At 44.2% G+C, this 72,089-nt stretch overlaps 1 protein-coding gene across 1 annotated transcript; it reads left to right on the top strand.

Annotated features, from left to right (window-relative positions):
• Nucleotides 1–36,678: 36,678 nt before the first annotated feature.
• Nucleotides 36,679–61,860, top strand: UBE2I (ubiquitin conjugating enzyme E2 I). Its single transcript, XM_088452011.1, has 7 exons — nt 36,679–36,836; nt 53,584–53,660; nt 53,792–53,875; nt 55,633–55,705; nt 57,373–57,482; nt 57,741–57,820; nt 61,079–61,860. The coding sequence occupies exons 2-7, from the start codon at nt 53,595–53,597 to the stop codon at nt 61,140–61,142; spliced, it is 477 nt and encodes a 158-aa protein (XP_088308137.1). The 5' UTR covers nt 36,679–36,836; nt 53,584–53,594; the 3' UTR covers nt 61,143–61,860.
• The last annotated feature ends 10,229 nt before the right edge of the window (nt 61,861–72,089 follow it).

Here is a 72,089-nt window from a genome sequence, read left to right as displayed (position 1 = left end):
TCCAAATCAGGTGAACGGTGTAGGAATTACAACGGTTTCTATATGTGCCTCCCACTTTTTAAGGGGTCAAAAGTAATGGGACTATCAACTCAAAAGCTATTTCATGGACAGGTGTGAGCTATTCCCTCGTTATTTCATTATCAATTTAGCAGGTAAAAGGTCTGGAGTTGATTCTAGGTGTGACATTTGTATTTGGAATCAGTTGCTGTCGACTCTCAATCTGAGATCCAAAGAGCTGTCACTATCAGTGAAGTAAGCCATCATTAGGCTGAAAAATCAAAACAAACCCATCAGAGATAGCAAAAACATTAGGTGTGGCCAAATCAACTGTTTGGAACATTCTTAAAAAGAAAGAACGCACTGGAGAGCTCAGCAACACCAAAAGACTCGGAAGACAACTGTGGTGGATGCCAAAAGAATTATTTCCTTGGTGAAGAAAACCCCTTCATAACAGTTGGCCAAATCAAGAACACTCTTCAGGAGGTAGGTGTATATGTGTCAAAGTCAACAATCAAGAGAAGACTTCACAAGATTGAATATAGAGGGTTCACCAAAAGATATAAACCATTGGTGAGCCACAAAAACAGGAAGACCAGATTAGAGTTTGCCAAACAACATCTAAAAAAGCCATTACAGTTCTGGAACAACATCCTACGGACAGATGAGACAAAGATCAACTTGTACCAGAGATGAGAATAGAAGAGTATGGAGAAGGAAAGGAACTGCTCATGATCCAAAACATACCACCTCTTCAGTGAAGCATGGTGGTGGTAGTGTCATGGCGTGGGCATGTATGGCTGCCAATGGAACTGGTTCCCTTGTATTTATTGATGATGTGACTGCTGACAAAAGAAGCAGAATTAATTCTGAAGTGTTTCGGGCAATATTATATGCTCATATTCAGTCAAATGCTTCAGAACTCATTGGACGGCGCTTCACAGTGCAGATGGACAATGACCCGAAGCATACTGCAAAAGCAACCAAAGTTTTTTTTAAGGATAAAAAGTGGAATGTTATGCAATGGCCAAGTCAATCCCCTGACAAGAATCCGATTGAGCATGCATTTCACTTGATGAAGACAAAACTGAAGGGAAAATGCCCCAAGAACAAGCAGGAACTGAAGACATTTGCAGTAGAGGCCTGGCAGAGCACCACCAGTGATGAAACCCAGCGTCTGGTGATGTCTATGCGTTCCAGACTTCAGGCTGTAATTGCCTGCAAAGGATTTGCAACAAAGTATTAAAAAGTGAAAGTTAGATTTAGGATTGTTTAGTTTGTCCCATTACTTTTGGCCCCTTAAAAAGTGGGAGGCACATATAGAAACTGTTGTAATTCCTACACCATTCACCTGATTTGGATGTAATTACCCTCAAATTAAATCTGAAAGTCTGCAGTTAAAGCACATCTTGTTTCAAAGCCATTGTGGTGGTGAATAGAGGCCAAAATATGAAAATTCTGTCAATGTCCCAATATTTATGCACCTGACTGTATAGTGCTGGAAATTTGGTGTGTTTTGAGCAGGGATGTGTGGAGGCAGTGCCTCACCTGCCATACACTTTTTACTCCAGAGTTTTGACTACAAAAATTAGAATACAAAGATATATTTTTTTTTTCTTATTTTTAAAGTCAAAACTTTGGAGTATGACAGGAAAGACTTTACCTAGCTGTTACCATAGCAGTGATTGGCAACAAGGGAGGGCAGGGACATAACAGGGCAGCATCTACAATAACTGGTGGAAAGGCAAACAAGTTTTTACAATCCAAAGTTTTTTTTAGCCGTTCGACCCAGTATCAGTTAAGGTGCCCATCCACTAGTAGATCAGGGAAAGACTGTACGGTTACGACATTGTGATCGTACCGTCGTTCCCCTAGGGGGTGCAGTGCCTACACTGAACGATTGATCATTCAGTAGAGGCACATCAATCATCCCCGAACATGGCCAATCTGTCGTTATCTTTGCTAAAGCTTCCCAGGTGGATGTGAAACGCGTCAGAAACATACTATTTTGCTGATAATACTAGATTTATATGGATGGCTGACCAGTCTAAATCTACTTTCAATTATCCTCTACCACGGCCAATATCTTGGAGGAACATCCTCTAAAAAGAAGGAGATTGGACTCTGTCTAATATAAGCTGCATCGCTCAATCTTTTGTGCCTGGCTTAATTGGAAGGATCTATTCCAGCGGGAGCTGCAGCTATACGGGGCTCGCTAGCAGTGGCAGGACTGCAAAGCCGAGAGGTACGTACCCAGAGCTGCGGATTATTTATTGCTGTAAGCCGCTGTGCTGTCAATCTTTTTGCTGGACTTTTGTATTATGATAGAAACCCCGGAATCTCTGGAGTTGCACAGTGGAGAGTACATCTCCTGGGGTCTCCTAATATTGTGACCCATAAGACTGACCAACGATAAACAGGTGTCTTTCATGTGGATACAACTTGGAGCCTTATAGCAGAAAAATATGTGATTTTATGCTATGCTACTGCAGCTAACCAACAAAAATTTGCATAAACTTTCCGAAATTGGTGCTTCTTAAAGTGAATAATTCACATCTTCTAGTAGGAGTGAGATATAAATACACAAGTGGCCATTGTTTTATTTTGTCTCATGCAAAGGGATATATAGGTAGTTTTAAAGTGGATGATCAGTAAAAGTATATTAACGTATAATATATGCATTTTTATGCTGTGATTTACTTGTTGTAAGTCTAAATGTATTTTAGGACAATAATTTATAAAGTAATTTTTATTCCAAAAACTGGCACCTTGCTTATTCTTTCTACCATATCCAATTATAGGTGTAGGAGTAAAAAGATCGTTCATTTGATCTGAAATTCATTTGTAAGGTTAAGAGCGCAAAACTATTGTCTGTAAAATTTCACGTTATCGGCAGATTGCACTGCATGTTCAGCCGATGATTGATGTTGGAAACGACCAGCGGGAGCGCGCATCGCTGGTAGTTTCCGACATTTGGATGCACGATTTGTGGCTGATTACTGAGCGATTGCACGATTGCGATGTCGTAATCGTGCAATCGGCAAGTGGATGGGCACCCCAACTGTAAAATTATATTTATTTAAAAATTTTTTTAAAAAAACTTCATATGAAGGAAAATCAGTTTTTGACAACACATAGTAAACTTAACTTTGCATAACAATGCAATATGAGGAAGGGGGGGGTAGTAAAAGTAAATACATAAGACTTTACAAAACATTTACACATTCACCAATACTTTGATACCTTACCTCTCACCAGCACTTGCAGTGTTATCTCTGGCACTAACCTCACCAGTAATAGGGGTTTTTCTTGTAATAAAGCTGCCATCTTCAATAAGGAATCGACGGCCAGCAGTGTCTCACCCCCTTAAGTGTGTGCCATTAAAGGGTTGAGCTTGATGGATGGGTCACAGATGGATAATAGTTTACTATTCATTCACTTAGCAAAACAGTTCAAATAGGCCGATTGGCATCTCAGGTAAGTACAATCATCAGGTTTGTGGCGTTCAACCTTTTTGCCTGTAATAAGCAGCCACCAGGACTCCATCATAAATTTCATCAGATTAGGTAAAGGCCAAATAGGAGAGAAGTGGAAGGGAGAGGCAGGAGTGTGCATGCTGAGAGAAAGGCCGGATGCAGGCGGGGTGCACAAGGGAATAGTGGGTGGAGGTTGGAAAACTTTTGAGAGGGAACAAGGGAGAGAGAGACACAAAGGGAAAGAATGAATGACAAAACAACCAGAAGAGGAAGGAGGGGTGGGGGCAGGGACAGAATAGAAAGTGCAAAATTAAGGGAAACTAAAGAGATGCATTCAAAATTGGAAAGAGTGGAAGATACAATGGTTAAGACAGACAGGGGGTTGATAGAATGAAACACATGGGTAAGAAGAGGCCAGAAAGGTGCAGACAGCGGTACCATGAGGTCATCACCACATTTTGGTGGAGGGGGACGTGACCTCACATTGACGCATATCTCTGAGAAAATGCTGCCAGCTCCATTTACCCATTTTTAGAAGCAGCCGCCAGTTAAGTATATAAATTGGGTGCATGGTGTGCAAGACACACAGAACCCGATATGTTAAAGGCGGAGCCATGTGCTGCACAGTACTCAGCCAATCCAATAGAAAAAGAGGGGGGGGTAATAGAAAAATTAGACCACATTCACAGTTAAACGTAATCTGCATCCAAGTGTAAAATTAAAATACAGCTGGGGGAAAAAAAATGATTGCATTATTTGGGTGGGTCTTAGACACTTTAGCGAATAGCTAGAGGCCATCGTCAGTTTGCAACTTGTATCAGTGTTTGAATATCCTCAAGTCGTCTCCCCACAAATCGGAGCATTTGCACTTTGATGCACACTTACTGTACTTTGGGTGCATCTGTATGCACACTCCAACACCCACCCCAGCTCTCTTGGTGCAGGGGGCTGTAAGTGGAAAATACAACCAAGTCGCCAGTACGAACAGATGCACATCGCAGAGATGGACGTGCGCTGAAATGAATTAATGAGGGCCACAGTGTTCAGGCAGACATATAGTTAGCTTAATCAATACTTATGAGTGGACAGCTAATAAATGAACCATGATCCACAGTGAACTACCTCTTAGGTGTGCAACTAACACATCAGCCCATCAACGCCAGATAAAATTTACTTGAAAACTGGCTTAACAACATTCTAAATCAAGCTAGATTAGGCCACTGGAATAGCTCTCCTAAATTTCCAATAGCTTAGAGCAGATATTTTAACAGAAAAAGAAAAAAAGGAGTTTAGTATGGTGCAATCTAAATATTTTTCTAGCCACAAATGTGGAGAAACCAGGGCACAAACTTCTTTATACATCCCGGTTTCTCCACATTTTTCTGGAGGTGCAATAAAATGTATCCAGGGGCATTTTAAGAGAGGAAGGGGCCTGTGTGCAGCCTCCATTTGGGCCCCCTCCTCTGTCAGCGCACTGAGCACTGTAGATTCTGGTTTCATGCTCCGGAAAAATGGCGCCCGCACCTACTTTCCCAGGGACATCTTTTCTGTGCATGTGCAGATCACTGAGAAAATGACCGCCGCCATTTTCTCAGTGAGTGTTTTTGATGCTCTGCAGAACCGGTCCAGCACTTAGAAATCAGCGGAGAGGTAAGTATAATTTTAACTATGAGTGCAGGCTGTGCACCGCACACCTTACACCCATTATAAAGAGGTCTATGAATGTAGTAGTGGAGTGTGCTATAGCGCAGTCTTCAACAAAATGGCTAATATAAGGGATCTCTGTTCCCTAACCAAGAGTGCCACCAGTAGTGTAGCATCATCTTGCCACTGTGTATGAGCAACATTGTGGAGGACAGAAGTTCTCTTAGCTCCAGGGACCCCGCTTTATCCAGTATTCCACTCTCTGCACCATTACCTTACAGAGGAGAGCCATTAAGCTGGTGAGCTCTCTATATCCCGGCTCCACTCCAGAGTGTGTATTACAACAGAGTATGGCCAGGGCCATAATTAGCTATGGAAGACAGGTGCCGCCGCACAGAGCTCTGTAAGCAGCACCACCAGCCACCCACGGTCCCTGTACCTGGCTCTCAGAGTGGCAGCCTGCAGCCAGAATTGCAGATGCAGTGCCACCTGAAGCGTCCTCTGGATTCTCCAAATGGTAGTCTGCAGCAATATACAGCCCACAGAAGCATCCCGAAGGATGCTCTCAGCAGCGCTGTTCCAGATGCTTGTGGCCCCGCCCCCCCGTGGCATGACATCATGCTCTGAGGGGGGCATCCCAAAAAGTTATGTCACAGAAATCTGAAATGTATTCCATGTACCAGAAATGGAAACAATTCTTATTGTAATCAGTGTTCTTGAGCAGAGAGGCCAGAGTTCAATTTGCAAGAGCAAAGTACATTGTGAGAAACAGAAGTGGGATAATCATTGCTACAGGCACAAGACACCAACATTTGTATGTCCTTGATACACAGCACTGCTATGCAATGACGACAAGCGAGTCGCAGTTATTGGAACTTTGGCATAGATTTGGTCATCTCATCTCAGATATGACAGTGTTCAGAAGTTGCAGAACAGGATAGTCACAGGAATGTCAATGACTAATACAGAGTGTTGGAAAGCTGCCTAATCATCAACTTTTTCCAGTTAACCAATAGAGCTAAAGCACCACTTGAGATGGTCCACACAAGTCTGAATATGCTAACAGAAGTCTATTAGTGGACATAGATACTTTGTGACATTTATTGATGACTTCACAAGAATGGCAGACACGTACTTTATAAAAGGAGAAATCAGATGCAGTAAAAAAAAAAAATTATATTATATATTTTGCAGCGAAGACTAGACTTGAAGAGAATCAAACTGGCCGCTGACTCAAAATTCTCAGATCTGATAATGGAGGAGTATATGGAATAGAGCATCAGTTGACCATTGCCTATAGTCCAGAGCAAAAAGGAGTTGGTGAATGAGCAAACCGTACACAAGTATAGAAAGCAAGGTGTATGCTGAAAGATGCAAACTTAGAGAAACCGTTCCGGACGGAAGCCATGTCCACAGCAGTCTACTTAAAGAACCGTCCACCAACAGTTGCCCTAAAAGGTCATAATACGGACTGAGGCCTAGTCAAGGAGAAAACCAAGTGTACAGCATCTGAAAACATTCATATACCAAAAGATTACTATAATGTGTTTCGTTTTGCACAGGCAAAACAGAAAAGACAGTTCCGTTTGTGGGGCACTCTTATGATATTGAATATAGGCAATATGATATGATGATAATTTAGCTAAAACATAACCTTTAATAAGAACATACCTTATAAAATATACGTTAGTGAATCATGACAACAATAATATAATATCTCAATATCGTCCATCACGCAACAAACCCCAACAATCTAAAGACTCAGACTACAACTGGACTCCCTGTACAATCACGCCAAGAACACTTCTAATGCTATTAATAATGCTGGCCTTCTGATTCTAGCATACAATTCAATGCTTATCGTACTTTTTCCCATGTCAGTTTATATCTATCAACTTTGAAACACTGTCCTTTATCTCAGCTCTCTTGCCTAGCCTCACATCCTCTATCTGCTTACAATCTGCGTTATTTTTCACATTCTGCACACTTTAGAACCCCACTTTTATTTCTCCCTATAACAATCTTGTTAATCTGCATACATATTGATACACTGTTCTTTGATACGTCACTGTTTTCTTACTTGCATTCCTACAAATCTCTTGCACTCATATCTCATTTAAATTTCCAAATTTCTTTCCTCTTGTTTACTTATAAACACCATGACAAGGTTTTCGTCAACTCCCTCCTTCCCTCTGTCTCTACCTAATCCTCTGTTCTGCCCCCTGCTTCCACCTTTATCCTTTCCCCCTTATCTCTTCCACCTCCTCCTCCCCTTCTCCCCCCTCCTCTGTCTGCCTACTCTTCACTCCTCACCCATTACTCCACTTTCTTCCTGTTCTACCCCCCCTCTGTCCTACTACCCCACCACCAAACCCTCCTCCTACACTCCTCTCCCTGTCACTTCACCCCACTGCCATCCACATCTCCCTCCCTGCCCACCTCCTATTGGTTCCCTTTCCAGCTCAGGTGCCCACACCATCACTAAACTCTATTCATATCGGTCCCCCAAATTAATCTCACCTCCACGTTACAGCAACCCGGACAATCTCATTCACATCTCCCCCACAAATGCTATCTCTCTATCCTGTGCCCTCTGGAACGCCAGGTCAGTCTGTAATAAACTGGTCCCCACCCATGACCTTTTTATCTCCAACTCTCTGAATCTCCTAGCCATCACTGAAACTTGGATCTCACCCTCTGACACCACTTCTCCTGCTGCTCTATCCTCTGGGGGCTTTGCCTTCTCCCACACCCCCCGGCCTGGGGGTCGCCATGGTGGTGGAGTTGGGGTCCTTCTATCCACCAGTTACTCATACCAGCTAATACCCTCTGAACCATCCCTTACATTCCCCACATTTGAGGTTCATGCTATACGACTCTTCCAACCAGTAAACCTCAGAGTAGCTGTCATTTACCGTCCCCCTGGCTCTCCCTCCAAATTCCTTGACAACTTCGCTTCCTGGCTCCCTCACTTTCTCTCCTCAGATCTTCCCTCCATTATCCTAGGTGATTTTAATATTCCTATTGACATTCCCACAGAATCCTCTGCAGCTAAACTCCTTACCCTCACCTCTTCATTTGGTCTCGCCCAATGGACCTCCTCACCCTCCCATGTGAGTGGGCACTCACTTGACCTGGTCTTTACGCACCGTTGTGATATTTCTGATTACTCCAATTGCCCATTCCCCCTCTCTGACCATCACCTTCTCTCTTTTAACCTATCCCTCTCTCCTTGCCCTCCTCTAACTCCTAAGGCTACCATTACTAAGCGTAATATTGAGGCTATTGACACTGTTGCTTTTTCCTCCCTGCTGGACTCTCTTCTCTCCCCTATCATTTCTCTCTCCTGTCCTGAACAAGCTACTTCCCTGTACAATTCCTCCCTTGCTTCTGCTCTTGATTCTGTTGCTCCAGCAATAACCACTCACCCTCGCAGATCCACACCACAACCCTGGCATTCCAAATGCACCAGATACCTACAAAAGTGTTCAAGAATTGCGGAGCGTCAGTGGAGAAAGTCACGCTCTAAGGCTGACTTCCTCCATTTCAAATTTATTCTCTCCTCCTACAGTGCTTCCCTGTCTCTCTCCAAACAAACATATTTCAAGAACCTCATCTCCTCCCAGTCCTCAAACCCCCGGCGTCTCTTTGCCACTTTCAACTCCCTACTCTGCCCTTCCCCTCCTCGCCTTCCCTCCTCGCTCTCTGCCCTCGACTTTGCCACCTACTTTACATCTAAAATTGACTCCATACGTGAGGACATCATATCCCATCAGACCCTTAGCACTCCTCTCCCTCCTTGCCCTTACCACCCCTCCCCTTCTGTCTCACCAACTCTGACATCCTTCTCCCCTGCTTCTGGAGAGGAAGTCTTGGCCCTCATCCGGTCCTCCCCTCCTTCCACCTCCCCTCTTGACCCTATCCCTTCCCGTCTCCTCTCCCACTTGTCTCCTTCTGCCTGTTCCCATCTGGCTCACCTCCTTAATCTTTCCCTATCATCTGGCACTGTCCCTTCTGCATTCAAACATGCTCTTGTCTCCCCCATTCTTAAAAAACCTACCCTTGATCCTAACATACTTTCAAACTATCGACCCATCTCTCTTCTCCCTTTTGCTTCCAAACTCCTTGAGCGTATTGTCTACAACCGCCTTACCACCTTTCTTTCCTCCCACTCCCTCCTTGACTCATTTCAATCTGGCTTCCGATCTCTCCACTCCACGGAAACTGCCCTCACGAAAGTCAGCAACGACCTCCTTGCTGCCAAATCCAAGGGTCACTACTCTCTGCTCATTCTCCTTGACCTCTCTGCTGCATTTGACACTGTAGACCACCCTCTCCTCCTGCAAATCCTTTACTCTCTCGGTTTACGTGAAACTGCCCTCTCCTGGCTTTCCTCCTACCTCTCTGATCGTTCCTTCGCTGTGTCCTCTCATGACTCCTCTTCCCCTCCACTTCCACTAAAGGTAGGAGTTCCCCAAGGTTCTGTTCTTGGACCTCTCCTTTTCTCCCTATATACATCCTCTTTAGGTGAACTCATTAACTCCTTTGACCTCCAATATCATCTCTATGCAGATGATACTCAAATTTACCTTTCCACCCCTGAGCTCACCCCTGAGCTCCTTACCCGTATCTCCAACTGTCTCTCTGCTGTCTCTTCGTGGATGTCCCAGCGCTTTCTTAAACTTAACATGTCTAAGACTGAGCTGATCATCTTCCCACCCTCTTCCACTACATCACTTTCCACAATTTCGTTATCTATTGATGGCACAACTATCTCCTCTAGCCCCAAAGTGCGCTGTCTTGGAGTTATCCTAGACTCCTCCCTCTCCTTTAAACCGCACATTCAGCACATCTCGCAGTCCTGCCGTTTTCACCTAAAAAATATCTCCAGGATTAGACCCTTCCTCACCCAGGATGCCACTAAAACCCTCATCCACTCACTGGTCATATCCAGATTGGACTACTGTAACCTTCTCCTAGCTGGCCTCCCAGTCTCTCACCTCTCTCCACTACAATCTGTTCTCAATGCTGCTGCTCGGCTCATCTTCCTCTCCAGACGTTCTATATCTGCTTCCCCTCTCCTTCAAGCCCTACACTGGCTCCCCTTCCCCTTCAGATGCCTATTCAAGGTTCTTACATTCACCTACAAAGCCCTCACCAAATCCTCTCCCGCATACATTTCTGACCTTCTCTCCCTTCACACTCCCACCCGCCCACTTCGCTCAACTAATGCATGCCGCCTCTCTTGCCAACTGATTACTTCCTCCCACTCCCGCATCCGAGATTTTGCCCGTGCTGCTCCCTACCTTTGGAATGCTCTCCCTCTCCCTATCAGACTCTCCACCTCTCTACAAATCTTCAAACGGGCTCTCAAGACCCACTACTTCATCAAGGCCTTCCAGCACTCCTCCTAACCCACCTCATGCTCTTTCCTTCCTATCTTCCCCTTCTGTGTCATGCCTGTCTGTCTGCCCCTCCCCTTAGAATGTAAGCTCTCATGAGCAGGGACCTCTTCCCTCATGTGCTTCTCTTTACATTTTCTTCTACTCTCTACTCCCCATTAGGGCACCTAACACGGGACCGCCAACTCCCGGCAGCTTATTGTGAGTGCTTTAATCACTATTTCAGCAATGTATATAAGTTGTGTCCCTGTCCTGCACTGTAATGTACTGTAAGTTACTTGTTTCTTGTTCACTTATTAGTTCTATGTACTATGTAAGGCGCTGCGGAACACTTGTGGCGCCATATAAATAAAGGATAATAATAATAATAATAATAATCTCAATACATATAAAAACATCAAGTAGCGAAAATATTGAAAACACAGCAGTACAAACCTGTTTAATATACTGCCCTGTGCTCTGAATAACATACACTATATCAATGTGACATCCGTGGTTATATTCATATATGCATTTCCTATCCAATCTAGGATTATCAATAGAACCTGTGTATAAGTTACACACAGATAAGGTCAATATTCTATTGATCTCATGGTTTGCATGCAACAAATATAGAGAATTAAATTCACATCAATAGGCTTAATAGAAGATAATAATAAATTAGCCCTAGGACAAACTCCTCCCAATAATTTGTTGCGCAGTTCTTAAATCAAATAATACATATGTATTTGTTCAAAAGATCACAGAATGAACCTGAAATTGATACCAATATTAATGTGATATGTATCAGTGTCTGAATTATTTTGATTTATACACAAATCACTCCCACGAGAACAGGATAAGCACAAAAGTCAACAGTTATCTCAGTTTCACCATGTGTGCAATATATCAACAGGGCAGGTGATTATCGTCAACAATTGAAATCCTATATATCTCAGTTAACCATCAACATATATTCCTGGGTGTCACATACTTAACTCTAAACATAAATAGTTTGTTAAAGTACAGGTTTGTATATAGAATAAGTTAAAGTAAGACACCTAGATGTCCCCCACTTCTACTTTCACCTGTTGTGCCTTTTACCTGGCATTGGACAGGTGATGAGAGAGTAGGGGGCTGGTATCCATAGAACTCAAAGTATAACAGTGGGTTGTTAAGGATCCTTTTGTTAGGAGTTAAATGATCTCTGATGCCAAATGGTGTAGCAGAAATCAAGTGCACCCGGACCAGTCAGGTCGCCACCTTAGAAAAAGTAAAGATAATACCTGTACAGAGCTCTGCTTTGTTAGTTAGATATAGTGTTGGATTCAGAGTATCCGCATCAGCTGCCTGTCAGCTGTGTCTCATCTGTCCCCTGCACGTGCCGTAATACAGCTCACAGCCATCCGCATCGGCTTTAGTGGAGCTCCGTCTAAGGCAGTGGGAGTGAGAGAGCTAGTGGTCAGCTGATCGGGTCCGTGGTCGGAGGTAGCTGAATGTCGGCAAGTATGCCCAACATACAGAGAGGAGCAACGGAGAGGACCGAGTGACGCAGTTAGCACAGCTCCTGTTCCTTTGTTCGGTCCTCTGTCCCACCACAACCAATTTCCCGCCAGTTATCCTTGTTTTGTTCAGTACGTCCTCGGTTTTTGTTGGGAGTTAGCACTGAATATGTGAAACAAACGTTTTTGCCGTAAAAATTTGTGTTTCTCGGAGACGGTGTACTAACAACCCTGATGTTTTTTGTTATATTTGTGGCAAATATAGTGTTGCAAAAGAAAGAAAACATAACTGTATTCGTAAAACAAGCGTATCAGGCTTAATTTGGACGTCACATAAGCCAGCAAAACAAGATTTGGGTGCCTCACAAAGTTTGTAAAACCTGCATGGAATCATTCCGCAATTGGACTAAAAGTGATTGAAAAGGGCTTAATTTCGGCATACCTATGATGTGGTATGAGCCAAAAGATCACTTGAGTGACTGCTATTTTTGTGCTGTAAATGTGAATCGATTTAAGAAATGCAAATGGGAATACCGAAGTATGAATTCTACAAACCAACTGATACCACATAGCGAAGATTTACCTGTACCATCATTCAGTTCTTTGTGCGAAGTTGAATGATGATATGGAAATGTTAATTTTATCCAGTGCAAGTGACAACACAGATGAAAGCGAGTTTGAAGAAAGTTCCTGTACTCCAAACAAATTTTCTCAAAAGAAACTAAACGATTTAATTTGTGACTTGAATTTATCGAATAAAGGAGCTGAGCATTTAGCATCCATAGTTCAAGAAAAGCACTGTCTTGAGCCGGATGTTACTATAATGTCGTATCAAAATAGAGAGCAAGCCATACTGCTGTTCTTTAGCCAAGATAATCTCGTGTGTTGCAATAATATTCTGCAAGTACTCGAGATGCTGGGTTCACCAGAATATCGAGCAGGAGACTGGCAGCTCTTTTTGGATAGTTCTAAAAGGAGCTTAAAATGCCTATTACTGCACAATGGGAATACATTTGCGTAGATTCCTATTGGTCATTCAACAAAACTTAAGGAACAGTATGAAAATATCAAGTTGGGCTTAGAAAAAATTGCTAATTCTCATGTGTTCTGTTTGTGTTGATTTAAAAATGGTAAACTTTCTTCTTGGACAGCAAAGTGGATATACTAAGTATCCTTGTCACATATGCTTATGGGATAGTCGTGCAAAACAAGAGCATTGGCAGCAAACCGTATGGCCTCCAAGAGAAGCCTGTAGGTGAAGATAACATCATTCAGAAGCCCTTAATTAACAGGAAAATAATCATACTGCCGCCTCTCCATATCAAACTGGGTTTAATGAAACAATACAATGCAGGATAAGGACATGGTTTTTTCTACACATTGCTGCATTAGCGATTTTAATACTCATAATAAGCATCAGGGAGTTAGCAACCAACTGTTAAGGCGCATAAACACTTAACGATATCGCTCATGGAGCGATATCGTTAAGTGTTTGCCGGGCTCAATGTCGTTAACGACGTTGAGCCTATACCTTGAACGATATCGTTCAGTGATGTCACCGGTAGCATCCCTGAACATGCACAACTTGATATCGACAGGTTGGCCTGCATGTTCAGGGGATGAAAGATATCGTTACCAATCCGCGGGAGCGTGCATCATTAACGATATCTTGCATACACACTATAGTATCCACAAGCAAGAGGTGGCACTCAGAGGCTTCCAAATAGTGTACCCAAACTCGGGTGTTTATTGTGCGCTCAACGTTTCGGGGATCGTGTCCCCTTCCTCAGGACAGCATAACAACATAAGATGTGACAAACCACAAACATATACAGTGTGCCATCAGTAAAAACCCCCATCTCCCCAAGGCAGCCCCAGTTCCATTATATACACACACACACATCATAAATATTTTATATATGTATATATATATATATATATATATATATATATTCCCGATGAGGCCAGGGCACTGCTGTTTATAGGTCCTATATACTGTACACTGATGAGGGCAGGATATACATGGGGGGATGGGGGCTTGCTCCCATTTCCCCAGGGGCCCTAGCTGCTTCCAGCAGAGATGGGGGGAGGGAGAGGAGGGGATCACACAGTTTTCCCGGCAGCTGCTCAGAAGCTCTCCTGAGGAAGCTGGACTTCAAACATACCCAGCGAAAACGCGTTGAGCGCTTTTTTCATGATTGCTATCTGGACATACCACTCCTAACTCCGTTTTGGATCTATACCTGTGACTCTGGACTGTATTATACCAGTTATTGGCAGCAATAGAGAACATCCGGAGGACCTACATCAGCCCACCTTTCTGCGGTAAATACTACTAAGGACTGAATGAACTTTGCTATCCCTGAACCGGTAATATTGTGCTGCCTATATGAGTCTTATTGATACCAAGGGGTAAGACTGATTTTCATTGAGACCTAACAGTTTCCTATGTGGATGTCCTATGCGATTATTTTATACCCAATGGTTTATCTTAATTGATATTAATATATGCCTTTTTTAGATGTTTATTGTTTATTCTATTGTAATAAATACCTATATTCTTTTTAAGAAACCATCCATTGAAACTACTATTATTAATCTTGATATGTTTTAGTGCTGGTATCCCACCCTTCTTTCTTATGTGAGATCTAGGCTATATACAGTAGATATATACACATACCAGACGAAGTGCACATTGTTGCGGTGACTGAATTTATTGCATACAAGGCAATTTGCACCTTTCCATGGGTTGGAAAAATCTGGGTGTGTGGACCAAATCACAATTTTCTGTCTAGTATTTTGAATGTTGAGACAACCATATTCCTTTATTCACACTTGCCTATATTTCCCAAATGTCTGTAAGACTGGGCCTCTCTCACGGCTCTCACCTATTTTCCTGGCAAAGTGGGCAGGGCCTTGACAACAATCCAAATCATGGTCACACCCCCTTAATGCAAACTATGATGTAGCAAATTGCATCATCACATAGCTCTTGGGCCAAAAAACATGTATAGAGGTGTCTTTATATTAGGGATGTGCAGGCTCGGTTCTACTCGGTTCCGTTCGTTTTTTTTTACCGAATCTTATTGGGTTTCAGCTGTCACGAGTTTTGGATAGCCAATAAGATTCGGTAAAAAAACCGAACGGAACCGAGTAGAACCGAGCCTGCACATCCCTACTTTATATAGCACCTAGATGTTATGCAGGGCTTTACAAAGCCCATTGCAGTCTTACCAACCATACAGACACACACCAGGGTTAACTTCATCAGCAGCCAATTGACTTTACCGTATGATTTTGGACTGTGGAGGAGGAAACTCACATAAACCTGAGGAGAAGCTTCAAACTCCACACAGTCAGCCATGCCCAGAGGTGGGTGGGCAGATACAGATGGCCAGCCAGGGAGGTGCAGCCACTCCCTCAGGGTTCTGTATCCACAGCATCTATATTCATAGTGCAGCCAAGTCACACACATGGTACCTGAAAATTTACATGGCAGATAGTACCCAGATTAGAACCAAGTCCATTGCCCCAGTGCTAGAGGCAGCAGTGCTAATCATAGCAGCTCACCGATCTATTAATAAAGGCATTAAAGAGTGTGCATGTGTTGTTAAAGATATTTCTAAGTTTTTAAGGCATGGAACCATGGTGTTTTCTTTTCCTACATAACCATCAGATTATGGGGCTGATGTACTAAGCCTTGGAGAAAAATAAAAGTACCAACTAAACAGCTCCTAACTAATTTTTCAAACACAGCCTATAGTGTGACAATTAGGAGCTGATTGGTTTGTACGTTTGGGCTATTTACTAAGCCTTGGATGGAGATAAAATAAACAGAGATAAAGTATCAGCCAATCAGCTCCGAACTACCATGTTACAGGCTGTGTTTGAATAATGACAGGAGTTGGTTGGCTGGTACTTTAGCGACATCCAAGGATTAGTAAATAGACCCATATACTGTATCTCTCTCCAAGGCTTTAGTACATGTCCCTCTATATGGTTTATTGAATTCATACACACCTTCTACAGAAGAGATGGACCTTTAGAAGGAATTTTTGTACATTTCACTATTCTCGGGTAGGACAAAAAAACCTGCCTCAAAAAAGAAATAATCACTCTAACCCCAGCACCGCCCCCCCTCCCTAGTGGCAGTTCTATGCATGCATTATTCTTAGGACTTTCTGACAACATAGCTGCAGGATGCAGGGGCGGGCATGCGGACTATATAAAGCAGAGGTTCCCAACGCGGTCCTCAAGGCACCCCAACAGTTCAGGTTTTAGAGATACCCATGGTTGTGCACAGGTTGTTACATCAAATCGACTGAAGTACTAATTAAGTCACCTGTGGTCAAGCATGGATATCCTTAAAACCTGGACTGTCAGGGTGCCTTGAGGACCGAGTTTGGGAACCTCTGATATAGATTATTACAACACCATACGCAGAGAGCTTGCAGCAGCTAAATGGCCTGTTTAAAATGGGGAGAATTATAGGGGCAGTGCTCAACCACACACAGAGCTGGCAATTATACTCAGAACTTAAAGTGCTGAAAGGCACAAATACTTTGAGATTATGGCTGCAAGGGGTGCTAGTTTATCACATTCTACCCCCTAATAAAATATAGCACATGTGTTATTTTTGCCTCCCAGGTACCCAAACAGTGCTGACCACTGATGGTATAAAACTATTAGCGTTTCCTGGTCTAGGTTTATTTTGCCATAAAAAAAAAAAAAAAGCACCTATGGTACCATCAGTGGTTAATTCCAGTGTCATGACCAGGGTTTCACGGCGTGCAGGTTGCGATCCTTCCAGTGAGGCAGCTGGGGCATGGAGACTGGCAGTGGGTATGCCAGCGTTGGCCCATCCTGGCAAGGGTAAGTCTAGCAGTGTCTCAGCATCACAGGTACATGGGAGCGGCCATCTTGCCTCAAGTCATGTGACATAGTGGGCCTATCCTGATGCGTCAGGTGATCTCTCCAGCCACTCACGCTCTGCTGCTGGGTACTTAAGGGGGTTTGGAGCTCCCTGTAGTTGCCAATGCAACCGTGTGTTTTAGCATCAGCTATGAGAGAGGTCCAGTGCTTGCCCTAACTCCTTGTTGGTCCCTGGCTCCCTGTAAACCTGCACCATACTACCCTGCCTTGCTTCCTGAAGTGGATCAAGTCCTGCTCCTTCCCACCTACCCACTCCTCCCTGAACCTGAAGTTCCCAAACCTATCCATTCCTTTCTGAACCTGCAGTTCCCTATTAACTACTCCAACCTGCACCTGAGTTTTCAGCAACTATTACAGCATTTCTGGATTACCCTGTTTAGCCATCATCTCAGAATTACCTGCTTTACCTTTCAGCAACTATTACAGCATTTCTGGATAACCTTGTTCAGCCATCGTCTCAACATTACCTGATTTCTCTTTCAGCTATTATCACAGTATTCCCGGATTCCCTACCCTGCTATTACCACTGACGTACTGGCCTTTTCCTTCAGCTCCACAGTTAATCAAGAATTTGGGGCCTATTCATTAAACCTAAAAATTCAATGGAGATAATTAGGTTTAGAACTCGCATGGAGTTCTACCTAATTATAGGTGGAATTCATCATTCCTCCTCTCCATAACTATCTATTCCAAAAAGCTGTCATTTTTGCGATGACAGCTTTTCGGGAAATAGATACTTTTCCCTGCCTACACTACCTTATCGCATCTGGAAACAGTGCTGCGCATGCGCTGTTACATCTGTAAAACCAGAGCAAGCGCAGCACTGCCTACAGGTGCGTTAAGGTAGTGTACCCCCCCCCCCACCCCCCCGACTTACCTGTCCGCGCAGCAGCCTCCGGCTCCGTCCTGCTGGTCTGTCATGTGGTTTCCCAGCAGACCACATGACAGATTAGAAAAAAAAATAAAACTTTTTTTTTCTTTTTCTAAACTTTCTTGTGCTCTGCTGGGGAGCACACATGTCCGACCAGCCGACGGAGCAGAGCGCCGGAGGGACTCGTCGGGGGACCTGCACACGCGGATACAGGTAAGTCGATTCTGCTATTCGCCACCTTAAAAGTGGCGAATAGTAACTGCATCAAATTCCGAAAATTCATAATTTTCGGAATTTGATGAATACCACAATTTCCACATCCCCATACTCATGTATGGGGAGTGTGGAAATTAACGCAGGGGAACTTAGCAAGGAGATATCTGTGATATCTCCTGTGCTAAGTCTGTTCATGAATACCAAAATAACGTTATTTAAGGAAAATGTCCTTAAAAACGTTATTTTAGTGTTGATGAATAGGCCCCCCAATTTTAGTTCTGTCACTGATCTGGACATTCATTCGTTGCGTCACTATTGTCCCTTCGGTCACAGATGTTAATCAGTATTATTATTGTTCATGTCTACCAACAGTCACATTAAACAACCCACCTTTCAGTTTAAATCTGTTCCAGTCTCTGCTGTTTCCACCCTGGGTCCTCAACAAACACAGGGCCTGATTCAGAGCCGGACGCTATTTGCGCTCACTCGTTCAGAAAAAGGGGCCAGATATTTAAATAGAGCGCTCGCTCTTTGCGGTCTGTTGACGCCTCTATGTCTGAGCGAGCGAACAAAATATGCGCTCGCTATTTTGTAAAAACGCCCCCTGGCCGTTCATACGTCATCTCTGCTATTTATTAGATTAATCGAGTACATCGAAAGGCGTCTGAACTGCTCGCAGTGCTTGTGGATGGATTTTCCTACAGCAATCATGCGAACAGTTCAGGCTAAGAGACAACCAAGTGACGTGGCCAATGACGCTGCTTTGTTAATTATGCACACCCTTAAAACGCCCGTTTTGACCGTTTGGCACGCCTGCGTTCGGTTCTCCACTCCCCGTTTTCAAGCACCTTCCCCTGTTACCACTCACAAACGCCTCATCCTGTCACTCAAATTAGCAGGCACTCGCAATTTTGCGAACACACGATTTCCGACCGCAATGACTGGTTGGCGCATGCGCATTACGACCCATACGCATGCGCAGATGTGCGAACAACGCTCGGAGCGAACGAGCGGCCGCTTACGAGCGGCTCTGAATCAGGCCCACAGATCCTAACACCCAGAGCTATTTAACTCCAGTCATTTTAGCTATTACATCCTCCCTCCCCCTACTAGCTATGAGCCAATCACAAGAAACCATGGCAGACTGCCAGCTATCTCCAGCCTATGGTTACTTTCAGGTAAATGTAAAGAGCAAGTTCAAGGCAAAGACAAAAAAACTTTTTTTATTTTTTTTCATGTTGCAAATAGTACAGAGAGGTCTTATGTTAAATAAAAAAAAAAATATTTCATTAAGTCACAAACCAATGTAAATAAAGGATCACACATATAGCAATGCCATTACCATTAGAAGTCATACAAATTAAACATTGAAAAAGGAATGGGCAAATACATCAAGATAATAAAATAACTATTTACAGTCATGCCAGTGCTATAGATACTTACATGATTGCCATTACCCAGTCTTGTTTCACTACTGTCATATTACAGTTTCATTCACAAATGTAAAGACAATAGAATATGCTAACACTATATAAATAAAGGACAGTAAATAATACGTTAGATGATCTGGTTATTGTAGTGGTGCTATCTGCAGAGGGCAATGATGAGCAGAACACCACTCACCTTTATGGGGTCATTCTGAGTAAGCTCCTCATCATAGAGGGGTATTCAATATGGGAGCGAAAAGTCCGTGCTGGACTTTTCGCTCCACATTGGAGATTTTACTGGTATAAAGTATCGGGCGTGCGCCCGCTTTATCTCCTTATTCAATATAAAACCTATGAAAACGGGAAGCTGCGAGGTGGGATCTGCGTAAAAAAATTAAATTTTCCTGGAATAAATTGTAGGACCCCCCTAAAGTTGTAAAAACATGGGGGATCACTATGGGTACCCCCGTTGTAGCCTGCAAATGAAAGTCGGGAATTTAAATAGCCGAAGCAGGTGTTTTTTCCCGACATTGAAGAAGTGTTGCAGAAGAGCACTTAGGGGTTTTTTTTCGTTTTTTTTAAGTGGTCCCATCAAATTTGGGGTACATGAAAATGGGTACTAGCATATTTTTATCTCCCTAAAGTAAGTTTTAAAAAATTCTGCAACTATGCACCTGCCGCATATTTGCAGAATATGAACCTATTTCCCTATTTTTAAACACTTTTTTCCCATTTTTTTTTTTTGCACCCCAATTTTTTAATACATTTTTTGGGGTGTCCCTATTTTTTTAAAAAACTTTTTTTGACACAGTTATTTTTAAAATGTCATTTCCAGGGGTGCAGGTTATTTTTTTAAGCCTGCACCCCTAAACTCCAATTCTGCACTTTTTTTCGCCACCTATTCAGTGGTGAAAAGTTATCCCCGTTTTTTTTCAAAGACTTTTCGAACCTGCGAAAAATCTTTGAAATTGAATACGGAGTAAAACCAAAACCTCCGAAAATGACGTCATTGGTGCGAAAACATCGCAAAAACTGACAGTTATCTCTCATCATTGCATTTCCAGTTGTTAACTTGTTAACTTTATAAATCTGATCAATTAATAGACAGGAGTTAAAAATAAAAGATTGTGCTATATGCAGGCATCTAATAAAGAAAAGAAAATCCATCATCATGAAAAGGTACTATGCAAAATTGGACACATACATATTATATATAAACCATTATCTTAATTCTCCAAGACTCATATGGCTACAGGGCAGTTACCTAATAGGAAAAATGTGAGCTCTCCAATCTACACCAATCATCTGACCTACATGAAGTTACTTATCAAATAGGTAAGCCAGGTGTGCTATATAATCTTTTAGCTGAAGGGATACCCCTCCCCTGTTTATTGCCACATAATAAGCAATATACCTATCAGGAATATTTAGCAATATACAAATCAGGAATATTTGCAGTGAAAGCAATTAATCTCATAACATCGATCACTTCTTTATCTAATACCCCTTTTACACCGGAGCTAAAACCCGGGTTTTTGAAGGGTTAACCCGGGCAGCTCCCTGGTGTAAAAGGGCAGAGGGTTGGATCGCCGGGTCGAGTGACCCGGCAATCCAACCCAGGTAACTAGCAGGGTTTAACACGGGCGTAGCCCGTGAAACCCTGCTATGGGAACAGCGCACTCCGGGTCACGATGACCTGGAGTGCGCTGCTAGCCGGCCGATTGGTCCGGCTTCAGTGGCGCTTGGAGATGACGTCATCTCCAAGCGTCCACTTTCACTCCGCAAAAGCCGGGTCTATGCAGACCCGACTGCGGTGTGAGCGGCGCTGACTCGGGAATATCCCGAGTCAGCGCCGGCAAAATTCCGGGTCTGATCCGGATAGGAACTTTGTTCCAACTCCGGGTCAGACCCGGAATTTAGGTGGAAAAGAGGTATAATACTGCTTTTATACCTAAATTCCGGGTCTGACCCGGATGTTGGAACAAGGTTCCAATCCGGATCAGACCCGGAATTTCTCCGACGCCGACCCCGGATAGTCCTGTGTTGGTGCCGTTCACGCCAGAGCCGGGTTTGAAGTGACCCAGCTTTGCTGGCGTTGAAGTGAACGCTTGGAGATGACATCATCTCCAAGTGCCACTGAAGTCAGTTAATTGGCAGGCATGCGGCACGATCCAGGTCATCGTTACCTGGATCGAGACGTTTACACTGCAGGGTTTCACGGGTTATTCTCGTGTTAAACCCTGCAAGTTACCTGGGTTGGATTGCTGGGTCACTCCACCAGGGAATCCAACCCAGTCCCCTTTTACACCAAGGAGCTACCCGGGTTAACCCTGCAATAACCCGGGTTTTAGCTCTGGTGTAGAAGGGGTATAAGATTTCATCCAGATAGGTATTTATTACAGTGTGTTTGACGTGCCCTCACATTAGATCACCCTATGTTCACCTAAATGGGATTCTATAAACATACACAAAAAACTCAAGTGCCATATGACTTTGTATTACCCAAATTAGAGGCTCCTAAACTCCGCCAATACAGGCCACTTTTTAAGGATATCCATGCTTGAGCACAGGTGACTTAATTAGTACCTTAGGCCATTGGTTCTCAAGCCTGGTCCTCGGGACCCCACACAGGTCACGTTTTCCCGGTCACCCAGCAGGTGCACAGGTGTAGTCATTACTCACTGATACATTTTAAAAGATCCACAGGTGGAACTAATTATTTCACTTGCGATTATATGAGAAGACATGGAAAACATGCACTGTTTGGGGTCCTGAGGACCAAGTTATACCCCTTTTACACCGGAGCTAAAACCCGGGTTTTTGAAGGGTTAACTCGGGCAGCTCCCTGGTGTAAAAGGGGAGAGAGTTGGATCGCCGGGTCGAGTGACCGGCAATCCAACCCAGGTAACTAGCAGGGTTTAACATGGGCGTAGCCCGTGAAACCCTGCTGTGAGAACAGCGCACTCTGGGTCACGATGACCTGGAGTGCGCTGCTAGCCGACCGATTGGTCCGGCTTCAGTGGCGCTTGGAGATGACGTCATCTCCAAGCGACCACTTTCACTCCACAAAAGCCGGGTCTATGCAGACCCGACTGCGGTGTGACCGGCGCTGACTCGGGAATATCCTGAGTCGGCGCCGGCAAAATTCCGGGTCTGATCCAGATAGGAACTTTGTTCCAACTCCGGGTCAGACCCGGAATTTAGGTGGAAAAGGGGTATTTGAGAACCTGTGCCTTAGGCAATTTGATTTAACCATCTGGACTAAAGCATGGCTATTCTTAAAACCTGGATTGTAATGGTGGAGTTTGGGAACCTCTGATCTAATTATTTACAATGGGCTGTACTACACAAGCCTTTGCTCACCTAATTATGTTGCAATTTAGGTTATGTAAAACCAAGGGGGTTTGGAGATGTGTTCTGGAAACTTGTAGTAAAAATTACATGTTTTTTCCACGTGCTAAAATGACACATAAGAAAAGGACAAAATATTTTTTATTTATTTTTTTCTTACAATACATTTTTCATAGATTTTTACCTTAGGAGAAAGTACACTTTTCAGACACTTACAACAGCACAGCAAACATGATGAAAATTAGAATGTAGCATAGACAGTCACATAGCCTTCATTTGAAAAGTTAAAATCACCCTGTAACCTAAGAATAAACATTAAAAAATAAAAGTTGAGTACAGTTAACACTGTGGAGTCAATTCAATTATGAGAGAGCTTGTTTCATGAAACACACATACATCGCATTAATGCGCGCACCCAAGAAATGCGAGATTCAATTAGTAATGCCAATATGCGGTACTCGCTGCGAGGTTGCAAGACATTTCTACGAATAGCAATCTGGGAGAAGTGCATGAAAAAGTGGGGAAACCATCCTGAACCCCTGAAAATTGGCAACTGCAATAGCAAGACCATAGAGAAGGCTGCTAGTGACCATAAGGAAAGTACTGGAGGTTCTTAAACTGTGTCAAATGCCTGATTTTTGCACTTTGGCCCTCATTCAGAGCCGTACGCTCTGAGCAGAGCGCACGCTCTGAATGAGGGCCGCCCTCCATAATTATGGAGCGTCCTCCTGGACGCTCGTATAGCTGTGGGTCACCACACACAGCCTATACGAGCGTGCAGTTTGATGGCCGCGATGGTCTTGACCATCGCGACCATCGCCACTGCGAGCCGGAGCCTGCGGTTGAGTTTTTCAACCGCAAGGCCCGGAGTGATTTTGGCTCTATCAGAGCCAAAATCACTCCCACTGACATCACTAGTGATGTCAGTGGGCCGGCTTCTGACGGTAGGCGTTCCCTTGGGAACGCCCCCATCAGGGAGGCACGCCCCCGGCACGCCCACCAAAGGGGGCGTGCTGTCAATCAACATCGACAGCACGCCCCCTTTGATCAGACACAACGCGCGAAGGAAAGTCCTTCGCTCGTCGCGTCTGGCGCATGCGCACGACGGAGCTCCTGCCGTCGTGCGCATGCGCAGTGCACAACATCGACCCACTTGCGAGCGGACAGCCGCTTGCGAGTGGGTCTGAATCAGGCCCTTTGTATTTATGGTTGAAGACTGATAGCAAGTGTTTTTTTAAACAAATTTCCAGCATTTTGGTGGTATAGAAAAATGTATAGTAATTTTTCAGTGTTTTGTAAAAGTTTGTAAAAAGTTAGAATAAACACTTTTACCTCTCATCTGCAAGGTCAAAATCCACTCTCCCATAACACCTCCACGTACCTGTCCCACGCAACGTACACCTCCACATACCTCTCCCAAATAATTTACACCTCCACACACCTTTTCCACATCATTTACACCTCCACGTACCTGTCCCACATCATTTACACCTCCACATACCTGTCCCACATCATTTATACCTCCACATACCTGTCCCACATCTATTACACCTCCACCTACCTGTCCCACATCATTTACAGCTCCACATACCTGTCCCACATCATTTACACCTCCACATACCTGTCCCACATCATTTACACCTCCACCTACCTGTCCCACATCATTTACACCGCCACCTACCTGTCCCACATCATTTACACTTCCACATAACTGTCCCACATCATTTACACCTCCACATACCTGTCCCACATCATTTACACCTCCACATACCAGTCCCACATCATTTATACCTCCACATACCTGTCCCACATCATTTATACCTCCACATACCTTTCCCAAATTATTTACACCTCCACACACCTTTTACACATCATTTACAGCTCCACATAACTGTCCCACATCATTTACACCTCCATATACCTGTCCCACATAATTTATACCTCCACCTACCTTTCCCACATCTTTTACACCTCCACCTACATGTGCCACATCATTTACACTTCCACATACCTGTCCCACATAATTTAGACCTCCACATCCCTGTCCCACATCATTTACACCTCCACATACATGTCCCACATCATTTACACCTCCACAAACCTTTTCCACCTCCACCTACCTGTCCCACATCATTTACACCTCCACACACCTTTTCCACATTATTTACCTCTCCACATACCTGTCCCACATCATTTACACCTCCACATGCCTGTCCCACATCATTTACACCTCCACATACCTCTCCCAAATCATTTACACCTCCACACACCTTTTCCACATCATTTACAGCTCCACATACCTGTCCCACATCATTTACACCTCCACATACCTGTCCCACATCAGTTACACCTCCACCTACCTGTCCCACATAATTTACACTTACACATACCTGTCCCACATCACTTTACACCTCCACATACCTGTCCCACATCATTTACACCTACACACACCTGTCCCACCTAATTTACACCTCCACATACCTGTCCCACATAATTTACACCTCCATATACCTGTTCCACATCATTTACACCTCCACCTACCTGCCCCACATCATTTACACCTCCACATCCCTGTCCCACATCATTTACACCTCCACATACCTGTCCCACATCATTTATACCTCCACATACCTGTCCCACATCATTTACACTTCCATATACCTGTCCCACATCATTTACACTTCCATATACCTGTCCCACATCATTTACACCTCCACACACCTGTCCCACGTCATTTACACCTCCACATACCTGTCCCACATAATTTACACCTCCACACACCTGTCCCACATAATTTACACCTCCACATACCTGTCCCACATAATTTACACCTCCACATACCTGTCCCACATAATTTACACCTCCACATACCTGTCCCACATAATTTACACCTCCACACACCTGTCCCACCTGTCCCACATAATTTACACCTCCACATACCTGTCCCACATCATTTACACCTCCACATACCTGTCCCACATCATTTACACCTCCACATACCTGTCCCACATCATTTACACCTCCACACACCTGTCCCACATCATTTACACCTCCACACACCTGTCCCACATCATTTACATCTCCACATACCTGTCCCACATCATTTAACCAATTATAGATCTTTTGGAGAAATTCACCTGAAAACTGACATGTCTTTGTTGGCTAAATTATACTATTTAAACCTATGCAAGCGATTGATTATTCACTGGGAGGGTGTACAATAAAATAATTATTTTCCCTACCTTTTCACCTGCTCAGAGGCTGTGCATAATAATATGTGAATTTACTCTGAAAAATCAATGTAAGTTTGGAATTGAATTGCAAATAGAATTCACAGTGCGAGTTCGCCGTGAGAACGTCGTGTAGAACCCAACTCGCGCCTAATTGAACTGACCCCTGTGTTTCTTAATTTTGATGGTAAATAAAGCTGGGAACACAAGATACAGTTATCGATCAGTTAATTATCGGTTGATAGGTCCGAATTTTGTGCAGTGTGTACGCATGATGGATCTGCAGAAACGCCCTGCCACGATTATCTGATCATCAGAATTCCTGATCTATGTCGGTCACAATGTAACGATATTGTGTAGTATGTGGGCATTCACGATAATCTGACCCTATTTCCTCCTGTATTTGTTTGTGTATGTCATCATCCTTGTGGGCGCACATATGCAAATTCATCAAAAATGTCACCATGTTTAGCAGCTGCATTAAACAGGAGTCCTCAAGCCTAGTCCTCAAGTACCCCAACAAGACATGTTCTCAGGATTTTGTTTAATCATGCAGAGGTGATTTAATCTGTTTAGCTGTGTCAGTAATCTTGAAAACATGACCTGCTAGCACTACTTGAGTGGAGATAAAAATCCCTGGTTTAAAATATACATGTTGCCCCTTTAAATATAAATGACAATTACAGGTGTGATTTATTTAAATTAAATGCACAATCTGCTACAAATAAGCTGCTGGGAAAACAAAGCCTGTGGTTTACATAGCAGCTCATATAACAAAATCTTCCTGTTTTTTTTTTTTTTTTTTAAATATCCCTTGTAGAGGCCCATATACAAGACATAATCAGAATCTTGTTGTAATATGGGACATTTCAAAATATATTCCAGGTTAATAAGATTTTATTAATAATTAATAATCATACTCACCCGACACGTCCAGACTCCCAAATCTCGAGTGGCTCTCCTGGACTCTGGGAAGAGCAGGCAAGCCTCTTGGAATCTGCCACTGCTGCCTGCCCGCTTCACGAGTTCTCGGTCATCAGTTCCAAGCATTAATGCTGGGCATACACTATACCAGGCATGGCCAACCTGAGGCTCTCCAGCTGTTGTGAAGCTACAAGTCCCAGCATGCCCTTCCACGGTTTTGCTACTAGGAAATGTTAAAACTGTGGCAGGGCATGCTGGGACTTGTAGTTTCACAACAGCTGGAGAGCCGCAGGTTGGCGAAGCCTGCACTATACAATTATCTGTCAGATATCTGGCTGGAATGAAAACCTCGTAATGTATGAGAGCAAATGACCTTAAGATCATATGAACTTAAACACTGGAAACCGGACAAAAAACAATTGTTCAAATTGGTTAAATTCATGCGTTTTAATCAATTTGTCTGAACGACCATTTTTGTCTGTTTTGCAGTGTTTGTGAGCAAATGGTCGATTGTCATTTGCCTCCATACATTACTGGATTTTCAATCCAACCAGCCAGATTGGACAGATATCTGACAGATAATTGTATAGTGTATGCCCAGCATAAGGCCCCCATACATCGCGGCGATCCAGAAATGTCGGGTTTACGGATCGGTGAAATCCAACTTGTTGGATTTCACAGATTTGCCAATCACGATCAAAAAATTATAGTGACTGGCAGATAGGTGAAATTTAACATGTAGAATTTCACCGTTCCTACGACGGATCGCGGAACATCGATGTCTGCCGGTCAACATTTCCGACCCGATCGCAGCGATCCGTCTCTGTTGTATGGGGGCCTTTAGTCGTCCAACCCATGAAGGACCCAGGTGAGGCAGCCACATTAGGCACTACATATAATTACACTGGAAAGAATATTGAATTCCTGGAAGAGATACAGACATAATAGGTGAGATAAATGTTAGGTTGATTACCCCACTGTCATCAAACACCAGTAGCCCACATATCAAACATAGGGCAGTATTCAATTAGTTTTGCATCCGCAAGAAAGTTTCGCCTGCCTGACTTTTCACCGCCATCGCGTGTTTTGGACGCGAAAACTTTTTATGCGTGCTCCCGACTCCATATTCAATTGCCGAACAGGCAAAAACGGGACCTGACGAATGTGAACCAGGCGAAAAGTGCTGAATGAATTGGGGAAATCACTCTGTACCCCTGAAAGAGATGAGCTGACTTCAGAAATCATTATGGTAGTTTAGTATTAGCCCTAATTGAACTAGTTAGGGTACTTAAGTGGTGGTAATTGCTTGCTATTAGCGTCTTGGTAAAAGTGGTGAAGAATGGCATAAAGCAGTGTTTTTTGGAGTAAATAAGTAGTTCCATCAAATTTGGGGTGCTTGTAAATGGGTACTAGCATAATTTAATGTCTCTAAAGTGAAGTTTTAGAAAAAATGAAATTCCTGTCATACAAGCATCTGCAATCCCCAAAACACTTGGCCCCTTCTAAGAGCACCCCCAGAAGCTTATTTTGCTAGTTTTTGAAGTTGTCCCCCCACTTTTTTAATTTTCACCCCAAATTTCTAATGTGTTTTTTGGGGTTTTCCTGGATTTTTTTTATTCTTTTTTTTTGGATGAATTGTCCTTTGGGAGTGTGTACCAAGGATTCTGAGTGGTTTCCCAACATCTTCACCCCAACATGTAGATTTTGCACTTCTGATCACCTGCTATTGTGTGGAGAAAAAGTATTGCCTATTTCAGCCCAATGACTTTTCGCATAGGCGAAAACGGACTGGAATTGAATACGGAGATAAATTTTCAGGCAAAATTTTCTACAAAAACTATGTGAAAACGGCTTATCGCTCCAAATTGAATACGGCCCATAGTTGTATTTGACATGCAGTCATACATGCCTACTTTTGAAAAAGCATTTCAGGGAGATTGTGAAAGCAGCACCTATGAGCGCTGCGGTAAAGTGGGCGTGTACAGCTACATCTGAGGGGGTGTGTCATAAAATTGATTTACATCCACATATAAATGAGCCCCAAAGCAGCTAGTAACATCTACTTGTTGATGAAAACACACTGATACTTCTCAGAAAATATATGTAACCATAGGGATTATTGTGCCTTATAACCAATGCAGGGAAATTATACTAATGATCCCTTTTGAATGTATATAGCTCTAGGTTTTTCTTTTATATAACAGTGTCATATGGGGGTAAGGTGATATGAGGGAGATTGGTAGACTCTTCAGGGAGACAGGGAGATTGCTGCTATTTCAGGGAGTCTCCCTGACAATGAGGGAGAGTTGGCAAGTATGCATGCAGTGATTAATGAGTACTTACACTTATGGGAGAGGAAGTGGGTATTATTGTGGAATAATCCATTGACCCCAATTTGTTCACTTGTGATGAACACAAGTTACTGGAGTATGAAGTGTCCAACAAATTGTTCAACCGCTCAAAACTGCAAGTGAAAATGTCAGTGGTTAAAGGATCATTAGAACCATTCTGTTTCATTACCAAAATGTTTAAAGGCGTTTACTACTGTCACAAAGCTTCAATAATATTTTCATGTCAGTAGTACAGGAAAGGGTCCTTATGGCCTGATTCTGGAATGGAAGCAAGGCAAAAAGAGTAAGTAATACCCCTTTCGTACCCTTTTTCCACTAGCCTCAAAATCCCAGGTTATTGCACATAAGCATGCATCAACCCAGGATTTTGGTAAAGTGGAAACGGCTCCACCCGTATCCAATCACCCGGGAAATCAACCCTGCTAGCGAGCAGGGTTATTCCCGGGAAGTACCCGGGTAAAACTCAGTGTAAACAGGTAACCCGGGTCATCTGACTCGGGACCCGTTTACAGCACGGGCACAGACGCATTCCGGCGCAAGGAGATTATGTAATCTCCAAGTGCTGGCACTGCAACCGTGTGCAGTGTGATCGGCGCCAATCTGGGAATAATCGGATATGCGGTGGAAAAAGGGATCTGTCCCGGGTCTGACCTGGTTTCCAAATCTCGGTCAGACCCGTCACTTAAGTGGAAAAGCGGTATCAGACTAGCAGCAAAATCCTGGATTATTGCAGGGTTAACCTAGGTTGTAAAAGGGGCAACGGTTGGATTTCTGGGTCGAGTGACCGGCACTCCAACCCGGGTAGCTAGCAGGGTGTAACACGGGAACGACCTGTGTAACCCTCCAGTGTAAATGCAGGGTCCAATTTACAGCATGGGGACTTCCTGGTCTCTCGGCGCTTGGAAATATCATCAACACGGGTCAGACCCCTTTCAGACCGTGGCTCCGACCCGGGTTATTTCAGTTTCAGCACCGCATACACTGCACACGGGTGCAGTGGTTCTCTCCTGCCGACGCTTGGAAATTACATCATCTCCAAGAATCCAGGGATCCGCATCTCCCTATGCTGTGAACGGGACCCGGGATGGATGACCCGGGTCACCTGTTCACACTGCAGGGTTACATGAGTTGTTCCTATGTTCACCTCTGCTGGCTGCCCGGGATGGATTGCCGGGTCACTCGACTCGGGAATCCAACCCTGGCCCCTCTTACACTGAGTCGTGACCCTGCAATAACCCAGGTTATTTGGCCAGAGAAATGCCCCTTTCAGACTAGCATAGTGGTTCCCAAACTTTTTCGATTCACAGTGCCCTAGATAGGGGCGGAACTAGCAGCGGTGCAGCCGGTGCCTTACACCGGGGCCCGCTGTGGTGCAGGGGCCCATGGCCGCCTGCATCCGACAGCGCCGCTGCCCGCCGACCCGGTCCCCATTATGTAAATGGTTGGAACCGGAGCTGGCTCGCATGACAGTGTGACACCCACCACGGCCCGGCCCCTTGTAATGACACGGTGCGCGTGACATCATGACGTCACACTGGCCGTGTCATAACAAGGGGCCGGGCTGCTGGAGGGAGAGGATCAAGAGGAGCTGTGGATCGATAGGAGCAGCGAGGAAGAGAAGCGGCCAAGGGCTGGGGGGAGCAAGGCTGAGACACACACTGAGGGGAGAGGAGCAAGGTTGAGACACGCTGAGGGGGGGAAGGCTGAGACACGTTGGGGGGGAAAGGCTGAGACACACACTGGGGCTGGGGGGGGAAAGAGGATGACACGCTGGGGCTGGGGGGGAGAATGAGGCTGACACACGGGCTGGACAGACAGGATTTAATGTCTGTGAGGGGCGGTGAAAAAACAAGGCTGGGCAGCAGGACAGACACTGGATTTAATTACTGGGGGGGTGAGGGGTGCCAGGAATGGATGGGGGGGGGCCCAAAGCATATTCTTGAACCTGGGCCCACCACTCTCTAGTTCCGCCACTGGCCCTAGAATATCAGCATTTTTTCCATGACAACCTTGGACAAAAGTTTCTTATTGTGCTTTTATATCACCCTTACGTTCAGTTATGTGGTGGTTGACAGGGCCGTGCTTCTTTCTGTCCATGTATTTTTTGATTGACAGCCATTAGCACTGGTTTTGCCTATCACATGACTAAAAATAATTTTATTTGGTACTGGACCACCAACCCAAGGCACTCATGCAAGTGCCCTGAGGCACCCCAGGATGTCACGGCACCCAGTTTGGAAACTATTGGACTAGCAGCAAAATCCTGGGTTATTGCAGTGTTAACCCGGGTTGCTGCTAGGTGTAAATGGGGCACGGGTTGGATTCCCTGGTCGAGTGACCCGGCAATCCAACCCAGGTTTTAACAAGGGAACGGCCTGTGTAACCCTGCAGTGTAAACAAGTAACCCGGGTCTTCCGACTTGTGTCCCATTTGCAACACCTCAGAAACAGATCCTTCGTGCTATTTATTTATAACTTATTAACATTTATTTATATAGCGCACACATATTCTATAGAATATTTGGCCATTCACACATGATCATTGTTTGTCAACAGCCAATTAACCTTCCAGTTTAGTTTTTCAGTGTGGGAGGAAACCGGAGTACCCGGAGGAAACCCATGCAAGCATGGAGAGAATATACAAACTCCAAACAGTTAGGGCTGTGGTGGGAATCTAACCCAAAACCTCAGTGATGTGATGCAGTAACGCTAACTTTATAACACCATCCTGCATGTGCCACCCACATCTATACCTTTATGTTGAACTGGTACCTTTACACTGTGTGATATTCTACTCCTGCTTTTCCCACCTGTTTTCCATTCTCAATTATTTCAAAAAGCAATTCAATAATTTTTACTAATGCTGGGCATAAACTGCCAGATAAAATGCCTGGCAGACCGACAGACATTTTATCTGGCAGCCTGACACCCTGCAGATTTTAAGTGTTCTTAGTGCTTGGAGTGTGCATCTGCTTTTCCCTCCTTCTATTTCTGCTGTAGAACTACAGATCTCAGCAAGGTAGCACCACATATTGTGTTTAAATTAGGATGTGCAGCCCAACCCCCCTTTTCTACCCTGCAGATATTGCAGGCATACACTGTGAGATGTCTCACAGTTTATTGGCCCAGATATCTGCCGTCCGCCCCCAGGGAGGAGACATTTCCCATTCTTTCCCTGAGAAGGAACAGGGGAAATGTCTGTCTGTTGGCCACGACTGGGCATACATTGCCCGATATTTAATTTACAAATATCGCATCGGTTGGGCATGCTGGACATTCCGGCATGACCGATCGATATTTAACTCTCAGCCGCCTACACACACACACACACTACAATTATCGGGGTGATCCGCCCAATATCCGTGGATCGCCCCGATAATTGTAGTGTGTGTGTGTGTGTGTGTGTGTGTGTGTGTATGTGTGTGTGTATGCCCAGTTAAGAGTTAACTCAGCCAATGTAAAAGAAGTGGGGGGTAAAAACAGACTATTCTAATACATTTATATACATTATTACTTGTTTATATAGCAGACAATATTTTAGTTATTCTGTACTGGTGTGCAAAATATTACAAAAGATAAATATTAAAAATATGTCTCAGAATAGAGTCTATGGACGTTATTGAATTGTTTCGGCCTGACGGAGCTATTCAATTGTTGCTTGTGTCGGATGCGATCAGCTGTCGGCGCACCATTTCAGCTCGCACCCCCCAGGTGGTGCGAGCTGAAATGGGCGAATAATCGGTGCGATAATCGGCATCAATTGAATAGCACTCCACGATCTCCTGTCAATTTAGATGGGAGATTGGCGCGCTGAAACAATTGAATACCGCCCTATGGAGTTTGTCAAGTGGGATAAACGGGATGTAGTCCGGAAGCCGACGGCCTAAATCCCGACCGCCGGCTTCCAGACACTGTAATCCCGGCGTGGTACTAATGACAGGCGTCGAAAACTCGACGCGTCATAAACCAGACGCCGGAAGACCGACGCCTGGCATACCGAACGAAGGTAAGCTGGGTGCCGGGCGCGGGCAGCCGTGGGAGGGGGGGGGTTAGGTTTAGGGCTCCCGGGGGGACTTAGGGTTAGGCACCCTCCGGGAGGGTTAGGCACCCCCGGGGGTAGGTTAGGGTTAGGCACCCCCCCGGGAGACTTAGGTTTAGGCTGCGGGGAAGGGGGGGTTAGGTTTAGGCACTTACAGGGGGGGATTAGGATTAGGCACTTGGAGGAGGGGTTAGGGTTAGGCACCCCTAAGGGAGGGTTAGGATTAGGGTAGGGAATTAGGTTAGCGATACTTACCTTAGGACGATCGGGATTTGCACCCCAGTCGGGATTTGAACCGCCGGCCATGCGTCCGGCAGTAATACTTACCACACCCGGATAAACAAAACCTATAGAAAGCAGCCCTGTTTTACACACTTGTTGCAGAAAATATACAGTCAGGTCCATAAATATTGGGACATTGACAGAATTTTCAGATTTTGGCCTCTATTCACCACCACAATAGTTTTGAAATGAAACAAACAAGATGTGCTTCAACTGCAGACTTCCAGAGATAATTTGAGGGTAATTACATCCAAATCAGGTGAACGGTGTAGGAATTACAACAGTTTCAATATGTACCTCCCACTTTTTAAGGGGCCAAAAGTAATGGGACTATCAACTCAAAAGCTATTTCATGGACAGGTGTGGGCTATTCCCTCGTTATTTCATTATCAATTAAGCAGGTAAAAGGTCTGGAGTTGATTCTAGGTGTGACATTTGCATTTGGAATCAGTTGCTGTCAACTCTCAATATGAGATCCAAAGAGCTGTCACTATCAGTGAAGCAAGCCATCATTAGGCAGAAAAATCAAAACAAGCCCATCAGAGAGATAGCAAAAACATTAGGTGTGGGCAAATCAACTGTTTGGAACATTCTTAAAAAGAAAGAACGCACCGGAGAGCTCAGCAACACCAAAAGACCCAGAAGACCATGGAAAACAACTGTGGTTGATGACAAAAGAATTATTTCCCTGGTGAAGAAAAATCATTTCACAACAGTTGGCCAAATCAAGAACACTCTCCAGGAGGTAGATGTATATGTGTCAAAGTCAACAATCAAGAGAAGACTTCACAAGAGTGAATATAGAGGGTTCACCACCATTGGTGAGCCACAAAAACAGGAAGACCAGATTAGAGTTTGCCAAAAAACATCTAAAAAAGCCATTACAGTTCTGGAACAACATCCTATTGACAGATGAGACAAAGATCAACTTGTACCAGAGTGATGGGAAGAGAAGAGAAGGAAAGGAACTGCTCATGATCCAAAACATACCACCTCATCAGTGAAGCATGGTAGTGGTAGTGTCATGGTGTGGGCATGTATGGCTGCCAATGGAACTGGTTCCCTTGTATTTATTGATGATGTGACTGCTGACAAAAGCAGCAGAATGAATTCTGAAGTGTTTCGGGCAATATTATATGCTCATATTCAGTCAAATGCTTCAGAACTCATTGGACAGCGCTTCACACTGCAGCTGGACAATGACCCGAAGCATACTGCAAAAGTAACCATAGAGTTTTTTAAGGCTAAAAAGTGGAATGTTATGCAATGGCCAAGTCAATCCCCTGACCTGAATCCGATTGAGCATGCATTTCACTTGATGACAAAACTGAAGGGAAAATGCCCCAAGAACAAGCAGGAACTGAAGACATTTGCAGTAGAGGCCTGGCAGAGCATCACCAGGGAAGAAACCCAGTGTCTGGTGATGTATATGCGTTCCAGACTTCAGGCTGTAATTGTCTGCAAAGGATTTGCAACAAAGTATTAAAAAGTGAAAGTTAGATTTAGGATTGTTTAGTTTGTCCCATTACTTTTGGCCCCTTAAAAAGTGGGAGGCAAATATAGAAACGGTTGTAATTCCTACACCGTTCACCTGATTTGGATGTAATTACCCTCAAATTAAATCTGAAAGTCTGCAGTTAAAGCACATCTTGTTAGTTTCATTTCAAAGCCATTGTGGTGGTGAATAGAGGACAAAATATGAAAATTTTGTCAATGTCCCAATATTTATGGAACTGACTGTACATATTAATACTGATGTCGGAATACCTAACTTTATTTAAAAAAAAAAAGAAGAAGCATTTATCTGTTGTGCATAACAATAATCCAAGGCCACTCATAGTAGTGAAGACAAATGAGTGATTTTGAACCATAGTATGTGCAATAAATGTTCAATTAAATTTTCACTGGAAATGTAAATAAAAAATGTCCCACTAGTTAATTGCAAAATGTCTGCATATTATATTTGTACAGTAGCAGCTGATTGAGCTGTCAGTGTTCACTTTATTGCCTATTAATCAGATAAAGTTGAATACAAGTTCAGTAACCAGATGTGCAGACAGAACAATGCAAGCATAGTGTTTCCTAAATATTTTATCTCTTCTTAAAAACAAACAATAGCTACATTGTCACTAAACAAACCACAACAATCATTACCAATCACAACTGTTTCCTTTATACCTCTATTTTCTTTAGCCAATATTATTAAATATAGGGGACTATAGTCAATTTGTACTGATCATCTACCCTCATTCCAGTGTGGCCATCTCTATTCCCCATATATTACAGCTCATATTACATGGCTCCTATCAGGTAACACTTAGGGACCATCTGCACTCTTCCCTTCTGCTCTCTCCCACAAAGATGCACCTTTCTTACGGCTCCCGTGATTGATCCGTATATCTAATCTCCGCCCATTCCATGGTGTTAGCGCCAATCAGAGGCGGGCTCTCTCCGCGCCGGAGCCGGGCTCCCGTTGACGGACGAGGAAAATCCCTTAGCCATTTTAGGCCTCGCACCGTACTATCGGATCAATACACGAGCCCCGCCCCTATTCTTCGATATATATCGATGACTGGCCGACTGCCCTCTCAATATATTGTGCAAACAGGCGGTTATTTGCGGCGGACTCCTAGCTACAGCTTGGTACACATTCCCCGGGGCCTAGTACCTCATCCCGACTGTCGCTTTGCAGACGGTCCCTAATATTTAGAACGCGGCTCCTTTAAGTGTGTAGCTGTCTTAGGAGTTGCCTGCGCCAATTTTTTTTAAATTTCTATCAAATAAAATGTGAATAGTTACTGATCAGCCTCAGGGGGCGATGTAACCGCCCTAATATTAATGCTGCAGTCACTTTCTGTCACCAGCTGTTTGTGATAGATCAGGACCCGGGTCCCCTATGTCTGGCGGGGGCACGCTGGCGGGATGGGTAGTAGTGGTGGAGGAGATTGATCCTGTCATCTAGCGGGCTGCTGCCCTCTGTGTATAGCGTAACACGCCCGCCGGGCTGGGTGGCACCCGGGGTTCTGGCGGGGAGTCTCCCCGTGCAGGCATGTACCGGGGCAGCCCAAGCCTGGGGTCCTTGTGACATGAGGTCCTATTTAGTCTGGGTCAGGCTCAGTACCGCTTCAGGAGGGAAACTTCAGGGGCTTTGTCCCGAGACAAAGAGCAGTCGCCGCAGCGGAACCCGGATTGTCAGGGGGTGAAGCCACTGCAGGTGAGCGGGCCCGGGGGGGCCACAGAGAGAGGGAGCACCGGAGCCTCCACCCCTCTCCCGGCATCGCGGTGACATGGGGGGAGCTGCATCGTGAGCTGGGGCCGCTGCCCCCCTGATTCCGGCCAACATCCGGCGGGACCCCGGTGATCCCGGCTACTGCCCATGTGCTGTGCCCGCTCATTTACCCCACAGGGAGAGGAGGAGGAGACCCCGCGTACCCCATGGCGCCCCCTCTCCCATTCATTACCATCACCATCCTAACCACGGCGCCTCCGCTGCCCATGGTTACCTGCAGCCCCGGCCCTGCCCGTGTGACACCTGTCCCCTGTATCTGTCATGTCTGTCTGTAGCTTCTCACCTGATGCACTGCTCCCCCCACACATTTCCCATTACCCCCCCCCCCCCCTATTCCCTGTATCTGTCATGCCTGTCTACTATAGCTCCTCACCTGGTGCTGGCCTGGTGCACTGCTCCCCCACGCCTGTTCCCTGTATCTGTCATGTCCGTCTAGAACTCCTGACCTGGTGCACTGCTACACACACACACGCCTGTGCCCTGTATATGTCTATAGCTCCTTGCCTTATGCCAGCCTGGTGCACTGCACCTTCTCACCTGTGCCCTGGGTATGATGTCTGTAGCTCTTCACCTCCTGCTGGCCTGATCCATTGCTCCCCCCCACACACCTTGCCCTTTCCCCTATAGCTCCTCACTTCATGCTGGACTGGAACACTGCTCCTGCTTCACCCCCACTGTGCCAGCCCATCCTACACATCTGGTTACCCCACACCTGTGCCCCTTGTATATATTGTATGACTATAGTTCCGCTCCACATGCTAGCCTGGAGCACCACTAAGCCTTCAACCACACTGTGCACCAGTCCCTCCTGCACATTCCTTATTACCCCACACCTGTGTCCTGTTTCTGTTTATGGTTTCGATTCAATTCAGCATGATGATGAATAGCCCTGGGAGGGAGCTCCTAGAACTATTCAGTTCAGTGTGCTGTTTGGTCAGACTAAAGGTTTTCTTTTCGCAACCCCCTGAGGGTGCGAGTTGAAATCTGACAAGAGTGCCGGATGTGAGGCTGTTTTTTGGCTTAGCGCGGCGACAACAGCTTTGCGGCCGGTGCTTTGATTGGAGAATGTCGCTTCTTGTGACCCAGGTTAAGTTGTGAGAACAGGTATTCTCTGACTTAACTAGCAACTGTCAGATCAGATGGCGCGCTGAATTGAATATCTCTGGTAGCTCCCTCCCGAGTCTATTCAGCATCGCATTGAATTGAACCCTATAGCTTGTTACCTGATGCTGGCTTGGAAAGCTGTTCTCCCCCGAACACACACTGCACTGTTTCCTCCTGCACAATTTTGACACTTATCCAACCTGGCCCTGCCTCTGACATCTCCCTGCACACTGACACACTTACACCTATACAAGGTGTAACAGCCCCTGGGGTGTTTGCTTCCTCTGGATCTGCACACATTTTAGGAAACCTTGATGGACCTGTTTCCTAACTAAAAGGAAAAAAAACTCAAATTCCCTTATTTGGAACGGTCGGATTAGTTTTATGTAGGAATGGTCAGAATTGTTGAGTTTCTGCCCAGTATAGTGCTGGTGCATTCTGAGCAGTATTCTTTCAAAGGGCAGAATTCAATTCTTTTCATCCCCTATCGCGCCCGACGGAGCTATTCTATTCTTGCTCCTGTCGGGTGCGATCAGCTGCCAAGCGCTACATTTCAGCTCGCAGCCCCTGGAGGATGAGAGCTGAAATGTTCGAAAAGTGACATGTTTGGGCGCCCAAACATCACTTTTCGTGATCGCGCCCAGCACTTTGGTCGGGGTTAGCAGTTTTACGCAGCTAAACCCGACCACTTTGGGTGCGATCAGTGTGAAACGCTGGCAAAATTGAATAGCGGCCTGCGATCTCCTGTCACTTTAGACGGGAGATGCGGGCCGCAAAATCAATTGAATTCCGCCCAAAAAAGTCCAAGATGCTCGCTCATGTTTGGTGTGGAAAGCTTAGAGATGGGCTTTTCTGAGTGGTAGTATAGTCAGTGATTGGCTTATTTATATTTGAAGGAAATGCCCAGCATCATTAGAAATACTACTGGCAACTATATCCACTCATCTGTTGTAGTTATTTCAGTCTTCATTTTATGTTTTTGGTGGGAAAAGGCTTAATGGCTCCTTAGAATAATTTTTTGTTTCATTTTTGAAAAAGAGAGTAGGTTCTTCTGAAAGTGGCATCAATGTCTAATAAGCAATTACACTGGGGGGGTGGGGGTGGGTGAGGGGTTTGAGTGGTGGCAATTTCTAAATTTGTCATAAGTGTTCTGTTGTAAAGCCTATGTGAAGTGGCAATGGGAGGGTTATATAGATTAGCACCTACGCAATCAAGCAGCAATGTAGTTATTAGTAAGTGTTCTGGAGTACAACTTTACTTTTATATAGTACCAAATTATTTTAGTTGTAGAATCAGAACTTTGCCCAAGTACTACGGTCCCTTGTCCGCTGCCACTTTGACTTTTCCTGTTACTGGCATACAAATGCACCCCAAAAAAGTACTTTCATTTTGGAGGTGAAAAAGTAAAGTGAGGGGGACAAGCATAAAAACTAACAAAATAGCAGTCTTGGGGGTCTGTAAGGATGGGACAGGTGCTTTTGGGATTGCAGGTGCATGCAACAGGTTGTTTTTTTTTTTTTTTTTTTTTTTTTTTTTAAACTTCAATTTAGAGACCTAAAAATATGCTTGCACTCATTTTCATGTACCCCAAATTTGACTGGACTAATTATTTTCACCAAACAATACTGCTTAATGCCATTCTTCACCACTTGTGCAAAGACGCTAATAAGAAGCTATTGAAACAACTTAAGTACCCCAAACACTTTTATTAGGGCTATTCGGACACATCTACATTGATCCCCAATGTTAGTGCATCTTTTTGGGGGGTTCAGGCTGATTTCCCCAATTCTGACCACTTTCCGCTGCTTGACTGTTTCGCATGGTTTGTAGAATACGGCAAATAGCGGGGCCATGCATAAGTTTCCGCTTCCAAAATACGCGATGTCGGCGGGAAGTCGGGCTGGCAAAACTTTTTTTTCTGCGGATGCGAAACTAATTGAATACCGCCCTTGGTTTGAAAAACGGTAACTTCCTGGTATGTCTTTGACCTGTGGAAGGAAACCCACGCAGAATCTGTGCAGATGGCAACTGGTTAAGAAATAAAGTTCCATCACTATAAAGCAGGAAGGATGGCCTTTTGGACTATATTTAATGCTTGTGTAAAGGGGAAAACACATGAAGGTAGTGGCTTATAATGCAGAATAGATGTAGAATTGTGTGCTAGGTGTACCTGTTTTATGGAAAAATTATTATTATTTTATTTATTTTTTAAATGGTGCCTGGTCACTTCTATATTGGGTTTGGAAAGAATGTTGAAGAAATGTGGTGCTGAACAATATTGTGCTTAAGTGCTGGGAATAGTATTCTTAAAAGGCAAGAAGATGTCTGAAGACTGAAATTGTGCCAATCCTTCTGAAAGATTTTAACTTCTCTACCTCAGACTATAACATTGGCACACACTTGTTCTCTATCTTGTTACCTCCTGTTTGATTCAGGGATGGACATTTGAAGGCCTTTATCGAATGGTTGCCATGTTTCTGACATCAAATCAAGTGATGTGATCGCTGCTAGCCATTTCATCAAAACGAGGGTTACCATGTGCAGAAGAGATTGGCGCTGCACACACAAGCTGAGCTGCAGACACCAGTTCTGGGTGGCTGCATGCAATGTTGTCAGCCATCAGATGGGCATTGGAAAGCTGCATCCTTTCCAATTGAAACCATTGAAAACAATTTGATGGATAAAACTTCGATTGGCTCTGGAACATTGATGGTTGCTAACCTTCGGCTTCAGATATACATCCCTAGTGGGGTTAAATATGCTAATGATGCTTTGGCCGAGATTCAATTAAAAACGATGATAGCCCCGGGAAGGAGTTCCCGGAACTATTTAATTCAGTGCGATGTTTGTTCTGACTGAAGGATTTCTTCTCTCACCCCTCTGGGCGTGCTAGGAGAAATCTGACAAAAGTGCCGGCTTCGTGCAAATCTGTGCAAACACACTGGCGAGCTGATCTGCGTTTCCTCTGCATCTGGATTTAAACCATGATTTCAGTAATGGAAAGCTAATGTTTAACATACACTATATGATGAGAAAAGCTTCCTGTGAATTTATTTCCTGGTAGCAAAGTTACCTTGTTCCAGTCTGTGGGGGCAATTCAAATGTTCTGCACGCCCCCTACTGGGCTTCTATACGAATAGGCACCTGGCGGAGCAATTCAATTGCTTTTCCATTTGGGCATCCATTAGTATTTAATGTGGCTGCAAGCACAGTGTTTTGCTGCACAAAGCTGCTAACCTCAGTGTTCTCCCCAGGCTGTTTTTTCTGCGGGCGCATCGCCCGGCAGAAACAGCCTGCCACCCGGCACTTTTCCCCCGCCGACCCCTGCTGTGGAACGCTGGTCTCTGAAGTGACCGGAGGCTAAAGAAGCCTCTTGATTGCTTCAGGGGCAAGCGGTTCCAATGATGTCATGAGCCTGCCCCGCACACCTGCTGGATCTAGTTAGATCCAGTCAGCACGAGGCAGTGGGAGTCTGAGCACGAGCGGCCAGCAAGTAAAGGTAAGTTCTGGGATGGGACCAGGGCCAGGAAGGGTCTGGGGGGCACTGCCTAAGGGAAACTATTTAAGCCTGGGGGCACTGCATAAGGGGCACTATTTAAGCCTGGGGGTACTGCATAAGGGGCCAGTCTGGGGGCACTACTTCAGCCTGGGGGCACTGCATAAGGGCAAAGCTAAACTACAGGGGGCAATGCATAAAGGGCACAAATACAGGGGGCACTGCATAATGGGCACTTTTTGAAAGAGCCAGTGGGGGAGCAGCCTGAGACCTGTCGGACTGGATTGGTAAGGGAGTTACCCCTTTTCCCAATTCGCGCATAATTGTGAAGGCCCCCCACCCGGCTACTTTTTGATGCCACCCGGCTGGAAAAAATTTCTGGGGAGAACACTGTAACCTGTTTAAAGAATTGTATCGGGAGTTGCGGTGCGGGGGGGGCGCCAGTCCTGCATGTCTAAGTACTGGGCACGCCCCCAAGAGTGGTGACAATGGGGCGTGTCTTAGGGATACACCCCCTTTCCTCATGGCCATGTCCCTTTTTCAGGTGTGCACTCTAGTGCCCTTTCTATGGTCCAGCGCCCTGCCGTGCACAGGACCTAGAACTATCACTAATACAGCATCTCTTGGCATCTGCCAAACCTAGATTTATCTGACAGACTGACTCTGTGATTTAGTTCTGTGCGATCACTGTCAAGTGCATTTCAGAATGGCACATCGTGGATGAGACTTCCACTGCTCTAGAATTCAATGGTAGTGAGTTTTTACACCATTCCTGCTGACATTTGGCTTTGCCTATAGTGATCTGCAGCTGCTTGGCCATTGAAAGCCCCATCTCTGATACTCAGTGAGCAGTTTGTGTGCTAGCATTGCTTCCAAAGGCAATTTGGAATACCTAAAAGGTGTGTGGCCCCCAAGGAAACATTTTATGCGCAAAGCAGTTCAGCATCTGATATCATTCTGTGAGCTTGTGTGGTTTATCCCTTTGTGACCTGTTGTCTCTGCACCTGTTAGCAATGGGTGTGGCTGCAATGGTCAAACACACTAATTAGAAGCGGTGTCCACATAATGTATCTGAATATACCAATGTGTGGGAGGGGTTTAAGGCTAAACATGAGGACAAATTTGATTGGAAATTTTGCATAGGTTTATAAGGCCCAAATGAATGGTTTTGATACAAGCATTTGCCCTTTTACTTTTGTATTCATGATCACCTTGGCCGGCAACTATAGTTGTCTTCTAGTCTTAGTAGATGGCTTCTCCATGTACAATGAGAAAATTCTATAATAGAAGTAATACACTAACTCGCCCAATTAATCTTCTGATGGCTATCCACAGCTCAATTAGGTGAGTTATACCCCTTTCTCACTAAATACCTGGGATTTAGCCAGTGCACGCGCACCGACCCGGGTGTAGGCTGTGAAAGGGGCCAACCTGGGTCGGAGTCCTGGGACTGCGACCCTACTCTGTAGCAGGGTTACTCCTGGGTCCGACCCAGCTGACCTCTAGACTGAATGGCATATCCTGGGTCGCGATGACCCGGGTCATGCCTAAAAGGCTCCGATTGGCTGATTCAGTGGTACTTGGAGATGACATGTCAAAGCTTTCACTGCTGCCTGACGGAAGACCTGGGAATAACCCGGCTTGTCGCCAATGTGTAAAAGGGGTAGCCTGGCTTCAATCAGTGCTCTGTGTCCCGGGTCCGAGCCGGGTTGAAGCAGGGGCTTTGTCTTAAAATAGTATTACAGGGGTATTCAATTTGGAGCGAAAATGACGTCATTTTCGCCGATGTCAATTATCCCCAAATGCAATTTCGAAGCCTTTTCGCAAGTTCGAAAAGTCTTTGAAAAAAAAAACGGGATAACTTTTCACCACTGAATAGGTGGTGAAAAAAAAGTGCAGAATTGAGGTTTAGGGATGCAGGCTTAAAAAAAAAAAAAAAAAAAAAAAAAAAAAAATAGCCTGCAACCCTGGGAATGTCATTTTAAAATAAACTGTCAAAAAAAGTAAAATAAAAAAAAAAAATTAGGGACACCCCAAAAAAATTATTTAAAAATTGGGGTAAAAAAAAATGAAAGTGTTTAAATATGGGGAAACAGGTTCAGGGCTATTCTGCAAATATGTGGCAGGTGTTTTCTAGAATAGGCTATTAGCGGCAGGTGCATTTTTGCAGATTTTTTATTTTTTTTTTTAATTCCTTTTAGGGACATAAAAATATGCTAGTACCCATTTTCATGTAGCCCAAATTTGATGGGGCCACTAAAAAAACGAAAAAAATAACAAGTGCTCTTCTGCAACACTTCTTCAATGTTGGGAAAAAAACACCTGCTTCAGCTATTTAAAACCCCAACTTTCATTTGCAGGCTAAATCGGGGCTACCCATAGTTATCCCCCATATTTTGACAGATTTAGGGGGTCCTACAATTTATTCCAGGTAAATCCCATTTTGTTTTGTTTTTTGCCGATCCTATTTCGCCGGCTCCCGCTTTTTAATTGAATACGGGGATAAAGCGGGCGCGCACCTGATACATTATCCCAGGAAAATCAGCAATGTGGATGTGGAATACCCCTGTTAGTCTGTTTAGATTAGTAGATCTGACCGTCCTCAAATGAACCCAATCTGTCTTCTTTCTTAAATTAGAGCAGAAAAGGTTACCCCCTTCCTATTGGAGTGAATGACCCAGTAGTCAGACCACTAACATCTTTGTTTATGATGTTACTGTTTAATTTATGACCCATTAAAGCATGTGACACATGGCCCTGACTGGGTAACCAAATTAGGAACTGGTTCCGACGCTCAGATGAGTATGAAAGCAGCGGAACAAACCCATTGTGTGTAAATAATGGCAGGCTGCTGAACTGGACAAAATGAGAGTCCTAGAAGAGAGACCTCCACCAAAATGCCAAGTATTGGTGTGGGAGGCTTTAAAACAACAAAGCATAGATGGCCCCCTTTTATGTACGTTAAATAAACAGTGTGGTTACCTGTGAGGTGATGCATGGTCTTGTGATTCTAGCTGCTGTTAGTTATGATGACATAGCCACACATGTTGGATTTGATGGTTTTGCTGTAACCTAAATTGATGGACGATTGTTCTGCATGGGGCCATATTATGCCAGATAAAACCTGATCCAGTTGATTTGAATCTGTTAAGGTAGATCTAATTAGATTGCCCAGTAGCCTCCACTTGCCCATTGGTAAGCTCACTGCTTGCTATAGATGTTGAAAGCGGCACAGAGCAGTTTGCTTCAAATAGACCTCTGATTCCTTAACATGCTGCTTGACTGGGTACATCAAGGCTCATACCCAGGGATGATGAAAAAGCAGAATTACTCTTTTGTCCTCTTAACAGATTCTTCTAAACCTACCTACCCCACTGGAGCTTACAATCTATTTTTCCTATTACTTGGACATGTAATACACACTATGGATGATTGTATTATTTTTGTTAGCTGGCAATTGACCCACTAATGTTTTTGGCGAAACACTCATAAAACCTATGCAAACATGGGGGGGGGGGGGGGGGGGAAGAGAGACAGATGAACTCCCCATGTTTGATTAGGAATTGAACTTAAGACCTCAGGGCTGTGAAGCTTAAATGCTAACCATTATGTCAACCATGCACCATAATGCCTTATGTAATCTGTTGGGGTAGTTTAGGCAACACCTAATTAGTTGTGAGTTAGGGGGCAAGTCTTGGTTTTCTGTAACAAATTAGGCTCTGCAGTCACAAGCTGAGTTTCCCAAGCTCTGCCATTACAGACCAGGTTTTAAGGATATCCATGCTTGAGCACAGGTGACTTAATTAGTACAACTTGACTTAACTATCTGAGCTCAAGCAATCTAGACTGGAATGGCGGTGTTTGGGAAACTCTCTAGTGTTCCCGTTGGGGCAGGCAGGGGACTGAGCCCCTGTCAGAAAATGGCACTTCAATGCACGACGAAAGTGTGCATCAGAAAATAGGGTGTGTCCTTGAAACGTGCCCCTCTTCATCTCTGTAGAGGGTGTGCCCAGCACTACGGAGATGCTGGGCTGCCCCCAAGCTTTCTCTGCACATGCACACTGCTTCTTTTCATTTGCTGGTAATTGTTTCACCGAAGCTATATGCCCCGCCCCGACACGGTGGCTCCTGGTTGGGGATGGCTGTTTCAGCTGGGCGCCACCATAAGGGCAGGGTGCATTTCAGCACTGTCAAATCGGGCAGGGTGCAGTGCCCTGCTGAAACAGACTAGCTTCTCTGGATTACGAAAGTTATCTGTACTTACAATAGTATGGCTGGATTTGTATGTGCCAAATATCCATATAATGCTTTCAACATGCACATATAATGCAGATAGTACAGCTCTCCCCTCTCCATTGACTTATGGGGGGGTATCCACTTAGCGATATACAAACGAGAGCACGATTGCGACATTGCAATCGTGCTGTCGTTTGTATAGCTAGTGATGTGGCTAGAGTTGAATCTTTCAGTCCCGGCACATCCCTCATCCCCGCACATGCTGAACCTGACGAGATCATCGGGTTGACCTGCATGTACGGGCGATGTCGGAAGTGACCCGCGGGCAAGCGCGTTGCGGGTCGCTTCCGTCCAAAACATGCGCGATGTGCAATCGCTTGCACGATAACGACATCGTTATTGTGCAATCGCTTGTTTAAATAGTTTAGTGGATACCCCCATAAAGCTGGCCACACACTAGACCAACTTTCATCCAACCATCCAACTAGTTGATTGGTTAGAATGGAAATGGGAGTAATTGATCAGCAATTTGCTCCCAAATGCCAGAAAACAGATGAAAATGGTCGGTCAGACAAGTTTGTTAAACGTTTGATGTAAACAATTTGTTCAAACAGTTTTTGTCCATTTTCCCGCGTTTGGTAGCTGATTGTCATTTGCTTTCATACCTTACCAGATTTTCATTCCAACCAATCAACTAGTTGGATGTAAGTTGGTCTGGTGTGTGGCCAGCTTTAGCCATAAATAAAGGGGCCCCATAAATTAGTGATGTATTAGGCCAATTCCCTATTCCCCAGATGCTGGAGTTGGGCATCTGTGAAATCCTACATTTTGGATTTCCCTGGTTTGCCAATTGCTATCAAAATATGATCGTGATCAGCAAATCGTAAACTTTAAACATGATGTTTCCCTGACAAATCGGCGATCGTCAAAGGCCGACTATCGGCATTTCCGGACGGCAGGTCACATTAGGAAAACGCCGGTCTGATGTGTTTGGGCCCTCTAGGCTAGAATTTAGCATTTTTTTTGACAAAAAAAAAGAGCAAATTAAATTGGATTTTATTTATTTTGGGGGGGGGGGGGTGATAGGTGGAGTTGGCAGAAATATACCAATTTCAACTTCAAAATAAAAACTTGTAATGTGTTATAATATCCGTGATCGCATTAATGCATGTACAAGCATCTAAAGGCCCCCATACATCAGAGATTGATTGCAGCAATTGTGCAATCGATTGTTTATTAAAAAATCTTTCCCTTTTCAATCGATTGCAGAATTGCCACAATCGATTGACAAGGGAAAGATTGATTATAAAAAAAAAATCTATTGCACAATTGCTGCAATCAATCTCTGATGTATGGGGGCCTTTACTCTCACATCCCAGTCGCCACTCCAGATCTCTCGTGTGTCTCTGACCATGTGAGCCTGATCATTATCGGCATAAAAGAAACCCTAAACTGCAATGGGAAAAAGCCAATAAAGTATTGTTTTTCAGAACAGAACAAACACTGCTGAGCTGGTCTTTTTTGTCTTGGTCAACAACATAGTTTTCTTCAAATCATGAAGAAGAAGAAAAAAATCACTTTATAGTGAAGTTGAAGTGTCCCTTGTCCTGAGTGGTCTGTGTTAATGTGAATAACACTAACCATGTTGGCAGTGGTACAGAACAGGCCAGGGATAGGTGAGCAGTAATAAGCTAATGCTGGTACAGTAGGGGTGAGGCATTATGCATTTGTTACTGGAGAATACATGATGATTTGAGTATTTCTGCCTGTGGGAGCAGGTGGGATAATTACTGACCCAGCAAAATAGATTAACTCATCTGTGCATTATTTAGGCCATGACCTGCTGGTGGTACTTGAGGACTAGTGTTGAGAACCACTGCTACACAGAGAAGAGTATGCCCAAATAATATTCTACGGTCATAATTGCTCCATGCTACCATAGTCACTCATGGCTAGATTACAATACTTACCCCATGCCACCGTCACCCACTACACTTTGATTATTATCAGTTAACATATGAAGCCATCGCTCATGGCACTGCGATATAATTAACCCATTCTACTGCCATAGTTTACATGTATTCTTCCAACTCAGTGGTTCTCTAACCCTCTGTCCTCAGGACCCCACACAGGTTACATTTTCCAGGTCACCCAGCACATGCACAGGTGTATTCATTACTCACTGACACATTTGAAAACATCCACAGGTGGAGCTAATTATTTCACTTTTGATTCTGTGAGGAGACCTGGAAAACATGCACTGTTTGTGGTCCTGAGGACTGAGTTTGAGAACCTGTGTTCAAACTCATGACCTAAACTACTCTTTGAACCTTGATTATTTCACATATTACACAGATTTAATTACCATAAGTAGTGTTCCCTCTAGCTCCGGCGGCAGGCAGGGCGCCGGAGCTAGAGCGGGCAATGTTGTGCGCGCGCCTTCAAAAAGGGTGTGTGGTTACGAAAAGGGGGCGTGTCTATAAGACGCGTCCCCCTTTTCGTCATACTTGGGGGCGTGCCCGGCGCTTACAGACATGCCGGGCAGCCCCCAAGCGCTGCAGAAAGGGAGAATAGACGCCGGGTGCATGCGCCCGGCGTCTATTCCCCGGCGGTGACCGGGTCACCGCATGTTTGTCCACCCGCGGGACACTGCGTCCCGCGGGTGAGAACGGCTCCCGCAGGCTGTTAGGGCAGGGTGCTTTTTGCCCTCCAGAAGGAGGGCAGGGCGCCGCGCCCCGCTAAAACAGCCTAGTGGGAACACTACATAAGGTTCAAATAGTAGCCTTGTTAGAATGCATGTAAAAGATACATTTGCAAAGTATGAAGGAGTCTATGGGCGGAATTCAATTGATTATTCCCCCCTTCGCACCCGACATAGCTATTCTATTGTTGCTCCTGTCGGGTGCGATCAGCTGCTAGCGCTCAAATTTCAGCTCGGAGCCCCAGAGGGGTGCGGGCTGAAATCAGCGAAAAGTGTCCTGTTTGGGCGCCCAAACGGCACTTTTCGCAATCGCGCCCAGCACTTTGGTCGGGGTTAGCAGTTTTACGCGGCTAAACCCGACCACTTTGGGTGCGATCAGCATGAAACGCGATCTCCTGTCACTTTAGACTGGAGATGCAGGCCGCGAAATCAATTGAATTCCGCCCTATGTTGGAGATTTGACTCCACAGCCTTGGTGATATTACTTTCATCATGTGCACCCAGAATGCCATTTATTTAGGCACATCGCCGTTTTGCGGTTGTCAATAACACCTATTGTTTCGGGGTACTCCTGCAGTGATTTACAACTAGAAACAAGCCCAGTAATACTGCTTTTCCACTTAAGTCCCATGTCCGACCTGATATTTGGAACATGGTTCCAAACCGGGACAGGCCCCTTTTCCACTGTGGCGCCAATTCGGGTTATTCTTGGATCGGTGCAGTGCTGTAAAAACGGGTCCTGCATTGGATAATCCAGGTTGCTTGTTTACACTGAGCCTTCCCGGGAATAACCCTGCTCACTAGCGGGATTGGCTTCCGGTGTGACTGAACCCGTGTGGAAGTGTTTCTACTTGCCAAAATCCCAGTTTGATGTGTGCGCGCACGTGCAATTACCTAGGATTTTGAGGTTAGTGGAAAAGGCTTATTATAAAGCAGGAATTTAAGGAGGTCTCATGTACTGTGAGCCTGTGACCCCTGAACAATTGCTCCGTTGTGCCCGCGTCATAAGTTATAAAAAGAGAATCATTCCTGAAGTTAATTTCGAAGTGTGGGGAGCTTGATCCATACAATGAGCGATACTGCTGCTCCTACTAGTTGTGATCTTATATAATCCTCTAGCGCAGTTTCCCAAACTCTGCCATTACAGTCCATGTTTTAAGGATATCCATAATTAAGCACTGGTGACTAAATTAGTACCTCAATCAATTTGATTTAACCATCTGGACTTGAGCATGGATATCCTTAAAACCTGGACTGTAAAGGTGGAGTTTGGGACCCTGTGTCCTTGAGCAGAGGTTCTCAAACTCTGTTCTCAGGACCCCTCACTTCACATTTTCCATTTTTCAGGTCACCCAGCAGGTGCACAGGTGTATTCATTACTCACTGACATCTTTTAAAAGATCACAGGTGGAGATAATTATTCCATCAGTGGAACTTTTTAAAATATAATTTGATTCTGTGAAGAGACCTGGAAAACATGCACTGTTTGAGGTCCTGAGGACCGAGTTTGAGAACCTGTGTCCTAGAGCATGCAGGGAGGGCCCTGTCCCCTGACGGCTCTTACTGGCTGGCAGACTTGCAGGCACAGGCTGAGACTGAGCTGGGAGCAAAGCTAAAAAAAGCAGCAACTTTGCACTTGGAACAACCCATATTACAATTCAAGGGGTGCAAATAAATGTATGTATTGCATGCAGGGTAAGTACTGGCTGCTTTTGCAAATGCTAGACCGCTTTGTTTACTCTGCAATTTAGATTTGAGTCTGGACACATCCCTCCCAAATCTAAATCTCTGCACACTTCTTCCCAAATGGCAATGCAACACTGTTTTATCAAGGTGCAAGTTACATTTTCTTTGCTCCCAATTCTAAATCGGCTTACTTGCGCCTTTTCCGCATAGCACTGTTTAGGACAGGACTGTTCCCAACTGTGTACAGTCCACAACATCCTGCAATACCCAGCTTGGATATTAGCGACCTGGCGTGTGATGGGTCCAAAATATTAGTCACCAACTAATATTGGGCGGAATTCAATAGTGCCGGGAGGGAGCTCCCCAGAGCTATTCAATTCAGCACCTTGCTATGTAGGAGAATACGGGCTCTCGTAACTTAACCAGCATTCTCTGACTAAAGTGCGCGGTTGTTAGCACCGCACTAAGCAGGAAAACAGCTGCGTGCCTGGCATTTTTGTTGGATTTCTCCTCTCATCCCCAGGTGGGTGCGAGAAGAAATCCTTAGCCTGCCCAAAGACCGCGTTGAATTGAATGGCTTCGGGAGCTCCCTCCTGCAGCTATTCAACATCGCATCGAATAGAATTGTGTCCTGTGGCTAAATGACTCGGTGATATCACAATCATTCGCTCCTATGCTAATTCTCTGGAATCCTTCTGAAGACGGGACCTCCCTGTTTCCAAATAGTTTTTGACTACATTATGGCATGTAGTCATTGAGAGAATGGAAGAAGCTGCACTTACCAAGATAGGTTTGGTAGGGGATGCTGCTATCTGTATTCTGTCCTGACAGATTTGTGTAAGTATTGTAACCCTCCCCCTAGTGCTTAACCCTAACTTTGCATACACACGTAATGATTTTTCTGAACGATTTAACTAGAACGACGTCGTTATCGTTCAATCGTTTAAAAAAATCGTTCAGTTTCTTAGTTACAACGAACTATTATAGTTCATTTTCACTAAGGGAAGTTACAAAAATCGGTTAGTTCAAAAAAAATCGTTCATTAACGTGCATATACACGGTCAGATGTGTCGGATGAACGATTTGACCAACGATTTGAACTATGAACGATTTTTGACTGCATTAAAATGACTGAAATCGTCCAAAACTGACTGCAAACACATAAGATGTCAGATATCGTTATCTGACCATCGGGAACGTTCATCGTTCAGACATGTCAGATTTTCTTTCAGATATGAACGATTGAACGATTTTTTAAATCGTTATCGTTCAGATCTGAGGAAAAATCTGACCGTGTGTGCTCCATTAGTCTTCCCCCTGACCCTAATACTTGGCTCCATATTCTGACAGTCGGAATGTTGCTGTGGGTAATGTGACAGGCGGGATGCCTACCACTTCCCACCAAGATATATGCCTCATTTAACATAAACTTAGTAAATTTAAATTTTTTGCCACAGACCAATCTCTGCCACTGGGTTCTTAAACTTTAAAGCTGTGTACACCCTATACGCTATATTGGCCAATCTTGAAATCTGCAAAGGATTGCAATGACCATTCATTGTTTGAATTGTGCAGTACATCAGATGTGACAAAACATCAAATGGGATGATCCGTACAATGCTTTGCTATAACAATATATTGTCATCGTACAGCATCTCGTGCGTTGTGTTTTCCTAATAAGATAGAATAGGATGATGATGCACCCACACGTGAAAGGAACCTTATATCTAAACTGAACGTGCTAGGACTGCTGTCTGTATCACACATGCCTCTTTGTAACAGGACAGGAATGCAAACTTTCAATTTCCCTTCATATTTGTGGCTACTTGATTTCAGTTATGTATCTTTAAAAAAAAAAAAAAAAAAAACCTAGCATGACTCATTGGCCTCCCAGCATATGGTGCACTGATTATGTAAAGCAACCTGAGTATCACACACCCATCGTAATCCATACACAATCTGACCACATTCCACTAATTGTTCCTCTGCTAATGTATACTGTATGTGGCTTGGCTGCGGTTTTTTGTTTTGTATGTAGTACATTTGGAAATGACTGCCTGTGTTGGTTTTTTTTTTTGCCATAATCTGGTTTAAAACATCATCATATTTGTATCGCCAAAGATAACCGTATTGCCTTTCCCATCAGCTTAATTATATTCAAGTTGAAATACTGGTTCCTTAGTAGCTAACAAAACCAAATTGGTTAAGTTCCTTAAGCTGAATTTTATTTCTCTCAGCTGGACTTCGTTAACAGCACATTGTGGGACCCCTGCACCCCCAGATTTTTACCTTGCACCCACTGAGGTGCGCAGGAAAACTTGTAGCCGTTACGCTACCCTTGGCAAAAATGCAGAGACTTGTGGCTGAGCTCATCAGGCTTATTGAATTGACCCTTAACAGCTGTTTTTCAAGACCCATGTGTATGAGCCATAACAGGCTGAAATAAGGCTACTAATTTAATCTGGGGCAGTGAATCCCAAAAGAAAAAATAGCCAGTGGCATCTATGGACTTAGAACTTATCTGGGTTTCCTGTATTTAAAAATCAGTTGTAATATTTTATGTCCCTATTCTTGGTGACAATGAGAAGCTGCCTTCAATAGAATGGTGTCCATGGCTTCATTTGAGACCTCAGTGTGACAGCCATGATGTGGACATAATTGCTTAACACCCTGGCACTTGCTGCATAAGAAATGTTATAACTATGGCGAGATCTAATGTTTATTGCATCACATGGTGCTGTGGGAAGATTTCTAACTGGGAAATTATGCTTGTTACCCGTCTTGTAACTGTTGGCAAGCAGACCCTGACAAAGCATAGGCCTTTCTGCCGAGTCTGTTGTATTTCTGATCAACTTTGCAGAATTCTGATGTCCTTATTTAATTCATGTTGACTAAGGGCCTGATTCAGAGACGGACACAGTGTTATTGTTTTTTTACACAGATCGAGCGATTTTGATAATGTGCGAGCGCCACACTTTCCATGCGCAGCGATTGCAGTGTGGTCACACGCACACAGAATTCTCTCGCAAAGTGAGTGACAGGTAGTTGATATTTGTAAATTAGTCATTGCGATCTCTTGCGCAGCATGAGACCTCTCTGCGTGTCAGGAGAGCTGCGGGTTTTGCGGCTGGTCAGACTTGCCTTACATGCCTGATGTGTGTCAATAGTACTGATGCTGCTTATGTTGCACGTCGTCGTACGGATATGAGAAGGCAGCATTGGATGTCTCTATACTCGAGCATACTTTGGAAGGCACTAGCATATTTTAGCAACTGCGATCTGTGAGTGCAGTAGCGTTTGCATTACTGTCAGTCTCTGAATCAAGCCCTAAAATGCTTTGCGTACTGCAGTAAGCAGTTTGGACACTAGATGGTGATAGAGTGCTATTTTTTTATTCTGATTTCTGCCTGTGTCTTAAGATCCATCTGACAATAGTGTTTATATTGCAGGAACCAAAACTATGTCTGGCATAGCCCTGAGCAGACTCGCACAGGAGAGGAAAGCTTGGAGAAAAGATCATCCTTTTGTAAGTATTCATTAGTTTGGTGGTTTGCATCCCCACCCCCTCCCTTTTTTCGTGTGTGTTTTTTTTTTTTTTTTTGTGTCTTGAGATACTTCTGTAACCCACTACACTTTTTTTTTTATTTTGTCTTTAAGGGTTTTGTGGCTGTACCAACAAAAAATCCAGATGGAACAATGAATTTGATGAACTGGGAGTGTGCTATTCCAGGCAAGAAGGGGGTAAGATGCAGGTTTATACTATTATTTTCATTATTTTCTATGAAATTTGCATCTTAACCACCTATACTTATTGCAGTAAATAGTGTTTTTAGAATGTATGCCCAGTGCTAAACCTCAATTTTGTTAGAGTAGGAGCATTTTAAACTTCATGGTCAAAATGCAAGTGCGATAATTGCCCAATAACAAGTTCCCACAGAGATGTTAGGTGCATGTGGTTCTTGTTTGCCTGGACTTTCTAGAGACCCAGCAACACTAGATTGCAAGCTCTCCCTGATGGGGAACTGTCTCCTAGTCTACGTGTGTCATTGTATCATGACACTTGTTTTATACCCTACAAATTTTGTCTTGTATAGAGGCTTGTGCGTTTTATTGTCATTTTTTTTTTTTTTTTTTTTTCCTCGATTGTCTTGTATTTTGTCTATATTGGTCCTCTACATCTGTTATCTGCTCTACTATTGTACACATTTGGCCACATAGACCCATCCTAAAATCGTGCCAAATAGCCCCATTTGGCGCATCACAGACTTTGCGACTAAGCCACACCATGAGTCTCGCATTGGCACAAAATATGCATCTTAGTCACATTGCTAATGTAACTCAGCCTGGAGAGGCTACAAACGATACGATCATGCCAGGCAAGTGGTTGATTTGCAACTTTATGCCAATTCCTTTGCAACAAAAATACTAAATGTAAGTTCCTAGTACACTTAGTGACTTTGTATGCAAATTAGACGTAGTGGAGCATCTAAGCCTCGCCATGTGGTGCCAAAAATATGGATATAGGAGGACATGTGTACAGTGCTCTTGTTATGACGTATACAGGATGATTATTTAAGATGTAGACCTGAAAATGTGGGCGGAGGGAGTGTAAGCTCTGTTTAACCACAACTCTACCTATGTCACCCTTCCAATGCTTGTTTGACACCTTGTAACCTTCAGCTATGTTTCGGGTTTTGCCCCCTGTAATCTATACGTACAATTACATTGTTTTATATGGATTACTGTCAAGAAATAAACCACATGCACTAATCTAGCTCATGTTATTGCTCATGGGGACTGTTTAGGGCTTTGTTCACATACTTGCACTTACCTCTCTGGGGAAACGAGACACAAACTTCTTTATGATTATCATTTTTTTTTTTTTTTTTTTTTTTTTTTTTTTTTTTTTATAAATGAGCCTGTACTTTATACCCCCTGTGCACCTGATAAAATGAGGAAATGTAGTATTGTGGTGATGTCTGTCGGGTTGTACCATTGGTACTAAGACTAGCACTTACTGGCAGATGAACTAGCATGCGAAAATTGTATTGTCAATTTAGCTTTTAAACCTTTTATGCAAACTTTTTATTAATCTGGTACATTATAAATCCTTAAGCTTGTTGTAATGTAACTTTAAGTCTATTGCAACAAAGATTTTTAATGTATCCTGTAATGCATTAAAAATACTGCATTTACAACATACTGTTGAACAGGCTTTTTGTGTCCACCATACACTAGGTGGGGGTAGGCCCATAAACATAAGGCTGATTTTAACCACGGCACTTGATTAGACAGTTGTCGCAGATCATCCAGTAGGGCACAGCCTTTAACTTTCAGTCTAGAAACCAGCACTAGAGCTAAAGACTTTTGCCTGTAAATAGGTTAGTGTGACTCTCTATCACACCTATAGTCACTTCCTAGGACACTTATTCCCCCTATTCCACTGTCCTTAGCACAACCTTGTCATGTTTTGTGCATATTCTGCTTGTGTTCTGCAGACACCTTGGGAAGGAGGATTATTTAAACTACGAATGCTTTTTAAGGATGATTATCCCTCCTCGCCTCCGAAATGTAAGTGATCTTTCTCTTTAAAATGTCTAATTATAAACTGTATCCCGCATGTCCTGACAGTCCCTGTATTTTAGGCTCTCCAGCTGTTGCCCAGCTCTCGGCTGCTCCTTTGAGAATAACTGTAGTATGCAGGTATCCCAGACGGTGAATTACGGTTCATCTTTCTTGGGCTTTGACCTTAGCTGAATAAGAATGTTGCTGTACTTGGAAGTGGATTTAGTTACCTAGTATAGATCTATGTGATTCTTGCTGTACAAAATCCTGACGCCGGCATCCCAACAGGGTTAGCTTACCAACACCTGTAGGTAGCTTAACCCTTCTCCTACACCTAACCCCGCTACTTACTTTCGGGATGCCGGTATTCTAAGCGCCGACATCCCATGTGCTGGGATATTGACCGCATCCCCATCAAAATATTATATCGCTTTTACACTGACTGAAATCCCGTGTTGATGCACGTGAATGCGCATAAGCCCGGGATTTTTGTTAGTTTAAACGGATCAACCCGGGTCCAGAGACCCAGTGAGCCGACCTGGCTAGCTTGGAGGGTTGAGCACTGGTCGTTCCCGTGTCTCCCTGCAGTGTAAACTGCTCAATCCGGATCGTGCCACATGCTAGCTGTGATTGGTTGGCTTCAGCAGCGCTTGGAGATGACATCTGAAAGCGTCCACTGCAACCAGTGCTGGCCCAACTAGAATGGAGCAGCACACCCCACTCTCCCGGCCTCCGGACTGCTGCGGAGTAAGGTAGGAGGGTCATGCAGAGGCTGGGGAAGAAGCTCTGCTCACCTGCGCCGGAGAGCCTGGTATGAACGGTGCTGGTCGGCGCCACGGGGTAAAAGAGGGTCTGTCCCGGGTCGGAAACTTGGTCCAAATCTCGGTTCAGACCTGGGACTCTGGTGCAAAAGGGGTATTAGAGTAGTAAATGTATGTTGACAGAGCTAAATCCTGAGAGTATATGCAATACCAAATAAAGAAACACAAGCTGAAATTGGTCAAACAATATCAGTAACTGTACAACAAAAATTTTAGTGTAAACTGGCAGGGGTACAGAAACGAGAAGGATCCTTAGAAGGAACAAGAGCATAGTGGGATTCCTGCTATAGAGACAAGACTTTATCAAACTTTAAAGGGCATTTTCGCTTATGGTACATAAAACAGGAGCCATCCATGTTCTTGCAATAAAGACCAAGGGCCAGCATTAAGAGATTGTTCACATATAACCATAAAGGAACATTGATGGATTCCTCAAGGTCGAGACCAAAGAACCAAAAACGTGGGATCAATAAAGGGATCCGGACACCCGTAGTTCATATACAGGTAACTACCCCAGTCCAAAAGGAAGCCACTCGAGGACAAGTCCGAAGAAGATGCCAGAAGAGGCAGCACATTTAGAGTCTGTAGAAGACCCTCCAAATTCCCTAATTGGGGGTCCAGTAGACTATATGCAGAAGATAGAGTTGGATCTGCCCCTGCACCACTTCTACATTAATGACTGTGGGTCCAATTATGTTCTCCTGTTTCATTGCTAGGCTACAATGAATCAAAGCTTCCTATGTGATGGTGACTGTCCGTGTTTGCACTTGTGAATCTGGTTTATGGTCTGTGCCGTGTATCCTAACTCCTTGTTTCCCACATTTGCCTGCTAATAAACCTTTCTTTCTATAGGTAAATTTGAGCCTCCCTTATTTCATCCAAATGTATATCCTTCAGGCACAGTGTGTCTGTCTATCTTAGAAGAAGATAAGGATTGGAGGCCAGCAATCACAATTAAACAGGTAAGCCTGACCCTTGGTAGGATAGAGCAGTGATTCCCCACCTCTGTTCTCAAGGCACACTAACAGTCCTGGTGTTGGTGATTTTCAGGCTTGTGCACAGATGGTTAAATCAAAATAACTGAGGTACTAATTAAGTCACCTGTGCTCTAGTATGGCTATCCTCAAAACCTGGACTGTTAGTGTGCCTTGAGGACTGTGTTTGGGAACCCCTGGGATAGAGGATGACCAGTGCTGATTTCCCTTCCTTTCTCTCTCCAGATCTTGTTAGGAATACAAGAACTTCTAAATGAACCAAATATACAAGATCCAGCTCAAGCAGAGGCATACACAATTTACTGGTCAGTATCTCCTCTACGGCAGAATCCTGTTTGTCTTCTAAAAGTTGAACAGTGTTTTTGCTATGGGAACAAATATCTCAAGAATGATATGAAGAGCCCACAATATGCTATAAATCCACATTAAAGGAGGGACTGGGAAACAAAAGGATGGTGCTGTATAATCTGATAAAGGAAAATGCATGGATTCTATGACCCTACAGCTCACCTGCAGTCCTCTCAATGGAGGGAGACTGCAGAGACCATGTGGATAAGGCAGAAAATACAGCTTTGTTACTCTTAGGTAGTCGCACTAATAATCACTGAGGAGTGAGCAATGTCTCCGTGTAAGTGGCTTGGTGACTGTACAGTCTTTATGTTGGTAGCCGGTAGCTCAGTCGTGGGCAAGGTAAAAGTAGTTTACTAGAACTTTATTTCTTCTTTAAGGAACAAAAAAAAATAGAAATTGCTTTTGGAACCATTTTCCTTCAGTTATATTCTGAGCAATAACCTGACCTTAAGGAATCTAGTAAATGCCAGTGCATGGTTGGGTTGGAATCCTAAATTGCACAGATATTGATACATAAAATGCATGTACTTTTAACACCCATGCATGAGATTCAACATCCCAATAAATGGTAAACCTCTGTTAGCCTATAAAGGTAATGCATTGCAAGAATACTATCTTTTGCCCTCCCCTGGGACTTTTAATTGCAAAGTGCATAGAAAGCCAGTCCAGGGTCCCTATAGTGTGGTTTTCCATACCATACACCTGTTTCACTGGATCAAAAGTGGTCCTGTATTATGCGTTTCGGGGGACTAAGCACTTCATCAGACACCTATAGAACACTAATCCTAAGCAACCAATGTCCTATGGTAAATCGCTAACCCCTGCAGTGTAAAACCATTAATGTTTTGTCATTTTCTATGATCAAATCTCTTTTGTGATTCTGACTTCTACTGTGAATTATGTTTCTTTGATCTAAAACAAGAGGGGATGTATGGTCTTCAAGCCAATTACCTTCTATTTAGTTTGCTTTTTTCTTACCATTTGTATGGTCTGTCCCGTTAGCTTCTTTATCTTTGGCGTTTTGTTAAACATGTTCCTTGCTAGAACAAGATGCTGTTTGCGTGTTTCCAGTACATCATCCTGGCTGATATTGTATAGCTAAATGTGAGCGTATTCTCTGTCTGTGGGCTCTGTTCATCGGTCCAGAGGTGGTTCAGCTCCTAGATACTGGCTTCTGGAAGATATTTAACTGTCCTTCTTCCCTCACGCGTAGGTAGGGGAATGTTGCTGGCCAATAGTAGTGCAATATCATCTCTCCTATTTCTGCTGAGGTTCACATAATAATTACAGAAAGTTGCTGTAGCAAAGGTTTTATTGCATTTATTGTTGGTCCTATGACTGGCTCCTAATGCCGTAAACTACATGCTCTGAAACGTAGCCTCAATGCCTGACACCTTGTCATCTGTTACATCGCTTCTGTTGATTATTTTATCTGCGATGTGCTATCTTTGCAGTCAGCCTGTTGGGACACTCTAGTGTTTTTAATTGCAAAATATAGTTCATGACCCATTCTGGCTCTGCTCTAGGCACTCTGGTATTACATTGGCTTGGTCTCCTATTCTTCAGTAGGCACCCCTTCTTCTTTTTTTTTTTTTTTTTTTTTTTCTGTAATGTGTTGCTTAGATTGTGTGGGATGTCTCTTAATTTCAGGTGCTCCTCCCGCATTTCTTTGCAGCATCACGTTTGGGAAACCTTGGCCTAGATGATCAAATACAAACTAAATTCTCAGGGAGCACTAACTGCATGTTTTCCAGGTCTCCATAATTAGCTCCACATGTGCACTAACTAGGAAAAAAGGAAGCCATGCACTGTTAGTGCTCCCTGAAGAATGAGTTTGGGAAACACTGATTTCTATGCTGTGTAGCAAGCTTGACCTCTCGTGTGTACTTCCACATACCTTCACTTTCAGCTTCCATGTCTGGTAATCTCTCAAATGGTTCAGTGAACATCTTTAAGTTATGTCTCTAATTGCCTGCTATGAACATTGAGGTGTCGACTATAAAAAGTGGGGCTTTCCAAATTAAAGCTCAAAACTTGGTAGCACATCGTGCTCACCTGCCTGTTCCTGCTTTCCTGTATTGTCACTGCATGAATAAAAGTGATGCAATTCCCCATATCTCTAGGTGGCATTGTTAAAGAGCAGTAGTTAATCTATGGTTAGGGTCTTACTTTAGGAGGACAACCAACACAGCTGTGTATATTAGAATCCCTCCTGCACAAGCACCCTCATTATTGCCTTCCCATTATTAGTACGCTAGTATGTAGTGTACAGGTGAATGGTAGGAAAGTCGACATGGACAGAATATTGACATATGAATTGTCAACATTAGGCTTGGGTTTAAGGGTTAGGGTTACCTTACAAATGGGTTGTCAACATGGGTTCAGTATAGTACTGTATGTCGGCTGAAAAATAGTGGAATAGTGTCGCTAGATATTAGGACTTCTCTATTCTCAAAGGGTTTGGACTAAAAACCTGTATTGAGAACCTAAAATAAGGAATTCCTTGATCAAAAAAATTACTTAAAATCATATAAAACTGGTTACACAATTCTTGGCTGCTGATATTCCATGTGCAAAGGAAGTTGCTAGTTAGTTCAACTCACTAATTAGTTGGAGATATTTATTAGGAGTCTGTATACTGTGGCAGTGCAGGCCTGGTAATCGAGTGTAATATGACTAGTGGCTATTAATTTATGTAAGCTGATCAGAATAACTTTGTGTATTTCCAATATATTTATCAAAGCTTTTACATTGTGCAGAACAGTAGGTAGGTGACTGAATACCACTCCGGGGGGAGGGATTCATTTTGCACCGCAGCGATGCAAGTCGGCAACTAAAGGATTTCTGTTTGCACCCTGCCGAGGTGTGATCACAAATCCGACTGAACTGGTGCATCTTGGGCAGCATTGTGTGCGGTAAAAGCATTGTGCCCGGCACTTAAGTCAGGAATATGCAGTTTTGTACTACTAAGCCCGGGCATTAGTCACGGTAAACTGCATTTCCCGACATAAGTGCAGGGCGCAATGCAAGCAATTGAATGGCTCCGAGCACTCATACCAGGAGCTAAAATGCCATACTGGGAATTGAATTGCCCCCAGAGTAAGAGAAATGGGTAATCTTTTGTGCAATGTTAAATTAGTTTTATTTAGTGGTCTCTCGTATGTAAATTGTCATTAACAAAAGTTGTTGTTTTTTTTTTTTGTTTCTTGCAGCCAAAACAGAGTTGAATACGAAAAAAGAGTCAGAGCACAAGCCAAGAAGTTTGCGCCATCATAAGCTTCAGTCATGCGGCATCTTACAATAAAAAGAAAAAAACACACAAAAAAAACAAAATTGGAAAAAAAAAAAAAAGGAAGGGATTGGTTAGGCAAGAACTTGTTTACAAAAACAAATTTTTTTTGCAAAATTGGATGATGCTAACTATAAATAAGTCACTTAGGGGAGGGGGTTATATGTGTGCCATTTTCCATTTTTCGCCACTTGTATAAATCTCTAAATTTGCTGAATATCCCCCACCCAGTTTTTTCATACAGGGTCTCTTCCTTCAGTCTTTTTGTATTTTGATTGTTATGATGTAAAACTTGCTTTTATTTTAATATTGATGTCAGTATTTCAACTGCTGTAAAATTATAAACTTTTATACTTCTATAAATCCACTAGTAATCTATAGTTTTTTGTTTTATTTTTTTTTTTCCTTTTTTTTTTTTTTTAATTTTTTTTTGCTATCCGATGCAGGCATGCTTTAAACAAATGTTTAGAATTATATCTAGCCTATAGCTGGCTGTACTAAAAAAAACAATGTCCATAAATTCCACCCCCTCCCCTCCCCTAAATTTCCTTCTAGGTCTTTCAGAAACTAGGTTGTAGTTAATGTCAACCTAGTGCCTGAGATTCGGTCAGTCAGCGTCTTGCTTCTGCATCACTTCCTTTTTGTGTTTATATGGCGTTCTGTCCGTGTTGCTGTTTAGATTAAATAAACTGTTTATATAAAGTTTTTTTTGTTTCTTTTATCTTTTTCATGAAAAGGACCATACAAGTGGATATCTTGGCTTGTAAAACTGACTATGACACTTTCTGTGTATTCTGTATAAACAAAACAAACTATATATTTGACTGTAAATTTTCTTGGAACATGGCAAGGATACCAAGATAATAGCCTGACATCTTGATGTAATTGGCTGACGTACTGTATGTATTGTAATCTCAAAATGCAGACTTAAATAAACAGCAGTAAACCAAAAACCTGGTAAGTATAATGATCTTTGTTGGAGATCTGACAATCTCATGAACACTGTACCACTATACTGATGCAAATAAAACAAGTAATTTGGAACTGGATTTGGTTTTGGTAAACAAACTGGTTCCTTGTATTGTCTTTAACCTATTTTAATTTATTATTATTATATAATATATATAATTTTTATTTTTTTTCATTTTGTGCCTTCTCTAGGACCTTTTCACTAGTGCTTAGAGCTTATTGCCTGCCGCTGGTTTAGTGAATACCATGGCCTGTAGTCAACAGGTGCACTGAACTGAAGCTTTAAAGTAATGATGTGAAGACTCCAATCTTTTCAATATTTGTGCCTTTATTCAGATAGGTTAACTTTTTTTTTTTTTTTAAATTCTTCTAACCCTACCCATAGTCTGCTACTCACAGAGACTGGTTTCATTCTAGTCTCTTGACGATATGTCTGTCACAGGTGGCCCTGTCCTCACTAACCTAATCATGTGCATGTCACCACCTTCACCAAATTTGTACTTTGCCTCCTGTTTTCCCCCACCCACTTCAGAACTGAGGAGCTGCTGCATGTGTGTTCAGGAAATGTACAGTCCCTTATTTTCAGACCCTAGTCAAACGCACCTTTTAAAATGTAATTGCTCCCCATCTCGATCTTATGGATCACGATTGGTGTACAACTATTATGAATAATTGTGAGACTGCTTTTGCCCGTAGTCTTGGGAAGAAGAACTGTGCTTCATATTTGATCTTATTTTTACTTTGAAATAAGATTACCATTGTCCATGGCTAATAGTGGATGGCGGCTTACCCTACACTACGGTGGGGTGGGTATGTAATGTCGGGAGGCCTCCTGTCAAAATACCGACAGCACCATACCAATGGTCTGTAAGTACACTAAAGCCCCCCCCCCCCCCCCCCCCCTGCAAAACCTAACCCTGCTACGCTGCCTAAACCTAACACTGCGGCTAACAACTAAGTCGTCCCAGTCTTGCCTAGTGCAGACTTGCGTCCTTCTGGATTCTGGTGTTGGGATTAAGATGGGTGTCGAAATACCAACACCTATCTTAAGTCCCGTGTCGGGCTTCCACCGTCGGGGTTTGGACCGGCGGCATGCCGTCTGCTTAACTACATCCCCTTTTGGGAAATCCAAGCCAAAGTGCAGGAGGGGAATTTCATTTTTTTTTATTTTTTTCAATGTTTTTACGTTCTTGCAAGTGTGTGTATAAATATAATCAGTAGACCTGGTACTCCTGTATCCAAGAGAACCTGCTTCGGTGCCGTGTGTGTGATATATATTATACACATACATATTGGGACATTGACAGAAGTTTCATATTTTGGCATCTATTCACCACCACAATGGCTTTGAAATGAAACAAACAAGATGTGCTTTAACTGCAGACTTTCAGATTTAATTTGAGGGTAATTACATCCAAATTAGGTGAACGGTGTAGGAATTACAATGGTTTCTATATGTGCCTCCCACTTTTTAAGGGGCCAAGAGTAATGGGACAAACTAACCAATCCTAAATGTAACTTTCACTTTTTAATACTTTGTTGCAAATCCTTTGCAGGCAATTACAGCCTGAAGTCTGGAACGCATAGACATCACCAGATGCTGGGTTTCATCCCTGGTGATGCTCTGCCAGGCCTCTACTGCAAATGTCTTCAGTTCCTGCTTGTTCTTGGGACATTTTCCCTTCAGTTTTGTCTTCATCAAGTGAAATGCATGCTCAATCGGATTCAGGTCAGGGGATTGACTTGGTCATTGCATAACATTCCACTTTTTAGCCTTAAACGCTTTGGTTGCTTTTGCAGTATGCTTCGGGTCATTGTCCATCTGCACTGTGAAGCGCTGTCCAATGAGTTCTGAAGCATTTGACTGAATCCGAGCATATAATATTGCCCGAAACACTAAAGAATTCATTCTGCTGCTTTTGTCAGCAGTCACATAATCAATAAATACAAGGGAACCAGTTCCATTGGTGGCCATACATGCCCATGCCATGACTCTACCACCACCATGCTTCACTGATGAGGTGGTATGTTTTGGATCATGAGCAGTTCCTTTCCTTCTTCATACTCTTCTCTTCCCATCACTCTGGTACAAGTTGATCTTTGTCTCATCTGTCCATAGGATGTTGTTCCAGAACTGTAATGGCTTTTTTAGATGTTGTTTGGCAAACACTAATCTGGTCTTCCTGTTTTTGTGGCTCACCAATGGTTTATATCTTGTGGAGAACCCTCTATATTCACTCTTGTGAAGTCTTCTCTTGATTGCTGACTTTAACACATATACACCTACCTCCTGGAGAGTGTTCTTGATTTGGCCAACTGTTGTGAAGGGGTTTTTCTTCACCAGGGAAATAATTCTTCTGTCATCCCCCACAGTTGTTTTCCGTGGTCTTCCAAGTCTTTTGGTGTTGCTGAGCTCTCTGGTGCGTTCTTTCTTTTTAAGAATGTTCCAAACAGTTGATTTGGCCACACCTAATGTTTATGCTATCTCTCTGATGGGTTTGTTTTGATTTTTCAGCCTAATGATGGCTTGCTTCACTGATAGTGACAGCTCTTTGGATCTCATATTGAGTCGACAGCAATTGATTGCAAATGTCACACCTAGAATCAACTCCAGACCTTTTATCAGATTAATGAAATAACGAGGGAATAGCCCAAACCTGTCCATGAAATAGCTTTTGAGTTGATAGTCCCATTAAAAAGTGGGAGGCATATATAGAAATAGAAACCGTTGTAATTCCTACACCGTTCACCTGATTTGGATGTAATTACCCTCAAATTATTTCTGAAATGAAACAAACAAGATGTGCTTTAACTGCAAAGCCACTGTGGGGGTGAATAGAGGCCAAAATATGAAAATTCTGTCAATGTCCCAATATTTATGCACCTGACACATATTTTTTTATTATAAAAGGTATGTATTAAATAATGAGACTGATTGCAATACCAATAAATAGGAGTTATTTAATCAAATTTAATATTTGTCCCCTTCAATATACTGCCCATTTGCACTAATACATCACTGTACTCTTGTTTTCCACTGGCCGAAGGCATGGAGCAAATACATTTCTGTTACGGGACCTATCAATTAGCAGATACAATGAACGACTGATCAATATATCGTACATTTTATCTGCTAAAGGAAAGGCCCTAAATGATGACTGATGTGCGCTCCAGTGGCCGATAAATCGCATCTATTATCTCTCCAACATGTTGGTCAATTATCGCAGTTTATCGTGCAGTCTATATGCGGTGGATGAAAGATATTCGCAGCAGCTACAGAGATAATTCAGGAAGTTGTTTTTTTTTTTTATGTCATGCGATATCATTCATCGGTCGTTGTTTGCCATAATCTGTCATGTACATGACAGATATCGTTCAGCACAGCCACCAGAATTTTCAAGGGATATCTTGTCTTTCATCGCGCAGAAATACATCTGCTAATGCATAGCCCCTTTAGTAGTTTCAACATATCTGCCCTTTTCCTCTTTACAGCATCAACTGATTCAAAATGTGTCCTTTTTAAGCACTGATTTTAACTTTTGGGAAAAGATGGAAGTTGCAAGGTGCTACATCGGGCGAATATGGAGGATGTTCAAGTGTAGTAATGTGATTGTTGGTCAAAAACTGCTTCACAGAAAGTGCTTTGTGAGCAGGCGCATTGTCCTGGTGAAGAATGAAACCATTTTTTCCACAATTGCGGCTGTTTCTGACTCTTTCTCAGCTTTTTCAAAACTTCCTTATAATAATGCTAGTTAACTGTTGCCTTCTGGAACCCATTCTTGCAAAATTACACCCTTGATATCGAAAAAATTTCAAATTGACACGTTCAACTTTTAAACTTAGCATTTTTATTCAGCACTCTACAAAAAACACAACCAAATTAAATGGCGACTCGCAATCAACTGAACGTCATAGTGTTGCTGCTTTTCATGCAGGTTCAGACAAGTTCAAGGTTACTACGTATGCAGTGAGAACCGGTTCTGACTGCTTTGTTTACTAGTTGGAATCAGTCTCGTTATTTTATAGACATAACTCGTATTACACATTTATTGTTGCCTGTTTGGGTACTGTATAACAGTTACTGATATTTGAATATGATCAGCCAAAATACCCTTCCCAGAGGTGTGAAAAACCGTACCTGTGAAGGAGACTGGCTTGGGTGTAAACCATTGGAAATCTGCTCTTGCTTATGACACGAAAGCTGCTTGACTTTTCAAGCATTTGCAATGTTAAGGGGAGGACTAAGATTTGGTAATGCAATAGTAGTGTTTTGCAGTAAAGTTTATCAGCATCTTCTGATAATTCACTGGTCTCTTTTCTACTACCTGGTCTTATCCTCCTACTCTGCTACAAATCCTGTATCCTCACAAATCAGTCAAGCCTTGTCTCCTGTGCTCATCTCAACCCTAACTAAAATCTGTTATCGCTCTACTTTAAAGCTGGGCACACACTAAACTATGTGTTCCCAGTGTCATATCGTAGGTAGCGGAGGTGCCGGCATTGGCAAGTTGCCGATGATGGCAGGGGCTATGCTAACCATGCAGGTCCGACTGGCAATGCTGCTGACTATGAGTGGCAGCGTCCATCTTTGGTGACATAGTGTGTACACACTGGCCAATGTGCCCAATTTCTTGTCTAGTGTGTACCCAGCATTAAAGTTACATCAATATTAAAGCATACAGTGATTACAACTATTATGGGGGAGGATGGGTGGGTGTGCAGTCAGACCTGAATGCGCTTAAATTCCTGTCCCATCTCTCAGCTCCCTTGGCCCCCCAAAGCTGAGTCTTGCATCTACCTGTTTCACACACTTTCTTGACTCACAATTTATTGGACCACTTCAATCTGGCTTTTGTTCCCAATGTTCTATTGGCACAGGGTAAGCTGATTAATCATTTGTTCATTAAGTCTAAAGGGCATTGATAACTCTAATTTCTCCTGGATCTCTCTGCTGCATTGACACTTGTCCACTCTCTTCTAACGCTACAGTCCTGAGTTTCTCAGGACACAGGCCTATCCTTGTTCTCATCCTACTTAATTTGGATTTCAGTATCCTCTATTTCTACTGCAGAGTCCATAGGGCTCCACAGGAGACCTTGGGGTATAGGCTGATGACATCAGTCGTTGAGCACCTCAATAGTTAAATTTGTTCTTCCAGGATGCACCGGGTCCCTCTGCTATACCCCGCCCCCATACCAAGGCACCTCAGTTTCATAGGTGCTCGGCATGGAGTCTGGTCACTTCAGAGTGGTCAGCATGGGCTGTCCAGTGGCCGCCCAGGCTGCCACTCCCGACACCCCGCCGGCGCTGAGAAGCTGGCACGGCACCAGCGATTGTTGCGGGTGTCTGGGGGGGGGGGGTTTGGCTAGCAAAAGCCCCCAGACGCCCAGGATTGTGGCCAGACAGCACGGGGGACTTTCAGGTAAGCAGCGGGCATCCGCTGATATCACAGTTCATTTTACTTTCCAGGGATGGGGGGGTCCCTGGGAAGGGCTGCGCGTGTTAACAGGCACAGCGCCTGCGCTGACAGTAGACCACCAGGGATAGGGGGCCACAGAGGGTGCGGATGTTGTGGCATCCCTGGGGTTAACAGCATGCCAGGGGAGCGGACCTTCCCTGTAAGGCACAGCCGGCCCCTCCCCCGCTGCTCTGCGCGCCTTTCCACAGCGGTTTAATGGTTGCAGGCATCTCCTCCCTCAGGCACGCCCCCTGTGAGTCCTCCGGTGGCCATTTTATGTGCTAAAAACGCTGGTCTCACTGGGAGCTGTGGAGCCTGGTTCCCCCTGCATACCTCTCCTCCACGTAGGTCAGTGTATGTAGCACTGTTCCTACTAGACACAAGGTCTAGTTAGGAAAACCTGCACTATATTCAACTGGCATTGTATGTGTCTGTTGCTAGCGCTGTCTGACTGTTTTCCTTTCTCTGTCAGCCATTTTAACTATCCCTGTACTTTCTCACTAGCCCTTGCGGTGACCGCGCTGCTTAGGGGTTAGTTTACTTCACAGTTCATTTGTGATTGAGCTGAGGAGTTGACACATCCATTAATTATGTCTGGCAGTGAGTCTGGACAAGCGGATATCCCCCTCACACAGTCCTGCAACAGGTTTTTGGCTGGACAAAAAGAGGGGGAGATTATTGTGGGAGGATTGTGTACCCTGTGTACCAGGAATGCAGGATTACCTGCTGGTCCCAGCTCTTCTCAAGAGCCGCCCTGGACTTGTTTTGCACAAGCTTTAACTACCCTGATGGGTCGGCTTACTGCACCTCCAGTGACCCCACAATTGGGGTACCCTCCGCAGGTTGCTATGCCATCTACGTCATGGGATTCCCCGACAGTTGGATGTGGCTCATAATATGCCTTTACAACCTACTCCCTACCAGGCTTCAACTGAACCTGTTTGGGTTAATATTCTCTCCAATACGGTGCAAAACCTGAAGGAGGTGTTACAGGGGAAGTCCTTCCAGTGTACCGCTAGAAAGGAGGTACTGTCTTCCCAGTCCAAGATGATGTGTCCACTGATGATGGGGAAATTCAGGACTTATCTGATACAGAGCTCCCTCAAAAGGAGGCGGAGCCTAAGTCCAAAATTTATGTACACTGCCTCATTCGTGCGGTTCGTGTGGCCATGAATATTGGGGATGAGGATACCCCAGCAGCCAAATCCAAACATGCTTTCTTTAAGGAAGTTAAAATTTCAGTGACAGCTTTTCCCCTGTTGGATCAGTTAGTTAAACATTTGGAAGCTGCTTGGAGTTTTCCAGGCTTGAGATTTCAACCACAGAAACGGTTGAAGGCCACTTATCCGTTCGAGGAGAAGTATTTCTCTAAATGGGAAACTCCTCAGGTGGATTCTCATATTACGCTCCTTGTCAAAAGTGCGACACTTCCTATGCTGTCCCATGTCATCATTAAAGGATGTTACGGATAGAAAGGAGGAGGTATGCATAAAGTCCATGTATTCCCTCTTGGGGGTGGGGGCAGCTATGGCTATATGCTGGGTGGCCAGAGCCATGGAGTGTTGGGCTAATGCTTTGGAGGCGTCATTACCTGCAGAGGCTACCAGTGAACAAATTGAACTGATAGGTTACCGCAGAGACTCTGCTACATATGTGAATGAGGCTGCTTTGGATGTTAGTCTCCTGACATCTCACATTTCATCGGCTGCAATATCAGCTAGACGTTCTCTTTGGTTGCGTTCTTGGAGAGCAGATACTGACTCCAAGAAAGGTTTAGAGGGTTTACCCTTTAATGGCCAGGTCTTATTTGGACCAGACTTGGACAAAATTGTGGACACTTTGGCTGCCGCCAAGTTGGCCTGCTTCCCCAATGCCGTCGGGATCAGGAACTCAGTCCTTTCGAACTTTCCGTCCTCAGAGTAAGGCCAAGGTTCAGTCCTTTCCCAGACCGTCAGGAACTAAGAAGCTCACAAAGAACAAGAAACAGGCTTGGAGTGCCAGGCGTCCAGCTGCCAAGCCCGACGCTAAACCCGCAGCCTGACTGGGCGGACCTCTCCTTGAGGGACCCCAAGGTGGGAGGCCGACTTCTTCAGTTCGCCAAGTGTTGGTGTGACACCACAACAGACACTTGGGAAAGGGAAGTGGTCTCTCAAGGGTACGCCCTTTCCTTCCAGAACAGACCTCCTCATCAATTCTTCCCTACAGGACTTCAGAGGAATCAGCAAAAGGCATTGGAACTGCAGAAGGTTATACTATCTATGCTCCTGCAGGGTGTTATAGTTCCAGTACCTACTTCCCAGAGGGGAATGGGGTATTATTCAACCCTCTTTTTGGTTCCAAAACCAAATGGTACATACAGGCCTATCCTAAACCTCAAGTCCCTGAACAAGTTTCTCCGAGTGCCTCGGTTCAAAGTGGAAACCCTGCGGTCGATTATACTGGCTATGGAACCTGGGGATTTTATGGTGTCTCTGGAAATTCAGGATGCATGTCCCAATAGCCTCAGCTCACCAGAGGTACCTCAGGTTCGCGGTGTTACAGCAACACTTCCAGTTTCAGGCCTTGCCGTTCGGACTGTCCACGGCACCCACGGTATTTACCAAACTTATGGCAGTTATGGCGGCCCAACTGCGGCTGCCGGAGATCCGCCTGTTGCCCTACCTGGACGACCTGCTGTTGTTAGCCAGGTCTCCGGATTTGCTTCTTCAGCATCTCCAGCTGACAATAACAGTGCTACAAAGCCACGGTTGGTTGATCAACTGGAAGAAGTCCTCGCTAATGCCCTCACAGAGGATGCTACATCTTGGAGTGTTGTTGGATTCTCTACAACAGAGGATTTTCTTAACCAGAAAAAAGATAACCACACTACAGCAGCGGGTTCGCAGCTGCTTACACAGTCGCTGGGTGTCGATTCACTCGACAATGCAATTACTGGGCTCCATGGTATCGACATTCGACATGGTGGAGTATGGCCGGTTTCATTCCTGGCCTCTACAGACACTGATCCTTTCCAGATGGGATGGATCTCCACGTCTGATACGTACCCAGACACTTTTAATGTCTCCGGAGGTACGTCTGTCTCTGACTTGGCTACACACAAGTCACCTCACCAAGGGCCGCTTTTTTTGGATCCCGGAGTCGGTCCTGTTGACAACGGACACCTGTCCCCGGGGTTGGGGTGCAGTGACAGGTTCACACCTCTTCCAAGGAAGGTGGACAATAGAGGAGTCTGTGCTTCCAATAAACATATCGGAACTCAGGGCAGTTCTAAGGGCTCTTCAACAAGCAAGGCTCATACTTCATGGAAAACCTGTGCAAGTCCAGTCAGACAACGCCACCACAGTGGCCTACATAAACCGCCAAGGAGGCACTCGAAGTCAGGCGGCACTAAGGGAAGTGTCCCGCATTCTGACCTGGGCGGAGGAAAATATCCCAGCCAAATCGGCGGTGTTTATCCCGGACTTTCCTGAACTGGGAAGCGGACTTCCTAAGCTGTCACGACGTACAGCCAGGGGAATGGTCACTTCACCAGGAAGTATTTCTGCTTCTGGTGGACAAATGGGGCCTTCCTGAAGTAGATCTGATGCCATCTCGGCACAACCACAAGTTGCCAAGGTACGGCTCAAGGACAAGAGACGTGGGGGCTCTGTTGGTAGACGCTCTGGCGGTCAAATGGACCTTCCAGTTTGCGTACCTGTTCCCTGCGTTCTCCCTTCTGCCTCGGGTGATTCGGAAGTTCAAGCAGGAAGGAGGTACGCTGCTGCTGGTGGCTCCAGCGTGGCCCAGACGTCACTGGTACGCAGATCTTCAGGGTCTATCCATAGACACTCCGATGCTGTTGCCTCAACGTCCGGACCTGTTGTCACAAGGTCCTTGCCTCTACCCGGACCTGAGTCGTCTGTCTTTGACGACGTGGCTCTTGAGACTGCCCTCTTGTTCCAGGGGTTTTCCCAGCTCGGTGGTAAACACCATGCTCTGAGCTCGCAAGCCTGCTTCTGCGAGAATTTATCACAGAGTGTGGCACACATTCTTTGAATGGTGTCGACCCAGAGGTTATAATCCTCAGACATTTGGATTATCCAGGATTTTAGTATTTGTACAGGCAGGCTTAGATCATGGTCTTTGTCGTGCTTCTCTGAAGGTGCAGGTTTCTGCCCTGTCAGTACTGTTTCACCGTAGGATTGCTACCCTTCCGGATGTACACACCTTTATGCAAGAGGTGCTTCGCATCCAACCTCCTTTTATCCCACCGGTGGCTCCGTGGGATTTGACTGTGGTCCTTAGGGCTCTACAAAGACCGCCATTTGAACCACTGGGCTCTGTGGATTTAAAATGGCTTACTATTAAAACTGTGTTTCTTCTGGCCATTGCTTCGGCCAGAAGGGTATCAGATTTGGGGGCTCTTTCATGTCGTCCTCCCTTTCTGATTTTTCATAGGGACAGGGCGGTTCTTCGTACTCGTCCTGGTTTCCTGCCTAAGGTGGTATCCAGCTTCCACATTAATGAG

The sequence above is a fragment of the Taudactylus pleione genome, unplaced genomic scaffold, assembly GCF_031769625.1.
Source record: "Taudactylus pleione unplaced genomic scaffold, aTauple2 ptg000032l, whole genome shotgun sequence".
NCBI lineage: Eukaryota > Metazoa > Chordata > Amphibia > Anura > Myobatrachidae > Taudactylus > Taudactylus pleione.
Note: the sequence above shows the minus strand (reverse complement) of the source record. Positions and strands in the feature narration are given on the sequence as shown.

What these genes read in the sequence shown, in the direction of transcription:
- UBE2I (XM_088452011.1), top strand. Translation starts at nt 53,595, where the DNA reads ATGTCTGGCATAGCCCTGAGCAGACTCGCACAGGAGAGGAAAGCTTGG. An exon ending in CAGCAATCACAATTAAACAG is followed by an intron (nt 57,483 to 57,740) that starts GTAAGCCTGACC and finishes TTCTCTCTCCAG; the next exon opens with ATCTTGTTAGGAATACAAGA. An exon ending in GAGGCATACACAATTTACTG is followed by an intron (nt 57,821 to 61,078) that starts GTCAGTATCTCC and finishes TGTTTCTTGCAG; the next exon opens with CCAAAACAGAGTTGAATACG.